Genomic DNA, 72,089 nt, shown 5'->3' on the forward strand with positions numbered 1-72,089 from the left:
AAGAGAGGGAGGGAGGGAAGGAGGGAGGGAGGGAAAGAGGGAGAAAGGAAAGAGAGGAGCATGAGCAGTGTTACAAGAAATGGCATGTTCAGTATAATACAAATGACTAAATTACAAAACAGAAAATCAGAAGAGTCAGAGAAACTGAGAATTGGCCACTAAAACTTTGTATAACATTTACAAATACCCCATAGATTAAAAGAAAAACTTACTAGACTAAGGAAAACCATGAAAGAAAATAAATATCGCAAACACTACAAATAAAAAAATTGACAAAGGGAAACTCTGAACACCTGTTAGTCAAAAATCGGACAAGGCAGAAGAAATAAGTATATTCCTAGGAAGAGAAGCCCCTGCACATTTGTGCAATGTTGACATGACTATAAATTGTTTTAATTTATAATTAAAATTTATAATTTTAATTATAAATACTATTTATAGACAGGTGCTTTCCAGATCAGATCAACAACAAATAATTTTGTCAAACATTTTTCTGTGTTCTTCAGCTTGATCATAGAAACACTTTTCAGTCAGGTAAATGCCAGAAGTGAGTTTTGAAGTCAAAGTGCACGATCCTGTTGAGTGTTGCAATTGCAAATTGTCAAAAGCTGTTGGTTTCATTTCTTCTTGAATTGGTGATGCATTAGAGGGAATGCCAACTCCTCTACACCATTGCTAACAGGGCTCCCAACTTCCAGATCCTTAGCTGCTTGGAGTGCAATAGTGTCTCATTGTATCTCCATTTGTGTCTCTTTGGTAAATAATTACCATGAGCATACGTGTTTTCATTTCTTCTGTTGACTATCCACCTGCTGTGTATCTTCTAATATGAGTTGACTTGAGATTTACAGTCAATATTTCCTAAAGTTTGCTCTCTCTATTGAGTTTGAGAATTTATTATTATATATTCAATTCATGTATCAGACATATTAACTTGGGAACTAGTCTACATACAAAATGAACATTTTTTAAAATTGAATATTTAGTGCCATGCTTACAGTAAAAGAACCTAAAATATATGTCTTAGAAGCTGAAACCTGTTATAACATAGGAGTTAGAAATTTAAATTTTTTACTGTACCAAATTTATTAAGGTTTTATACTTTCTAAAACTACCTACATTATTAGACTTTTCTCTCATCATAATGTAAATTTTATAATATTCATGTTATTCAAAAATATTAGGACGATTGTGTCTTTTTTTCTAACACGGCTAAGCAAAATAATTTCTTTTATTATGGGTAATTTAGAAATGTGCCATTCAATTCTACAAGTCATTATGATTAGACTAATTTGTAAATGTTGAAATTTTGTATCGTTTTTTTCACTTATTATCTTTAAGATTTTAAGAAATTTAAGTAATTGAAATGTGAATATTCTTAAGACTTCTTTGGCTTAGTGACAAGGAGGAACGCTAATTTTTTTTTCTCTTCATGATTCTTTTTTAAAAACAGTAGAAAGTACAATGTTTTTAAAACTGCATACTCCACTCACACTGTCAGATATATTTTTGGCAAAATAGTACTTACATTTGATTCATAGAAAAGATTATATATATATATCTTGTACTATTAGAGGTCAGAAGACAAGAAGTCTTCATGTTTTATACACTAAAATTTTATCTTTTTTTTATTCATATAGTTTTAGTGCTAGATATTCAGTGTCTTAGACTACATGAGCCATGTACCTTTGCATTATGTTTCTGAATGATGGGTCACAGGCATGGTAGAAACTTTCCTGGAATTCGTAGTGCATGTGGAAGAAAAAAAAAAAAACTACAACTGTACAGAGCTGGCATTATGAATAGTCAGCCTTGCTGACTGGGCCTAAACTAAAAGAGCTTCTAATTCAATATTTTGCTTCTGGGAATTTTAAAACAACTGATACCTTTCATTGTTGCCTAATCATGTGATCAAGATCACCTGAAACCAATTGTGGCTTAAGAAAAACTACTTTGTCATATAATTTAGGCAAGATTTTTTTTTCTTCATGGAAACATATTGCACAGACAGACCTTAACAATATAGTCAAGCTTCACTTTTTTCATGTCAGACCAATCTTAAAGTTATCTCTGACCATTGCTTGTCTGTGGCTTGCATTTTCATTATTGCAAGAACAGATACTTTCAATTTTAAATCAGTCCTATCTTGTACACTTCCATAGCATGAAGTTATAAGAAACATGTATGCACCCTTGTGACATTTATAGATACCATGGATGAAGAAGCTGACCTGCGCATCACCTCTGTGTTTGCATTTGTGAAGAAGAATTAAATCCACTCATTACAGAATTTACAAATATAATATGAAACATAATCTTCATGCTGCATATTCAGTCTCCAGATTTATTCACCTTATCGTAGGTCAGACACTTGGGTATGATTTTCTTTTCCTTATGATTTTTGTGATCCTCCTTCCTCTACCTTCTGAGTGGCAGTGTTAGAGACCTGTTCATATCCAGACACATCACTACTTCACATCTTCCAACTCCTCTCCTTTTTACTTCTGCACAACCTTTAAAATCTTCCTTAAAATTTTTAAAGTTGCATCCACTATAAAAGTGACTGCACACAGAACTCTTTTTTCTGTGTCTGGCTTATTTCACTCAGCATAATGCTGTTGCACATAACTTTTCCTCTTGTACCTTTACCTGGCAAATTATTGCTTTCATATCTTGGTTATTGTGAGCATGACCTATAGATATCTTAGTCAAGCATTCATTTACTTTCCTTTGTTAAATATTGGAAAGGAATTGTTCTGTATAGAAATTCTATTTTAAATACTCATGATAACCCATATTGTTTCACTGAGGGTTTAGAGAAAACAAGATGACCTAACTCATTATTGTTTCAAACCAAATTTTTTCTGACGTCAAGCTTTTCCAGAAGATTAGAAATGCCTTCAATGGAATGCTCAAATAAAGATTTTACTCTCCCTTGGTGGTATATGGCAGTGCTGTCCTTTGGTAGGCATATATTGATTGTCTAAATTATGTCAAAGAACGTCTGTTAACTATCATCGCTTTTCTAAGACATGCCACATAAAGTGTGTGTTAGAGAAAACAGTGGGCGTGGTTTTGCTTACTAGAGTAGATTCATGTTGTATACTTAGAAAGTCAAGGAATATGTTGAATAGTTAACATCTACAGGGCGTTGGTGGTTTAAACTAAAGGGAATTGGAATTATTCAATTTGCAGCAGTCTTTGGATTCTAGTTTTTATAGATAACAAGAAAGTTAAGAGAATATTGAACTGCAGAATTAGGTCATTCCATATGGGAAAGGACAAGCTCTCAGATCAGAGTAAGAGATGAGACTAGCTGGTCCTGAGGATGAGAAAAGTAGTGGTAAACAAGGGGTCTTCTAATGAGGATGGCTGCTTTCTTTCAATAAATAGTTCTCCTATGGGAGTTGCCCAAGGCTCATATTTCTTCCATCCCTCTAAATCACTTCACTTCCTGTTGATCCATAAACTTTCGGGCAGATCTTTATCTCATTCATTTTCAAACTCCATTAAACTCTATTTCCAGAGAGATGGCAAAGAAGTTTGAGCCCTTTAATCCCCACTGTGCTCACTGTAGCACCCTTCCCATTTTTCCCTAAGACATTAAATACCGAACTGGTTTGCTTGGGTAAATAATAGATGGACAAGGGACTTGGTTGAGAAATGTCACACCTCAAAAGCTTAACTCTCAGTTGAGACTGTAATTCAGTTGGTAAAGTGCTTGGCTGGATTTTACAAAATCCACAATCAGACCCCAGCACATCATAAACAGCTGCTGTAGACACATACATGTAACCCTGACACCAAGAAAGTCAGAAGGTAGAAAAGCATCAGAAATTTAAGGTTATCCTTACCTACATAGCAAGTATAAGAACACCTTGAAACTAATGAGACTCAAACAAAAACAAAATCCAAGATTCTTTTGTTATTATTTATTTTATTTATTGACATTTCAAATGCTGTTTTCCTTCCTGGTCTCCCTTCATGGAATCCCTCTCCATGACCTCCTTCCCACGAACCCTTCTTCCTTGCTATCCCCCTACCCTTTTCCTCTAAGAGGTAGTTTCCCCCACACACCTCACCCCTATAGCATCTCCCTTGTAGGGCATCAACTCCCACAGGACCATGAGAGATCCAGTTAACTGTTGTTTTTCCTATGGGATTGCAGTCCTCTTCAGCCCCTTCAGTCCTTTCTCTAACTCTTCTTTTGTGTTCCCTGGACTCAGTCTAGTGGTTGGCAGTGAGTACTTGGATCTGTCTTAGTCTGAGAGAGGACACCCATACCAGGTTCCTGTCTACAAGTACATCTTGGCATAAGCAATAGTGTTGGGGTTTGTTGTCCATGGCTGAGATAATCCCAAGATGAGGTGGTTTTTGGTATCTGGATGACTTTTCTTTTTTTCTTTTTTTTTTCTTTTCATAGACAGGAACAATTCTGAGTAAAGTTCTTGAAATGGGTGGGTTGTCCCATCCTTGAACTGGGGGCTAGGTCCATCTACTAAAGTTGCTCTCTTCAGGTTTGATCTCCTCTGCTGTTGAACATTTCGGCTAATGTTATCCCCATTGAATCCTGGGAGCCTCTCACATCCCTGGCATCTGGAACTTTCTAGTGTTTCCCCCACCCTGTTCCTCACTCCCCACTGCTACATATTTTATTCATTTCCCTGCACTTCTAGGCTTCTCTCTTGTTTCCCCTCCATACCTGATTCTGCCCCATTTCCTCCCCTCCCCTGCCACTCTCCCATCCAGGTCTCTACTTCCCTCTGCCTAGCAGGATTATTTTGTTTCCCCTTCTAAGTGGGATTGAGGTTTCCACACTTTGGCCTTTCTTCTAGTTAAACTTACTATCATCTGTATCACAGGAATACTGAGATTTTGGGTTAGTATTCATTTATCAGTGAGTATATACCATTTATGCCCCTTTGGGTCTAGGTTACTTCACTCAGGCAAAATACAAGATTCTTATTGATTTTTTTCTTCACGTGTGTATGTTAGTAGATGTATTCGCATGTCTGTGGGTACAGTGGTTTTTGTGTGTGTGTGTGTCTGTCTGTCTGTGTATCCGTATGTGTTTGTGTGTTCACAAGTGTTCATATGGAGGCCTACACTTCACTTTTTATTTACTTAGAGTCTCTTTCTTAATTTAGAGATGACAAATTTGAACTATAATAGATCACCAGCTCATCCCAGGATTTCCTGCCTCTACCTCCTGATTGCTTGGTTTAATGGTGACTGTCGTATTTGTTTGGTTCATATGTGAGTTGTGGGAATCCAAAACCACATATGTGAATCCTGGGGTGAGGGGTCTTTATGCTTACATAATAATCCCTTCATCCATGAACCATTCCTTCAGCCCCTTTGAATTTCAATTCATTTTTATATCTTCAAAAATATTCCTAAAGTTAATACATAGATCCTTTTAAAAAATGGTTTCATACAAAGTACCAAGCCTCAGCTGCCAATAGAGTATCCTTGATATAATTGTAATTCAAGAACTTCTCAGGTGAAGAGACTGTCTGAAAACCACTTACAAACTTCATGAATAACATCTGGAGAGTCATATTTAAATATGAACAAGGCTAGTTAATTTTCTGAATCACTTTTGCATTTTGAGAAAATTTTGTTTGCTACAAAAGATTTTATATGCATTTCAATTGCCTTTAAGCAAAAAGGGTCTATGGCATGTGAGAAAAGTAGGATTTTAGTTGATATTTCTAAATGGTTTTACCCATTTCTTCACAATTAACAGGCAGTGGTATCAAATTACCCACAAAAGCTAAACAATAAACAGACAAACAAAGCATGTTGGAAATTATTTGTATTCAAATCTCAGTGTGAAAATATCTTTGCCGGTGTGCAACTTGATAAGCATGCTCGAGGTCCTGGGTTGATCCTGAAGACTGGGACTATATAAATTCCAAAATAAAATTTAAAAAAATTCACAATAAATTTTCTCACTCTGGTCTGCCTTTATTTATTTTTTTCGCAATATTATTCTCTCTGTGTGGGTTAATTAGCAATATGACTATGTTTGTTGTTGTGAGCTGTGCATGCCCTAGGCCCCATTTATACTTATTCCAGTGAGTACTTAACTTTAATTAAGAGCACAGAGAAATATTATTTTCCTTTTCCTTTTTTTCTTTTCTTTTTTTTTTTTTTACTGGTTATTGTCTTAGGGTTTCTATTCCTGCACAAGACATCATAATCAAGCAGCAAGTTGTGGAGGAAGGGTTTATTCAGCTTACATTTTCACACTGCAGTTCATCACCAAAGTAAGTCAGGACTAGAACTCAAGGTCAGGAAGCAGGAGCTGATGCAGAGCCCATGATGGGATATTACTAAGTAGCTTGCCTCCCCCTGTCTTGCTCAGCTTGCTTACTTATAAAACCCAGAACCAGCGGCCCGAGGATGGCACCACCCACAATGGGCTGGACCCTCCTCCATTGATCATTTCCTCAACTAAGGCTTCTTTTTCTGTAATAACTCCAGCTTGTATCAAGTTGACACAAAACCAGCCAGCATATTTATTTTATTTATTTACATTCCAAATCTTCCCCTTCCAAATTTTCCCTCTGCAAACCCATAACCCAGTCCTCCTCCCCCTGCCTCTATGAGGGTGCCCCCCCACCCAACAACCCACCCCCACCTCACTGCCCTAGAATTCCACCAGACTGGGGCATTGGGGCTCCACAGGACCAACCGCCTCCCCTCCCATTGATGCCAGATAAGGCAGTATTCTGCTACATTGTTGACAGGAACCTGATATAGCTGTCCCCTGAGAGGCTCTGCCAGAGCAGACAATACAGATGTAGATGTTCACAGGTAACCATCACACTGAGCACTGAGACCCCAAAGGAAAAGTTAAGGGGAGGACTGAAGGAGACACAATTCTTATTCCATTCATCAATGTCCTAGCCTCTCTCCTTTTGTTCTTACTTGATGTGTGTGCATGTGTGTGTTTAGGGGGTGTGTGTGTATGTGTGTAATTCTTCAAGAAGACAACAATTCTGGGAATTTCTCATGTCTTTCAATTTTTTTAAAATTGAACAACTTTATTTTAAAAAACAAAGATAAATGTACAGATTTTAAGCACTTTTACCTAAAAGTACTTGAATACATTTTTATCAATATTTGATTTTTTAAAGGTTTAATAGTGTGCATTAAAATCTTACTAGTGTAAAGACAATATAAAAAATGATGTAACATGGAAATAGTCAAAGTTTTTTTGGTGAGTAAAGATTAAGCATAATGGTTTCTCATTTTCTTTTTCTTTTTCTTTTTTCTTCTTCACTTTTTTTTTTTTTTTTTTTTTTGGCCTCTGTTTTTCTTGAACTTCATATTGTCTGTTAGTTGTTTCTGGGGTGTTCAGACCTTTCTGGGGTAGTATCCCATTATCAGTGACTGCATCTTATGTCTGTTCTTTTGTGACTGGGTTATCTCACTCAGGATGATATTCTCTAGATGCATTCATTTTCTTAAGAATTTCATAAAGTCATTGTTTCTGATAGCTGAGTAATACTCCATTGTGTAAATATACCACAATTGTTTGTATCCATTCATCTATTGAAGGACATCTGGGTTCTTTCCAGCTTCTGACTACTATAAATAGGACTGCTATGAACATTGTGGTACATGTTTCTTTGTCGTATGTTGGAGCTTCTCTGGGGTTTATGCACAGAAGTGGAATAACTGGGTCTTCAGGTAGTACTATGTCCAATTTTCTGAGGAATCGCCAGACTGATTTTGAGAGTGGTTGTACCAGTTTACAACCCCACCAACAGTGGAGAAGTTTTCCTCTTTCTCTGAATCCTCGCCAGCATGTGCTGTCATCTGAATTTTTTATCTTAGCCATTCTCACTGGTGTGAGGTGAAATCTCAGGGTTGTTTTGATTTGCATTTCCCTTATGGCTAATGATGTTGAGCCCTTCCTTAGATGCTTCCCAGCCATTAGATATTCCTCAATTGAGAACTTTTTGTTTAGCTCTGTACCCCATTTTTAATAGGGTTGTTTGATTCTCTGGCATCTAACTCCTTGAGTTCTTTGTATATCTTGAATATTAGGCCTCTATCAGATGTGGAGTTGTAAAGATCTTTTCCCATTCTGTTGGCTGCTGTTTTGTATTCTTGACAGTGTCCTTAGCCTTACAGAAACTTTGCAATCTCATTAAATCCCATTTGTCAATATTTGACCTTAGAGCATGAGCCATTGGTGTTCTGTTCAGGAAATTTTCTCTTGTGCCTATGCGTTCTAAGGTTTTCCCTACTTTCGCTTCTAATAATTTCAGTGTACCTGGTTTATGTGGAGGTCTTTGATCCACTTGCACTTGAGCTTTGTACAAGGAGATAAGAAAGGGTCTATTTTCATTCTTCTGCATGCTGCGTGCCAGTTGGACCAACACCATTTGTTGAATAGGCTGTCCTTTTTCCATTGAATGTTTACAGCTCTTTTGTCAAAAATCAAGTGCTCATATATGTGAGGGCTCATTTCTGGATCTTCTATTCTATTCCATTGATCCATGTGCCTATCTCTGTACCAATTCCAACCCAATTACTCATAGAGTAGGAAAAAGCAAAGTGCAATTTCATCTGGAATAACAAAAGACCTAGAATATCAAAATCCATGTGTTTCAATTTTTAATGTCTGTTGGATATCAAACATCTGTCTGATTGAATTGTATATGGAGGTGGGACTTGCTCGGTGTCTCAACCTCTCCTGAATACCTAAAGTCTCATAAACAGTGTCACATTTGTCTTTTTTCCCCTCACCCCTTTTTTCCCCACATTATCATGGCTTCTGAGACTTGGCCTGATTAGGGCATTAATAGAATAAAATAAAGAACAAACACACAAGGAGAGAAAAGTTTGGGCCAGTGAACTGCTCTCTGACCGAAAAGACACAGCACATCAGAAACTCACAATGTTTATTACATAGAGCTGAGAAGAGAGACAGGGTAATTTACAGCTAGATTAAGGAATTAATCTAGCTTAATGAGTAAGGTGTAGCTACTCTCCCTCAGAGCAGCCTCTGCAGGGGAGTGGTCCGCAGGCCATAAACACCCTGGCAGAGAATTCTAGAGTGGACAATTTCCACTCAGACTCCAGTAATGTATTCCTATCCCTGAGGCTCACCTGGGAAAGGATTTGGTCCTCCTCTAGGAGCTGAGGAATTGGAGGATTCTTGAAGTGGCTGTGCCCGTGTTAACAGCACACACTCACCCAGGACTGCATTCACTCAGGCTTCCTATGCTCTCCATATTCCTTTTCCATACTGGAGGGCTCTGCCCAGTGGCATCCTGTAGCCAGAAAAGCTCTTGGTGATGTTTGTGTGTGTTGGAAATCAGCATTGTCTACAGGTATTTAAAGCTTTGTACCACTTTACCCAAACTTCTGTGTTATATACCATACATTGTTGAAGTTATGAAATAGGAAAATATTTTCAATTACTTTATAAAATAATTTTAAAAATACAAAATGGTGTACATCGACAATGAAGAGAAATGGCTTGTTGTTAAATCTTTGTTCTAACAAACATTTCCCCAGAGCTAGCTATACTTCAGTTTCCCATTGCCACTAAATAGAAAAATTTAACTCTGGGCATAAAAGAGAATTCAAATGAGAAGTCTATAGAAGTTTATTTTTCCATACTGAATGGGCAAATAGATTAAAGTTAATCCATGTAAACTGACTAACGTGATTCTGGTTATTTTGTTCTTCAGTATCTACTGCTGGATTAAAGTATACCCTGAAGCTGGCAAAGCAAGATAACTAAACAGGAAGCTAAACAGAAGTTAAACAGGGTGATGAGGCTTACATTGTCATGTGAATGGGTGCATACCATCTCAGTAATAAGGGCCTCCAAAAGAGGACTGAAGAGAACAATCAGTGAATAATGTGGTTGTCCTGCCAGCCTGGTGGCCAGATCCCTAGAACTTGTGTAAATGCCAATCAGGTATGACAGCAGGTTGTATTCCCAATATAAGGGAGGAAAAGACCAAGGATTAAACAAAGTAGATATTTAAGCTAACTAGCATCTGAAAGCTCTAGGTTGCGAGAGAGAAACCTCACCTCGATAAATATGGTGAAGAGCAAATGAAGAATATACCAGATATCAACCTGATATCCTGACACCTGTGTGCATGTACACAGGTATACACATATTCACCTCCACACATGTGAGCATGTGTATACTCATACATGCACATCACATGCACATACACAAAAAAAAAAAAGAAATAAAAGGAAAGTGTACGGTCAACAGCAGAAGACAAAAGTCCCCTGGTCTCCTGCTACCAGTTACTCTTAAAGACCCAGATCAATTATCTGGAGACAGACTGGCCCTCATGGCACCAACACTTCATGGAAAGGTTGATAGAACAGTGATATGTCTCTCTAGACTCTAGATGTTAATATAAGAAGAACATGGTAGATGCTTCATTGAGTGACCAGTGAAAATACTGAGAATCAAAGGGCAGTGCTGGGCTCTTGTGAACCCAGCTGCTGAGAGCAAGTTGATAAAATTTCATTTTCCTTTTTTTTTCAGCCATAAATGTGGCAGAGCAGAAGGAAACTGATATTTTTCTTCCCATTCTAATCTGTTCTAATCATCAAAGGAACTTTCAATATGGTCTCTTACATGCTAAAGCACCACTGTTCTTCTGAACTCACATGGACTGCCTTGCTGAGCAGTAAATAATGTGTTGTCTGAATAGAAACTAATGATTCTGTCCCCAGTAGCAGGCCTCAAATCCAGACTCACTTTCTGATAGTAGGTGACTGCTGCTCTACAGAGAAAGACCCCACCTCACAGAGGGATTTCCTGTCCCTGTCCCACCTCACCTCTTCACACCCCATAGAATTCCTTTATGTTTCTGTCTTCTACCTACTCTGAGGAAGATTAGATACAGAAAAAGTCTCTTCTAGTTATCTCAGGGAAAACCTTGAAGAAATTTGAATCTTTCCCTCAATTTCTGCCGTGAGGACCATAGATCCTAAAATCCTTATTCATGCAGAAAGGGAGAAGGTGTTACTGGTTATACTTTGCCAACCAACACTCATGGGATAACTACCCAGGCCATCATGGACATCTCTAAGGAGGGTCCTCTACTCTTCCTAAAACCGAAGGTAAGCAGTATGCTTCAAAGTCTGGGAATAGAATAAAATGTCTTTTAGGGTGAGATATATTATTCTGGAAGCCTTGCTATCTCTTTTGATCTCCACAACAGTCCTGAAATGTTAATCGGATTCTCCCTTCACAGAATGAGGGCAAGATCATCTTTAAAGGACCAATTCTGAGTTAAGTTCTCGCTGCTAAAACCTGAGGAATCACATTCTGAGATGGGGTGTCAAAGGCCGGAGCTTTGGTTACCACCCTACTTTTAGGATGCCAGTAAAGCTCTTATTCACCATTAATAGTTTTGTTCTTCTGGGTCTTTTCCCAGGTGCTATTTGACTTTTCTCCAGCACACAGCAGAAAACTCAACATAAAGAGCGAGAGAGCATGTGGCATCAGGGAAATAGTAGACATTTTCCTTGATGAGCATGCTGAGATCCAAGGCTGGAAAGTTAATCCCTGCAGTCAAAGGTGGCCAGAGACTTAAGATAGTTTGAATGATGCAGGCCACAGCTGTGCTTCAAAGACTAGATGAGACACACAAAAAGGTGGGGGGAGGCTCTGGACCCTTTTACAGATTTTACTCTTATGTAGAGAGAACAAGTGACAGCATATGACAAATTAGAATGGCCAGCAGTTTAGTGGATAAAATTGTTACAGGATTGAGAAGGCAGAGGATAGAAAAGAGCAATGTACAATCTGATAGGTTGTTTCTCTGCAGGTAAAATGGCTCAGTTTAAACCAGATTAGAATATATTAAAGACAGTTTTATTGGGAAATTGGTCTTTTGAGTGTTCACTTCCTCAAGGACAAAGGCCAAGGCATGTCACCTTGGAGAGAGGAGGAGGTGGAAGAAAAGGTGATGGATGAGGAGGAAGTGGAATGAAAGAAAGGGGGGTAGGAAGAGAGATAGAGAGTGTGCAAAATGTCTACATTATTTAGGGAGGAGTCTCTGGAGGAAGGGCAGCCAGCCCATGTCTTGGAAAGTTAAGGGCTGGGAGGAGGGTATGTCAGGTAGGGACTGAGGAGTCCTGGGAGAACATGGGTGCCAGGTCGGTTTTGATATGTAAAATATGCACTTCAGTCCTTTGTCCCAAGGTCAGAAATCAAAGAGGATTCCCTGCATTTCTGCTCATAGTTTCTCTTTATTTTTACAAGCTACTAAATTTTCAAAAATTTGATTTTAGAAGATATGAGTAATATTTTATTAATTTTGTAATTTGTTCCCCAATCTGAATATAAAAATTCAGCCTTAACTTTCAGTAAAACATTGAAGCTTTATTAGGACAGAAAGAAAGTAATACCTTTACCCTCAGTGATATACAATTGGAAAGCAAAGTGTAGATACTTGAGACCTATATAGAAGAAGTAATAAAATCATCACAGGAGGTAGAAGGAGGTAGAGACCTGGGAGGGAGAGAGGAGAGGAAGGAAAGGGGGACAGGATTAGGTATTGGAAGAGACAGAAATACAGAGGGTCAGTAAATTGAAAAGAAGCATATAACAGTGGGGATTGGGGAACTGGGGATAGCCACTAGAAAGTCTCAGAATTCAGTAAAGCAACATACTCCCAGGGCATAATGGCAATGACTTTAGCCAAAATACCCAAGAAAGGGGAGTTACAACCTGTAGAGACCACCTCCAGAAGATAGGCATGGCTCCTAGTTGAGGGATGGTGCCACTCATGCATCTCAAAAATTTTAACTGAGAAATGTCTGGACAAAGAAAAGACAGGGACAAAACTGGAGCAAAGACTGAAAGGCCATCCAGAGACTGAAAAATTTTTCCTATCTGCAGACACCAAACCCCCACATTAAAACTGATGCCAAGAAGCACTTGCTGACAGGAGCCTAGTATGATTTTTCTGTGAGAGGTTCTACCAGAAACTGTCCAATAAAGATGCAAATACTCACAGCCAACCATTGAACTGGGCCCAGAGACCTCAATGGAGGATCTAGGGAAGGAGTGAAGGAGCTGAAAAAGATTGCAACCCCATAGGAAGAACAATATCAAGTAACCAGACAACGCAGAACTCCCAGGGACTAAATCACCAACCAAAGAGTATACATGAAGGAGCCATGGCTTCAGATAAATATGTAGCAGAGGATGGCCTTATCTGACTTCAATGGGAGGAGAGGCCTTTGGTCCTGTGGAGGCTTAATGCCCCAGCATAGGGGGATGATAGAGAGGTGAGGTGGGAGTGGGTGAGTGGGTGGAGGAGTGCCCTCATAGAGGCAAAGGGGAAGGGGTAGAGAGAGGATGAGATGGAATGTTTGTGGAGGTGAAACAGGGAAGGAGGATATCATTTGAAATGTAAATGAATAAAATGATTAATAATATTTTTAAAAGGCAAATTACTACAAAGTCAATACACTTGATTAAATACTAGGGAACATGAGGATAGAATACCTGACCTTCTCTAGCAGAGGCAGCAGAAGTGTTCTCTATGAAGCTGAGACCCAAAAACTCAGAGGAGCCAGTGGGTAGAGTGGTGTAGGAAGAAACGAGGTCTACAGGATGAAGAGCTGTAAGATGGAAAGCATCCACTGTGTTTCCCATGTGGCCTCCTAAACTCTAAAGAGAGACACTCTTGCCACCACTGCTCTTCTGAACTCACATGAACTGCCTTGCTGATCAGTAATTTATTTGTCTAAACAGAAAATAAATATTCTGTCCCTAGTAGCAGGCTTTAAATCCAGACTCACTTTCTGATAGTAGGTGACTGGTCCTCTGTAGAGAAACACCCCACCCCACAGAGAGATTTCCTGTCCCTGTCCCACCTCACCTCTTAAAACCCCATAAATATCCAGCATACGTCTGCCCTCCTGCCAAGCCAAAAGAGGATTTTAGACAGACAGGCTTCTTCTATTTATCTCAGGGCAATCCTCAAAGAAATTTGTTTTCTCCTATGATGTCTAACTTGCATATCATAGATTCTAAGGACATGAGATGTACATGCATGTATATATGCACATTCACACATGTCATGGTGTATATGTGTGTTCCCGTCCATGTGAACACACATATGGATATGCCAAGTTGATATCTTACATCTTTTTCATTTGCTATCCACTTAATTTGTTGAGGTAGAGGTCTCTTCTTGAACCTAGCTCTTTCAAATTCCAATGTACTTCAAGATCTAAAAGTTGTCAGTTGACTGTGGAGCATGGTAAGGCTGGTCTTTAGGAGTTAAGTTGTAACTAAGTCATGTGCTTCTGTGTGCACACATGCTGCAAGGTTTTATTTCATCTTCAGTGCAGTCGATTGGTATCTTAGGCTTTGGGGAGAAAGTATGATTTAATCTGATTTATATTTAAATCACTATTGTGGATAAAGTTGTCATTTGATCCTTAGAATTTCCAATGGCTTAAATATGAGTAAAATGCAGTAGGGTCCTTTTCCAGAAGGACACCAGTGGGATCTCACTGATATCCTTTGATTTCACAATCATCTGAACTATGATGAAAAGGAAGCTCTAGGTCACCTCACTCATGCTCCCCTATAACCAATCCAACCCTGGAGTCATGAGAACTGCAAAGTGGTGAAATTAGGGAAGGGGCCAGAGAAGAGGAAAAAGAAGTGTGTGTGGGGGGAGGGGGCATGGGAATAGGAATGACATGTGAATCCTAACTCATATTTTTACACATTTAGATTAATTACTTTTGATTTTTTTGTGCAGCAGTTTGCATGTCAGTCTGTGTATCATGAACACACTCTGTGCCCATCTCCATGACCAGAGTGTTGGATGTCCTCAAGCTAGAGTTACAGGTGATTGTTAATCAGCTTGTGAATGCTGGGGACTGAATCCAGATCCTCAGGAAGAACAGCTTAACCACTGGACCCTGTCTTTATCCCTTAACTAATGATCATATGAGAGCAGGAACACATGAGAACTCATTTATTGAATGCAAGAAGAGTTACTGGTGTTACAGTGGGGAGGTTTTAAATTTGTTTATATCATGTATCAAATATAGCATCTATTCCTGAAGGTAGGAAAGGGCAGGACCAAAGTTTAATTGGTTATCTGAGCATTGATAATATGAATTGATGGCTACAGTGGTACAGAAGCAAGAGAAAGGACCATTCTAGTCAGTGGGTTCTTCTGCTGTAGCTTTACAGAAAGAGCAACTCCAAGTCAAAGGAAACATTTGGTTTCTTAGACTCAATAGTCATGGCCATGGATCCTAAAGGAACTCATCACCTTAGATGAAAAGTGTTTCTATTCACTTGGAAATCTGGATGTTTCTTGGCTTAATCTTTCGTGGCTCAAAAGAAGACTGAAGGGAGCAAGGTCAGCCTTTGTGAAACCTGAGTGGAACTAGAAAACTACTGGAAGTGGCCTCAACCCCTACCATTTCTCCAAGTCCCACATAGGTAGTGCCATCTTCATTTGTCTCCTTATGTCTTCACCCTTTGTGCTCTGTCCCATGTCTTCAAACAAATGCAATAGCAAAGTTGGCACATTGATTTTTCTCTCTTACAAAAATTGTTTGATTATTTATTCAGGGGATGGTAAATTAATTCTGGCATTTCTCCCTTCTCCTTTCCTCCTTCTGAACCCATTAATATCCTTCTTCTTATGAATTTAAAGACTCATTTTTCCTTAACTGTTATCAAATATATATATATATATATATATATATATATATACATATATATATATATATATATATATATATATATATATATATATATACATATATGTGTGTGTGTGTGTGTGTGTGTGTCTGTTGGGTCCATATAGTGTTTTGTGCTAGACAACTAATTGATGTGATCTTTCTTTGGGAGGATTACTTATGCTCTCAGCTTTCCCAGGTTTTTCCTGTGGTTGTGTATGATTGATGTGTTCTGGGCTTTTTTTCTCTAACCCATTTTGTATGTTCATGTTCATCCTTGTTGAGTTTATATTTGGCCAGTGAGGCCAGTGGTCTAAATGTCTGTAGTTTCTAACATTCCTGAGAAATACAACCTCACAGCAAACTCCCTGGTCATCTGTCTCTAATAGTCTTTCCACATAGACACTACTTGCAATGCTCCCTGAGAATTAAGTACATGAGTGCCTTGTAGATGTATCTACTGGAATTGGGATCCGGAATTATAAATATAGATTGGCTGTGGTTTCTGAAGCTCTCTGTATTTGCTATAAGTAGAAGTTTCTTTGAGGAAGAGTGAGGATTTTTGGCACATTGTTTCATTACTCACAAATGTATGGTCTTTGGAGAAATTATATGATTGTGATGTGAAATTTTTGCAGTGAGGCATTTTTGAATGGAGATTTTTAAGGTTAAAAAAAGCTCCTGAGAACATTGAAATTAACTCAGCAAACGGCCTTATGTCTGTCTGATATGTGGAGTTCTACAGTCTACAGATGTCTATTCAAGATCCAAGAGCTACTTCAACTTCCTTCCCTGGTGACTTGTGTCAGAAAAGTTACCACTGATACCTGAAGGAGACTGCAAGAGCTGCTTGACTATGAAATGCACGAGCGATACAAGTGTGTCCTGTAAAATTCCTGTTCCAGTCTTTTCCAGATAAGAAGTTATCAGTTAGATAAGAATTAAGAGTCAAATGGGCATGAGTTAATTGTGATCAAGTACATGAGCAGATCTGTTGTCTAGATGACCAATTGTTTTTTTCTTTTTATTTTGCTTTTCCTTTTATTTAACTTTATTTTAAAAAACAAAGATAAATGTACAGATTTTTAAGCATTTTTGCATAAAAGTATACAAACACATTTTTATAAGGTTGTAATTAAGTATTTGTGGGTACCTATACATACCTATACATACATATGTAACCATAATATAGGAAAAGAGGTTATAAATTTGAGAAAATAGGAGAGAAACTGGGAGGGGCTTTAGGAAAAAAAGGGGGATGTGATACAGTTCTATTTTAATTAAAATACATTCTTTTTTTTTTCTTTTTTTCTTGATCTTCACACAGTCTGTGGGTTGTTTCTGAGGTGTTCAGGACTTTCTGGGGTTAGTATCCCATTATCAGTGACTGCATGTTATGTGTGTTCTTTTGTGACTGGGTTGTCTCACTCAGTATGATATTCTCTAGATGCATCCATTTTCTTGAGAATTTTGTTAGGCCATTGTTTCTGATAGCTGAGTAGTGCTCCATTGTGTAAATGTACCACACTTTTTGTATCCAGTCATCTACTGAAGGACATCTGGGTTCTTTCCAGCTTCTGGCTATTATAAATAGAGCTGCAATGAACATTGTGGTGCATGTATCTTTGTTGTATGTTGGAGTATCTCTAGAGTAAATGCCCAGAAGTGGAATAGCTGGGTCTTCTGGTACTACAATGTCCATTTTTCTGAGGAATCGCCAGACTGATTTCCAGAGTGTTTGCATCAGTTTACAACCCCACCAGGAGTGGAGAAGTATTCCTCTTTCTCCACATCCTCACCAGGATCTATTGTCATCTGAGTTTTTGATCTTGGCCAATCTGACTGGTGTGAGGTGGAATCTCAGGGTTGTTTTGATTTGCATTTCCCTGATGGCTAAGGATGTTGAACACTTTCTTAGATGTTTCTCAGCCATTTGATATTCCTCAATTGAGAAATTTTTGTTTAAGTCTGTACCCCATTTTTTAATAGGGTTGTTTGATTCTCTGGTATCTTGCTTTTTGAGTTCTTTGTATACCTTGGATATTAGGCCTCTATCTGATGTGGGGTTGGTAAAGATCTTTTCCCAATCTGTTGGCTGCTGTTTTGTTTTCATGATAGTGTCTCTAGCCTTACAGAAACTTTGCAATCTCATTAAGTCCCATTTGTCAATCTTTGACCTTAGAGCTCGAGCTATTGGTGTTCTGTTTAGGAAATTTTCTCCTGTGCCTATGTGTTCTAAGGTTTTCCAAACTTTCTCATCTAATAGTTTCAGTGTACCTGGTTTATGTGGAGGTCTTTGATCCACTTACACTTGAGCTTTGTACAAGGAGATAACAAAGGGCCTATTTTCATTCTTCTGCATACTGTGTGCCAGTTGGACCAGCACCATTTGTTGAATAGGCTGTCCTTTTTCCATTGAATGTTACAGCTCCTTTGTCAAAAATCAGGTGACCATATATGTGAGGGCTCATTTTTGGATCTTCTATTCTATTCCATTGATCCACGTGCCTATTTCTGTACCAATACCATGCAGTTTTCAGCACAATTGCCTTATAATATAGCTTGAGGTCAGGGATAGTGATTCCCACAGATTTTTTTTGTTGTTGAGTATGGATTTCGCTATTCTAGGTCTTTTGTTATTCCATATGAAATTGCACATTGCTCTTTCCAACTCAGTGAAGAACTGGGTTGGAATTTTGATAGGGATTGCACTGCTTTTCCTTTTTAATTTTGCTTTTCTTTCATTGTTTGTTTCTTTCATCTTTTTTTCTTTTCTTATTCATTCTCTATTTGTTTATTTGGTTTTTTATTTTTTTGTTTTTTGAAACTGGGTTTTGCTATGTAGTTTTAACTGGTTTTGTATTTGTCATGTAGCCCAAGTTGGCCTTGAACATGCAGTAGTACTGTCTTTTCTGCATACCAAATGCTGGAATTACGAGGGCATGCTACCACCATAACACCTTTGTACAGCTTGAACTGTGGACTATGGTCCTATATGAATAACACTGTGAAAAATTCATTCTCAATTCTTGGAAAATGTCAGGGTGGGGAAGCAGGAGTGCATGGGTGGGTGGGGGAGCACCTTTATAGAAAGAGGGGGAGGAAGGATGGGGCAGGGAATTTTCAGAGAGGAAACCAGGAAAGGGGTTAACATTTGAAATGAAATATATATAAAATATCCAATAATAAGGGAGCTCTTGCTTTTGCCGGTAGTTCTCACTTTTACTTGCAAGTTCATTTATCTTGCTGCTGGGGCATTACCTTATTTGTGATAGGACCTACTTTGACATAGCAATGTAGTCTGAAGGCCAGCTGTTCTCCAAAACTTTCCTGGGATTCTAGCATCAGATTGGATGGTGGAAGCATCCAGTGCCATGTACTGAAGAACTGTTAGATCCTAGGCCTTTCTGATGAGAGACATCCATTATTGGACTACTCATTTATTCATTCTATCCGTGGTGTTCCTTTACAGAACCTTGACTAATGTTGTATGTACCCTGGAGTACTGATTAGTCATCCAAGATTGAATTCTTTGTGTAAAAGTAAACAAGCATATCTATCTCATTAATATGTAAATTTGCTTTCATTTATGACTGGTAAAATTACATGTATATTGAGTAATTGATTTCCAATAAGTGTATTTATTATTACTGTCAAAAATGTATTATTTCTTGGGTGATAAAGCGTTACAAGTGTTCTGGGAAGGACATGGAGTGTTCATTCTTTTTGGAACTAGCAAAAAGTAGTTGTGAAGGAAGTTAGTTGAAGCAGAGGTTTGCAAAGCTATGAAGGCTAAAGGCCTCTGACAATAAAACAGAAGCAGGCTCCCTTTTTCTCTAGTACTGAGTAAGGGGGAGTCCAAAGAAAGTTTGGTTTTTGCTTAACTCATTCATTTCAATGCTACACATCAAAATATCCAGGAAGGCAAATGAATTGTGACAGATAAATTTTTTTTCCTGTAGTATCACAAGGAGAAAAAATTACTTGTGTAGGGTCTTTCAAATGTGTGTGACAGATAGGCCCTTTCCAGCTGTGGTTTTGTCTATGTTGTAGGTGAAAATGATTTCATTGCTGCAAACATCTGGCTAATGCTGAAGACAGTAGAGCACCTGTTCACAAACAAAGAGCTTAAAAGGTAGGTCCACAGAACCCTCTCAGGTCAGGAGAGGGGTGGGGAAGAGAGAGAGAGAGAGAGAGAGAGAGAGAGAGAGAGAGAGAGAGAGAGAGAGAGAGAGAGAGAGAGAGAGAGAGAGAGAGAGAGAATGTTTAACATGGTCTTCACTATGGTCATAGAATAATTGCTCTTTAGTGCCTCTCTGCTGGGGCACTGGTGGCATATACAAGCAAGTGACAGGATGGAGACTGATAGAAGAAACTAAAATGTTAAGCAAGGCATATTTATGGATAGCTTTGGTTATCAATAGGTCGTAAGACAACTATTTCCGAGGTCATGGACTCAAATAATTTGATAAAATTTTATTAGAATGATGCAGGGGCAGAGATCTGATCAGTGCTACCATGTGCATTCCCACGGCTGCAAACTGTCAAAATGATACAACTTAGGGCTAGTGTTACTAGGTATGCATATGTTGTTCTCCTGAGACCACTGTGTGCAGGAAGCCTCCAACTCTGAAGAACCACCCTTATTCTAGGGATAATTCTCATAACTGGAGCTTTACAAAGACAATGCTTCTGTCTGGTGAGTCTCTTTTTCTCTGTAGGACACTGGGTCTGCTGATAAGAGCAGAAACACAGTGGGTTTATGCACAGCAAATAAAATGGTGAATATGTGATCTGACCATAAGCTCCTTAGATACTAGAACAATGGGGCATGCTCTCATCTCTGACAATAACTCTATGCAACTGTGGTGTTTCACCTCTGGGACATAAAAGACCAACATATCCTTCAAGATCTGAGCATCCACAGGACTTTTGTTTCAGAATTTACTAACATTCATAAATGGCAAGAACAGTGCAGCATGTTCTCTGAGCACGAGGCATAATCTGATCAAATCCCATTGTCTAGTAGCCAGGCTATAATTGCCCCTGACAGAGGATATAACATTAAAGACACTAAATTTCACAGACAGAAAGCAGGCAGTAGAAGGTCCATGCAGGGACAACAGGAAAGGAGGCAAAGGTTATGCATCACCCCAGAGCCTTGTCTGCTATTCCCATTTCTACAAGCTGTGGAAAAACAGCTCTTGACTTTGCCAATTCATTTCAGTCCACTATTTGGGAAAATGCCTCTAAATATTTCATAAGCAGCTCTGTCCTCCTCAGAGCCTCTACAGAAAGCAAAGTTCTTCCTCCTTGTCTCATCAATTCACAAGATGTACTTGTTTCACTTGATGGAAAATTCCTTTGTTGGAAGTAGAGAAGCAGCACTGTTGTACAGAGAGGGAGATATAAAGCACCATCTCAGTCTCCTTCTGGGGACAGCCAGAGTGGAGGCGATGGCCAGGAAAGACAATGAATCTCCTGGCTCATCTCTGTTGCTTAAGAGACACTGCACAATTGCATAGACAGACTCCCGTTGTCTCCAAAGATGTGTACTAGGCTAATGAAAATCTCGAATCTAAATCCTAGTCTCTTTAGTAAGGAAACACAAAACACAATATAAAATTTGACACACACACACACACACACACACACACACACACACACACACACTCGCACATTGAATGAGATAGAAAGTAAACACTCAATTTGCTCATTTTTACAGCACTACCTGTAGACACTATGCTTAGATTGTATTTGATGGGCAAGACATTTAGGCATTAAATAGTAGACATTGGTGACATTTTCTCTCCATATGAATTCTAGCAAGCATACTTGTTTTGTTCTGCTCATTCCTATTATCCTCTGATAGAGGCCCGAGGCCCACAGTGAGGATGTGCCCTTTCCTTACACGTTCTCAGAGTGACTAAGGGCTAGCAACAGGTCCAGGTGTTATAAATAACTTCATTTAGTATAGATTAACATACCACACCTGATTCACATGGTGAAAAAGAAACCAGTCTTCAAGATAGCTGCATGTAACCCATGGATAGGATAGTTAAAATAAAAAAGTGACTCCTCCTCCTTCCTTCTTCACACCAATGGGGTCATTCCTAAAAGAAAGATTTCCGAGAAGGTCAAGCATATTTCTTTCAGAAACACATATCAGGTCAAAAATATCTCATGTTAGAAATACCCATGAGCCATGAAATATTATGCTATTCTACTCTATGAAACCTGGAACATGATTTGTGCTTTTGTCCAGTGTATCCGTGTTGTATATGCTACCTTTAAGTTGGTCACAACAAAGGTTAGGATATACTAATTTGTTCTCCCAGTACTTGATACTATAATGAAATGCCTATATCTCTCCCTGTACTTCTTATCATCACAGAGCCACTGCATCTTCCTTCACATGGAAAAAGCGAATTTAGTTTGGTGATATATTTTAGGAACAAGGCTAAATTTTATCACTTTTACTAAAATATATTCACTCTATTTGGTCACAAATATTAGTGTTGATTTCTTGGTAAACCTAATTTATCCATTAAATGATATTTGTAAGTACATGTAAGAAAATCCTAGTATATACAGGATACTACCTGTGGTATCAGGCATCTATCTTCTGTGTCTTGAACTGTAACCCCTATGAATGAATATTCATATAAACTTTAGCCAAGTAACTCAATAGGACAACAATAAATCACTGGGAAAGAGAATCACAATAGATGTTCTTGAGTAAAAAAAAAATGGTAATTACCTGGAAAGAAAGTACTTCTGCCTTAGGAAAAGAAAAAAAAAATAAAATGATGAAAATAATTTAGTTGACAATAATTAAATATATAACAGACAATATCTAGGGGGAAAGTAGGGGAAAAGTCATTCTCTCTAGGAACTTATATTGTAGGTAGAGTCAGAAAACAAACATGAAAATTGGTAGTATGTTTGTGATTATTCTGTAGGTAATGGTACAGCAAAATAAAGAAAGGAAAAAGTTGTGAGACATTTGTCTGTGTGAATGGCATTTAGTTGAAGGTTAAAGAGTCACTTTCTGGTTCTGAGTGGAAGTACTGTGTGACTGTATGTCAGTGTGGAAAGTTCCTCAGGCTGTTGGTAGAGCAGAAGAAAGATGCACAGGTGGTAGCTTCTTCGGCAATTCAGGAATTGCTGATAGTGGTTTGGCCAAGGATGCTGGGAAGCCAATGAGGTTTTGAGTGGTGGACATCTGTGAATATGTGTATCTGTAAGACAAAAACAACTACAAATTCTTTGCTGGTTCCAATTGCTTGAGAAAAATATAGTTTTAAGCTATCATAGGTATTTTAATTCAGCAATGTGAACAGAGAAATGGTACTTTGACAGGTGGTATACTACAAAGAGGAAGGACAGGAATTGAGAAGCCAGAACTTTTTCTACAGACAGGCTTGAGCTTCCTGACTGACATCTAAGTGCAGATGCATTGCAGAGGTATTAAATGTGGTTTTGGAGTCTCAGAAGATATTTAGATAAGAAATTTACATTTGAAAACTGTCCCTTTAGGTGTGAAACCAGATAAGCTGACTCAGACAATGGTATGAGCAGAGAAATGGTCTAGGGTCAGTCTTGACAGAAAGAATTGTGACTGAAGGAGGGAAGGGATACCCAGCAGTGAGGAAGGGAGATCAAAAGAGGGGCATCATCCATACTGAAGGAAAAATGCCAAGAGTAAAGAAGTAAGAGTAAATGAATCCCTTCTCAGTATGACCAGCCAGTGCTGTGCATAGCCACTGAACTTGGTCAAAGGTGGCAGAGTAACGCTGCAGAGGGGAGATTTGTAGAGGAATAAATGGCACAAGGCTTTATGAATCCTCTTATCTATGGTCACTGAGGATGCTCAACCTGCAGACAAAACACACAAAAGCTGCTGTTGGCCCTGAACAGTAGGTTATTATCTGGATCAGACCCTCAGCCTGTGGAGTCTGGTTTCCCTTTTGGACTAGTGGTACCGAGGCGCTTGCTAATCTACTAAGCAACACTTGTTTAATCACTTGTAATCCGAATAAAACTGGCCCAAGTACAGAGAGTTGCATTCAGAAGGGGAAATGGTATGTCATCCAAGAAGTATTGACAAGTGACTGAATTCTTTATCACGGCTCTTTAAGAAGCACTAAACAGGGATTATACACTAAACCAGAGCCAGAATTCTAAACCTCAGCCCCGAGTCTCTCTCTGACCCTTTCATTTATAAGGTGCTGGAGCTGTCTTTCAGCCTTGCCTCTCTCATATCTACAGAGTCCCATAAACTCTGGGCAAACATGACCTAGACTGACTTTTCTCTCATTTTGTATCTCCCCTCCACCATCAGTCCATCTATATTATTTATTTATTTTCCATTCATGGAAGACTTTCTGCCCTTTCTGATGCAGATTGACTTAGCCTTTCTGGTGGTCTTTCAATTTTCTTCTCTGCTATTACTAAGATCAATAAAGCAAAGGCCAGAAAGCTAGCCAGGCAAACACAGAAATCGTAAAGGAAAGGTAATGGATAAACAATGCCAAGTTATCTATCCACCACAGTGAGCTTGTGGGCGCTGCAGATGGTGATGCAGCTGTTCCTATCGCTGTGCTTTCAACAATCTTTTTAGGGTCCATACTGCCCTGAAGAGCCGGCTGGGTTCCCTCATCTGAGGAAGAAGCTGAGGCATCTCAGGCTCAAAGTATGACCCAGTCTTCTAAGCTCTGACCATTTCTAAGAAATAAGAGTCTTATTTTTTCCTTTTCTTTTTTTTTCTTTTTCTTTTCTTTCTTTCTTTCTTTTTTATTTTATTTTTTTTTGGTTTTGTCCTATTTTTTTTTTTCTTCTGAGCTACAAGACTTAATTTCTCCTTTGAGGATTTGCCAAAGACAAAAATAATGATCCCAACAGCTTGTCGCTAAAATGAGAGATTTATTAGATTTATCAAAAGGTACATAGTTCAAGAGAGAGAAAGACATAAAGTTAAATTCAGGTCAAGTAGTGTCAACTCCAATAGAGAAAAACCTTTCCCCAAATCATTTATTAGCTCAGTAGGGCCCAGCATCTTACACACTGAAAACAGCCAGGGGAAGGCATCAGAAGCTCTTGTAGCATCAGAACTTCAGGCCTTGTTGAACTCCCCATGTATGGGACTCAGATCCTCTGTGGAATGAGGGCTATAATTCAGAATGTCTGCTGCTTTCTGACACTTGATCAGGACTGTAGTAGGAGAGGGCTCATAACTTCCACACTATGAACTTCTAGGGCATGCCAGAGGTAGAGTCATCTCTCAACTGGCTTAAGGAAATGAGGATCATTAGCTATTCCTATAACTTTGTCCACTGAGAAAACCTTGGTAAGTAGTGAGGAGTTGAAATCACATGTGACACCCAAGTAGCAATCAAAGCTTATTCTGTGTCTCCTTAAACACATAATCCTATATCCCTGTGGACTGAAAACAACAGCTATCTCCATGGTTACAGACATTTACTTTCTGAGAAGAATTTAAGCTGCTTCAAAACAAATGACCAGAAAAAAAAAATCAAAGTTTGGATGTGGTGTGTGTGTGTGAGTGTGGCTGGGAAGAGAGGGGGGGTGGAGAGAGAGAGGGAGGGAGGAAGGGAGGGAGGGAGAGAGAGAGAGAGAGAGAGAGAGAGAGAGAGAGAGAGAGAGAGAGAGAGAGAGAGAGAGAGAAGTATGTTTTATGTATCCCAGGCACTTTCAGAATTGTCTTGCAAAGCTGATTCATGTGCACCCTTCTTTGTAAGACAGAATGGTCAGTAAGACAGAAATTAAATTTATTATACTTGCTGATAGTCCCTTAAAGCACATCCTCTCTGGAGTTCTGTTTGCTGAACTCAGGAACGCAGCAAGAATGGGCAGAAATCTCATGGTTCCATTTAGTTGAACAAACATGTCTGTATTTTCCCTTGCATATATGATGTTTAGAAACAATTAAACTACAGAACGGAATGTGAATTTGCACACCTTCTGGAGTTCATGGTCCATTTCCCTGACCTCAATGAATGAAAGACTAAAAGCAACTCGGTTGCTTTATTTCTTGATTCACATATTTCTAACTTTAGCCTCTCTCTTAAAAAGATAGTTTGTGCTAGAAATATAGCAGTAGTGCAAGTTAAAAATTATTTTTTAATCTTATGTGTAAGGTGTGCATGTGTGTGTGTATGAGACAGACAGACAGACAGACAGAGAGAGAGAGAGAGAGAGAGAGAGAGAGAGAGAGAGAGAACTGACTGACTGAGATAGGAAGAGAGGGAAAGGGAGACTGGAGATAGAGATGTTGTGGCTTCAGAAAGAAAAAGAGGGTATTGGGTCCACTGGAACTGGAGGTATAGGCATTTGTTAGCTACCTGTTGTGGTGGGTGCTGAGAACTTAGTATAGATCTTCTGGGGAAATGATTATCAATATTAACTGCTGAGTCATCTCAAGTGTCTAAGAAATATTTTAGTAATTGTTCTCAGTCTCAGCATTTGAGGCCAAAAATGAGTTGCACTAGATTTCTTGATCTGCCTCGTCATATTATAGCCACCTAGTAGATGCCTAAGCTTGTCTCTTGGTATTTAGTGGACTGGGATATGGTGGTCATTTAGTCTTGAGAGCTAAGCTATTTTTTTTCACCGATAAAGCAGGCTTTGTTCCTACTTGTTCATCAGTGATCATGAGTCATAGAAATGAGTAATAAGAAGGACTCGTTAGGCTGCAGTGAGAAGCTTTCCCAGGAGTTTTCAACATCTTCTTGAGGGATACAACCAAATACTAACAAAGAACTGGGAACACAAATGTAAGCACCTAGTCAACCATGAATTCTGTTGACAACCTAGAATGCTTATATTAAGCAATGCTAATATCGTTTATTCCTGAATTAATCGTAGCATATTAAACACCTGTATAGTGTATTATGATGTGTTCTATTATGTGAGAAACACTCTCCTTACTAATATACATTTCCATTGGTATTACTTTTTGCTATTATTGTGTTATTGGTAAATGATTCCATAATGTTTAAGCCATCAAAACCAGTCCTTTGGTTCACTAGGATACATTCCTAAAATTTGGTTTTCTTAAACCATATATGACATCAGTTTTAATAGATATTTTAAAGTTGTAACTTTGGAATTATATGGTAATTTAAATGCTTATCAATCACTAAGTAAGGTCTCATTATATTTACCCCTAACAAACACTATATTCCTAGATAATTTTATCTATGTAATACTTGGCAATCTGTATCTAATAGGGAGAAGCATTCAGTTTTAAAAATAAAGTATATTAGCTATTACTTTACAGTATATTCTCTGTTTACTTTAATGAAAATGTTAATAAATTATCCATTTCTTTTATTAGGTTATTACTACCTTCCTTTGCAGGAATTTTTTATATATTATAGATATGTAATTTGTATGTTTCATGTTTCATAAAATGTCTTTAAGAATGAAACCATGTCTGCTTTGCAGACTCTGCCTTTTGTTTTTTGTTTTTGTTTCGTATTAATTTCACACTGTCTGCCAAGCCCAGGGTGAGTGCTTAAGAAATATGTTATTTTTTTTTCAGCAGAATGGATTCACAGTGAGCTAGAAGTTCTGTACACAAAAGCTCTAAGCAAATTTGAAACCTTTCACTACCGACTTATGAGCCTTCATTTGCTTTCATGTCCATGTGAATCCCAAACCTTGCTTCACTTCATTCTTACATTTTTAGACTTCATCAGGGATAAAATTCTGCTATTCACCTAGGATGTCTGTTTCAGATGGTGTGTAGATCTCACTGCTTTGAATTCAAATGAAAGTCAATCTTGCCTCCTCCTAAGAATCCTATCTATCCTTTGACTATACTTTTGACCTTAGATTGAGATCTTTTGTTGAATGAACCAAGAAGACTGAAGTTATAGCCTTACTTCTGAAGAAGAAAATGACATGTGTGCCATGCTGTGTGAGAAAATTTTAGCAAAGGCTTATTCAGAATGGATGCATTGAACAGAAATGTGCACCACAGGTCAGTGAGATGGCTCAGTGACTAAGTGTTCTTGCCTCACCTGCCTGATGATGAGCTGATGAGTTTGATCCCCAGAACCCATGAAATATATGAAAGACAGAACTAACTACATATTTTGTCCTCTGGACTCCATACACATAAATGTTACTACTATGACCACCAACTGATAATAATAGAAACAATAGTTATATAACTAAAGAAATTTAAAAAGAGATGCATGACACCATTTGGAGAAATGCCCTAATTGATGGATGTGAGAAATGAATTTATGTTTCGGTTAGAGTCCAGCAGTTGTAACTGAAGTCTTATAGGTAACAGAACTTTTAGGGGTCACATACCAGTTATCTTGCATATAAGATATTTACATTCTAATTGATAACAATAGCAAAATTGCAGTTATGAATTACAGGGTCTCAACATTAAGAAAGTTGAATATTGTTGAGTTGGACAATACAAATGGCCATGACCTCTTCTTTTAAAAAACTGTATGGTAATTTTTGATTTAATCATTTTTTGAATAATTGAAATATTATGTAGTAAAAATATTTGTGTCTTAGTGTTGAAGGCACAGCCTTTAAGAGCACTGCCTGCTCTTGCAGAAGACCAGAGTTTGGTTCTGAGCTCCCTCACAACAGTCTGTAACTCCAGCTCCACAGGACCTGATGTCATTTTCTGGATTCTGCATGCATGTACACACACACACACACACACACACACATACACACACACACACACATACACACACATTCTTGTATATACTAGATACTACAGACTAGATTCTTGTATAAACTAGATACTGCAAACATACTACAAACACCTACAAAAAGTGCCTACTAATGCACAAATATGCAACATAGCTGTAAATATGCTCACACACATCTCGGCCCACACAAGCATGCATACACACACACACACACACACACACACACACACACATGCACACACACCCCCACACACACATGCACACACATGCACACACACATGCACACACACTTAAAAATAAATCTTAAAAATGTTTGCTTATTTATATTTGATCTCAGATATTATCTAAGACTACAGAATATTTTTGCCATAAGAAAACAGCCAAACCAATTAAAGAGACTTTTAAAGGAGAGAAGACCACTTGAAATAAAAAAAAAATAATACTTTCTGAATACTCAGGAATAATTCAGAAAGGGTGTGATTCAGCATTTGGACTGGATAAAAGTATAGAATATAAGAATGTATTACTGTAGGGAGTCCATAGACAGTTCCAGAAAGGCACAGAACTCGCCAGAAGCCATTTAGCAAGGAAGAAAACTGCAGAGCCCGTGGAACCATGGTAAAATCTACTTGGGCAAATTTTCCCCTTGTAGATCTTGGAAGCTGGCCAAGATACATGGTTGGTTCCTGGCTCTGACATCTGATCTTGTCATATCTAATTTTCCTTTCCCCTTTCTATTTCATAAAAGACAATTTTAAAGCTGATATTAAGGTATAGATAGAAGTGGTGGAAAAACTGCAGTCACAGTGTATTTATAATTTAGGAGGAACCCATACATTATGCAAAATGAGTCTGTTCTCTCCAAACCAAATACAATAGGGAGAAGAGAAAGCATTGCTGTAGTTCTTTGTGGGAAGCAGAGACTAGAATCAATCAGGACAGCTGACAGATAGGGACATCAGTTCCCTCCCTTCACATCTGCCACCTATTTTCTTGCCTGTCTTTCATGAACATTGAGGGGTGCCAAGGAGGTGGTGGCCACATACCTGGCTGATTTGCAATGGTGTAGCTTTGTAAGAACAGAGTAAATTCATTGACAAGACTTGTTCAGAGAATTCCTCTTTAGGAGTAATAACAAGTTATCATTCCCAGACCCTCTGGTACCACTGCAGATTTTTGTGGTCATTTTTCTCAGAAGAAGTCCAAAGTGAGATGAAGAAGTTTGTGTGAATTGCACACAAGATCAAAGTTCACAGAAAGAGAAGCATCTCTGCTATTCTCTGGCCATCTTAGATGGCCCAGGAATTCATATTTCAACGTATAAATGGTAAATTTGCCTCTCTGCTAGTCCATCAGGTTTGACTGCCACACACACAATGCTGACTCCAAGGCTTAGTAACCTTTAAAGCTTCTCTGATCAGCCCTAGAACTTTCTGGGGCTGCTAACTCAGAGACAGTTTACAGCACAAAAGTCCCAAAGGCACATATGACAAGGTGTAGCGTGCTCATCTTAAGTTCGATTTTGGAGGGTAGTCCCCAGGTTTCTGGCCATCTTGTTGCCAGTCACACTGGATTCACACCCCCTCCTCGCCAATTCATTTGTCTGTATGTGAACATGATTTAGGTCCCTGGGAACTTCTCTTCACTCTATATGTCGATGTTCATGCTTCTCCCTGTATGACACAATATTCACTACAGTAGAGGGCATCAGATAGAGGATGAAGGCTTTATTATATTTTTAAATATTAAAGCAAAAAGAATGTTGCATAGACTTAAGGTATAATAGTAGAGAGTAAATAGTCATATTACATGACAAATCCTCAAACTATGCCAGAATCAATCTTTACTTCTCTCCCTAAGTTGTTTTTTTTCCTAAGTGTTTGGTATTTGGTCATGACGACAAGACAAATGACCAGGTACCATCCATATTGCTGTGGGATTTGGGTGTATTGAGATCCTGACAGCCCATTAAGCTCTGCTTATAGCATTCTGATTTTATTTCTACCTGCCTACCCAAACTTCCCCTGAATCCTCTTGCAGTCCTGTTATAGATGGCTCTAAATCAGGTAGTGATAGCAAAGAACCCACCTCTGATTCTTTATTTTCTCTGTTAGAATTTTTACCACTGCAGTGTACCTACACAAGCAACTACAAATGATGTAGCATTTATTTCAATTCATAATTCCAAAGATGGAAGAATAGAGGATTTTATACCATAGCAGCAAAGGAAGCAGAGACAGAATTTTTAGCGTTCTTTTTCCTGGACTGCAGTTCTATGTACTATCTCCCTTTGGCTTACTATGTTACCTAGCATATGTACACAAAGACTTAATGGCAGGGATGACACTGTACTTTAGCATTTTTGCCAAAGACTAGAGCAATATCTGGGACAAAATATTCTATTCTTTCCAAAACCTTTAATTCTCTGTAGAAACCTCTAACTAGTCAATTGTCCCTTTGTTTGGCTACCATCATTTTATTCCCATTCCTTACAGAATCCCCGTCTTTTGACTGCAGAATTAAATGCTCTGTCTATAGGCTGCATTTATAGATAGAGATCTAAGACTTTTCCATAGCATTTAGTGCATGGAATTCTTCCTTTTTGAAACTTTCAAGCTTTGGTCTTCTTATAATTCTGTCTAGAATTTTTCTCAGTGGGCTCTAATTGATGAGTTTTTGGATCTGTTTTTCTGTATGCAATGAAATAATGTAATATCTACCTCACAGGGTTATTGTAATAGTTCAGTAGTAAAGATATGCACAATGCCTAAATAATATCTGATTATGGAAGAAATATTCAATATGTGTGTAAAGATTCTATTTATATAAATACATTTATATTTGTTTATATAACTATATGTTTATATAAATAAATATTTATTTATACAATTTTTATGTATATGACTGTACTCTGTATGAAAATGATTTTCTTAAAGATTGACTTTCGAGATAATGATAGCTTTAAGTGATAAAAGATATCACAACATTATGACTCAACGTATCAGTCACATATTTGTTTGCCTGGACAATCAAACAAGAAAGATTTATGATAATTCTGACTACCATAGTTGCCATACCAATTGTGACATCATAGCACAATGCATTGCTCATGTGTTTGTGGTGATGCTGGTATAAGAAATACCCTGTATGTCTTGTAATATAATATATAAGTATAGCAATGTAATTATGTACATAGTAAAATATTTGTAATTCTATAATACAAACTATGTTGCTGGTTTAGGTATTTATTTACTACATTATACCCTTAAATCACTATTTTAGAGTTTTATCTTAGCTATAAGTTTTTTTTTCTGTAATATAGTATACGCTATGTTAAACATGCAGCAGATCCACACATGAATTTCACATGTGCTACATCTTTAGATTGCATAGGAAGCTACTTGTAATGACTGCCCTCTAACACTCTGGTGTTTCTACATATACTCTCTGATATATGCATATCACCTAGAATCACATTTCTCATTGTGCTGCTGTAGTGTCTGACTGTACACACTCTGTTTGAAGGTTTTAAAACTTTTGAGTTATGAATCACCTTTAGTAACTTTGTCTCCTAGAAATGTCTGAAGCTTCACTCAAGAGTTCTCACAAAAATGACTGCCTGTAAACACACTAACATGGATGGAGGAAAGCTAGTGAGGTTTTAACTCTAGACAAAGAACTGAGTGTAGCTAAGGAATACTGACAGAGGCATATTATCAAATATAAAATGATTAATTATTTTATACAATTATATTATATAATAATATATAATTGAAATATATTATCTAACATAAAAGTACTGAAAACTTGTAAGTACCAAGATACAACTCTCTCTCTCTCTCTCTCTCTCTCTCTCTCTCTCTCTCTCTCTCTCTCTCTCTCTCTATCTATCTATCTATCTCTCTCTGTGTGTGTGTGTGTGTGTGTGTGTGTGTGTATGTGTGCGTGTGTCTCAGAAAGTAAAGGTGTAAAGCATGTAAGGAATGTAGAGGATAAGTATATTCTACAAATTTATAAATATACTAATTATTACTATCAGTGTTTTCAGCATTTTCTAAGTTAAATGCAATTTAATTATGAGTAATCATATTGTGTATAATTGATATAATAAAATGCATTCTACATAATTTGAACATAAAAAGCACACAATTTAACCAACTTGCAGATGTGTTCTTGAGACCATTAGTATTATTAATTCTAACATATACATCATTTCTCAACACAATTCATATCTCCTGTCATCCTTCCTCAAAGCCTCTTCCTAACATGCTTCCATATTTTCAGAAGCCACAAAGCAATACAGATTCATTAGTGTGCTATGTCTAGAAGTAGAAATAAATGGAAATATGATGCATGTAATTTTTCAACAGGGTTCTTTTACTTAGCACAATTATTTAGAATCTGTTGAGTATACATTAACTAATTCTTTTTTATTGATGAGTAGTTTGCTCAACTGATTTAATAAAACAATTGTCTTTGCTGTATCTTCTTTAACAAGTTTTCCTTCTTTTTCAAATTTGTATACTTATTTTTATGTCTTTATTTGTGTAGCCCAAGTTTGTCAGGTATTTAAAATCTTCTTGTCCATGTCTCTGAAGTACTGGGATTGTAGACATTGTTTTTTTTTTTTTTAATTTATGCTCTTAAATTATATTTCCAATGTTAGACATTTACTATGCATTTTAATTAAATATGTTGTTTTCTCTGTCCTTTCTTCATTGGTATTTTATATGGTTTCTTTGTGTCCATAATTTTTCAAACTCTAATAACCATAGCAGCATTTTTCTTTGTTTTAAATCCACTAAAAATCTTGCCATGTTTGAGTTTCTTTCTTCCACAGAGGACTGCCGCTTCTGTCGGGCTCTTAGTTTCTCCACTTTGTCTTACTTCATGTGAGTCAATGCTATTGAGTCATTTAGAAATATGCTATACTGTACTTAGCCAAGGCCTTTAATTTTATTCAGTAATTAGATTATCAGATTATCTAGTTCCACAAACCATCTAAATATGTGCCTGGGCTGTGGTTTGTTTGTATAAGAATATGCAGTCACTGATAGTGGGATGCTAACCCCAGAGGCTTGCACTCCCCCAGAAACAACTCACAGACTGTATGAAGTCCAAGAAATAAAGAAAATAAAACAAAACAAAATATATTTACAAAACAAGAAAACTTTAACTATTTCCATGTTACATTTTGTTTTACATGTACTTTATGCTCATTGTAACTATTAAGTTTCCAAGGCATACTATCAAACCTTGAAAAAAATCAAGTACTGACTAAAAAATATATTCATATAGTTTTATGTAAAAATTATGTTAAAATCTGAAAAAAGTACTGAAAAAATGTATAATTTTAAGCAAAAAATGTTTAAAATCTGTACATTTATCTTTGTTTTGTCAAATAAAGTTGTTTATAAAAAAAGAATTTGCCTAATGATTCATTCATGTGGCAAGGATGCAGTTATGTAGTAAATAACTCACTAATGTTACAAAATGTGGATGTTTTATGCTCTCACTTCAGCTAAGTAAATTTTATGGTTAACATTAATATTATCAAAGCATCTTTTCAATATAAACTTTGTAGTGTATGTATCATAAGGTTTTAACTTATTAGTACTTTCTACATGGGAAACTATCAATCAATTAAGGTTTAGCCTAATTTATTAGCGATCTTTTGTTTTAGGTGTCATATTTACTGTTACATACTCAACATTTTCATTTTTAGTGATGTATTAAAACACTTAGATCTTATATTCGCATTAGTCAAGCCTTTGAAGATTTAATGTGAATATGTTGTTTATTTTGCCCTTTTCTTGGTACTTTTCTGTTACTATATATATTTGTGTTTGTTTTAACTTTAAATAATACATTGTTTCATTTCTAGTGATTGACTGCAGTGTGTTTTAAAAATATTTTAACTGTTCAGGTCATCAAAACTCCATCCTTTTATGTTATATGTGGCCCTGAGCAAGTGCTTTTCATAACTTCCCAGAGGAAACAAATACAAGGGACCAGCCCACTAGTCTCTTCTTTCTTCTCTGCTTGTTCATCTTCTAAGTTAAAACACAGAGCTAGAAGACAAGGTGGTTGGAGAATATCGTAGTCCTACTGACTCAAAGGAAAATGCCATTACTTCCTGTACTTTTATTTCATTCCCTCCAAGTATCTATTCCTCCTTTACTTATTAAATTGAAATTTGCATTTAGCTTAAAATACATAAAAATGGGCAAGCTAGAATTATGTACACCAAAAGAAACATGAAGGTCAAATTCTCAGCAGCTGCTAAAATCAACCAACAGTATTAGAAATATTGTAAATTTGGTGTACAGATATTTCAACAAAACAAATTGTTTTACAAATTATTTAATGAATTGTTGTTCTACTCTAGTAGATATGAGCTCTGCAAATTCCTTTGCATTTTGATGTTTAGTTACTCAAAGGGTCCACAAATATTCTTAGAGCTCTCTCTTGGGAAATGATTTAGCGATATCGGTACTCAGTAGCTTCCCCATAAATATCTACATGTCTGAATTCTTTGTACTCTGTAGTCTGTGTTTGTCTCACTTCATAGTCCTGCATTCATCTTTGGTGTTGCCTGTTGGGGTGGACACTCTGACATCTGTCTCTGAGCACAGCATCTAATCAATATTTAAAGCATAAATCATTTTTGGCCACTATTTTCATAGCAAACTGAACACTGTTCTTATGTTGACAACAACCTTGTAAAGTTTGTAGATCAGCTAAATCCGGCAGAATGAACTAATTCATGGGACTTAGCCAGATTTTGTCATTTTGAATGATGTCTAATTTTATTATACATTTTTCTTTATTTGCTAAACTAAGAATTAGAGACTGCTCATTTATTTCAATTCAGTCTATCTCTCCTTAGTTAAGTGGAAGCCAGTGAAAATTCCTTAGGGGCTATGACTGCAGCCTGAGAAATGGACAGAGAGGCTCATCAGTTAGAAACGGTTTACTGTTGTGTGGTAAAGGTCTGTTATTGCCATGATCTTGGCATGACGTCATGTTCTTCCTTTAGTAGCCTGCCCTTACAGGTAGATAAAATCACAGAGTGGGGTTCTGCCATCATCAGACTCTGAGTTTGTTAGAAAACTCCCACTTTCTCCATACAGACTTGAACATAAGGAGCTCCTACCTAAATTTCTCTCTCATCAGTCTCACTTGGTTAGTTGGGTTATCCTTTCCTTATTTCATTCATTACCTGATTGCAGCAAGATGGTTTGGATTAACCCAAGATATGAATGCAGGTGTGAGCTTTTGCTACAAACTCTTGAAGAAGTCAGATACTTACCAATAGTGTCCTTCATGTCCTGAAGTCTGGCCTAGGCAGTCCTATGGAGATCTTCTCCCTTTCTGCTGACATTCACAGTATAGACATCATCCAGAAAATCCAATTGCCTCTGATGTATTCATGTTCTTTTATAAAGGATCCACAACATATCTTCATGTAGCATGCTTTAAGTAGGTATGACCTCATAGATAAAACCTTTATCATGTTATGCCTCTTTAAATCCTTCTTAGAGCTCTATGTGCACCTCAGTCACATATCCTCTCCATTGTGCTTCTCTTTGAAATCTTAACACCTACTCTTTCCCTGGTCTAATCTTTTGGTTAGCAAAAGCACACTCTCAGGCACAGAGATTAGTTTGTATCATTAATCATGTAAAATTTGGAAAGCAAAATACTCAGTCCCAGCTCCTATCCTTCATCCAAACCGCAGTGACAGTAGAAGTATGCAAATGATCGAGGAGATGCGGTGACAACAAATGAAATGTTAGCAAGTTTAAATAAGTACTGGAGTAGAGCATCTCAAAATGTTAACTTATCCTAAACTCAAATGTTTTATTGTGGGCATGATAGACACACCGGTAATGACAGCTTAGAAAGCCAAAGCAGTACACTCTCAACTTCTACACTCCCTTACGCTGGTGCCAAACAAACAAACAAGCCAAAATAACAAAATAAAACAAAAATCACAAAAAATCTAAACACACAAAAAAGCACTGCTCAGTGAATTGAATAATATACATGGAGCTAACTTACATATGACTGAATTATTTTCATGTGTCAAAGAATAGAGTGATTTAACCAGTTAAGTCTCATAGAAAATTTATTTAGTATGTTCTATTATTCTCTCCATGCACATAAAAATTTGAGAACTTAAACAAAGATGAATAAAATCATTCCAGGTCCTATGATGTGAGTGAAGGGTGATGTGATTCCAAGCCATGTGAAGTCAGAACATCCACTCTTAGAATCACATCAAGCCTTCTTGGACTTTGCCAAAATTCTTCTGTATGTATATATTTTAGAAGGAGAAATGATGAAAATTATGTGTGGATTGCCTTAATATAGAGTATATAGCTCCAAGAATATGTTATATAAAATTTTATAGGATATCCCTGTCTTAAAAGAATGTTGGAAACATTCTAAAGCATGGATATACCAGAATTGAAATCTGTGAGATATACAGTTTTCAGAGGAGATCTGCAAAGCCCCAGGTCAGCATATGAAGAGGCTGTGATTGAGGAAAGACAGAGAAGAGTATGGTATAGAAAGCCAGAGCCCATGGCAAGCCAGATCTTCCCTTGCATTCTGTTTCTGCTTTGTATCAGCTGGCTCATTCAGTTTCTAATTTATCCACATTTATTCAACATTGGCTGCTCTTTAGTATGTTCCAGGAACCATTTCTTCTCTCATAATTTCAGCAACCTCTTATGTAAAGTGTTTTTAGTGGTCCTTGTTAGGAACGATGTTTGAAAAGATTAACTGTGATGTGCCCAAAGATGTGCTGAGGGGTCTTTTGTAGGTGGTCTCTGGTCTCCTTACCAACTGTCCCCAGACAGAGGTAAAGAATGGGTTTAGGGACATATGGATAGATTTTAAACAAGATAAGGAGAACTTGCAAGCTTGAATCCAGGATAAAGTTTAAGGCAAAACATTGGGTCAAGGGCAGATATTCAAATCAAAACTGAGGGAGCCCGTGGGTTCATGATGAAAGACAATCATTTCTTTCTGCTTCCTCTTATATCAGCACAATAACTGTATAGAAGAGATGAAGCAAAGCCAGGGAATATGTATGTGTTAATTAATTGTGAGACATAACAATTTTTTTCCTGGGGAAAAGGACACTTGGGTTGTTGGCTGTCTCTATTCTCTGTTATGGATAGAGGTTTTTATTTACTTCTCAGATAAGGAAGATAACATTTCAATAATATCTCAGTTTAGGTGAGTTTAGTGGCACATGCTATTGATCTCAGGTCTACCTAGTAAGTACAAGGTTAGCCTGGCTTAAATAGCAAGAACTCATATCACAGAGGAATTAGGTCTTGTAGAATATAGAATTCTTACTCATTAGGAGCATGTGTAACTAACTATATTACTTTATGATATGTACAAAGAAAAATCTTTTCCATGTTTTACTAGAGCAACTTGAGTTATGCATGCCTCCATTTTTGCTAAATGTTAAGTTTCAACTGTATAAAAGTTGCTGGCAGTGTAAGAGTATGTGTGTTTAGACACTTGCCCCATTGGGAACCTTAGCCTAAGATCACAGTTGTATTCCTGTTTGTCAAATGCACACTGACTGGATTGCAAAGGTAATCTGTGTGGCTGGCTGGAGTCCAGTGATAGGAGCATGACTTCCTGTTCCATCATTGTTTCCAACTATTAAGGTGACTTGGTTTACCTAAGGATGACACAACAGTTATCAACCTGTGTTTCCCAATATAGCACATCAATGAAGGTCCTGAGCGTATGTGTGAATTCTTATTGTTTACATGTGCTCTAAAACCAGTGAGAAAAAAATGACCTGTCCAAGCATGTCCAATCTTCCTACAAATATGGCCTAGTGTTCCCTCCACGAAGCCCTGCAGATGTCTCAGACCAGAAGGTTTATTTTCTAGAAATGAGGGCAACTTTCTTATGTATTTTAAGGTGTTTGGCCACATCCCTGGCTTCTACCTACTAAATGTCATTGCATTTTCACAATTTTAATGGCCAAGGAGTATCTCCATAAATGAGAAAAATTATGATATCCATGCTTTGTTGAACGCTGCTACTCTATATGATACAATGAGTTGTCAAGTTATCTGGTGCCTTATGATAGGTTGTGACTTCTAATTAAACTCTATTACAAACACAAATGATGATTTGGCCTCCATTCTCCTTTCTCCCCCTCTTAACCATTTAGCTGGTCCAAACACTAAAATAGGTACTCCCTGAGAGCTCAAAGGTTTTTATTCAAGTGGATATAGAGGGCTCAGGCAGAGTAAACCTTTGCTATATAAATCTTCCATACCTGGGACAACTTCTCCTTCTATAGTGTATGGGATGTTATAAAACAAAATTCTGGGCACTGCCACTAACCAAATATATGTGGCTAGATTTCAAGGGAATGTTCAACTTATAGACCCAGTAGAATGGCCCAAAGCAAGCAGAAACACTGTAACAGGCTGGCAACCTCGCCTCAGCAGCCAGCTTGTAGGTCGAACAGTTGGCTGGGGACTAGGCTTCATTTTTTTTTTTTTTCTGGAAAGGAAGAGAAGATATTTTTACAGCTGGGAAAGTTCCATGCATGGCCTCTTTGTGAAGTTAAAAGCCAAGACCAGGCTGCGAAGTTTGGACTGGATCTTCCTTCCAGTGGCTCTTTGTAAAACACAGCCCATGTTTCTGGCTGAGAATCACCCATGGGCACCATGCCCCCAACAGGCCTGATCCGTGGAGCAGAAAGCCTTAGTTTTCAGTTTTGCAGCGGCAGCAGCCTTTAGGCTAATTAATAAATCATCAACACATTTGTGGTGTGAAAAATGAAATATTTATGCTCGCCAGAGTAATATTTCTGTCTTGCAGCCCCATGCTCTGTTGATGCCTGATGGAGGATGAAGTAAATACCAGCTGGTGTAGAATGAGTGGAATATAATTACTCTCTACAAAGCTAAGTGAATATTAAAACACAGAAGTCATGGATGCTGGCATTTGTCCCTCCTTAACTCTGCTGCCCAATCGATGGCTCCCTGACCTGATGTTTCTCCCTGACCTGATGTTTGGCTTCAAATGTAGCTTCCGGTGGGGTCTCAGCAAAAGGCTTGCTGGTGGAGAATGTAAATGCACCTGGTCAGAGGAAGCTGGGAAATATGAAAGTTGACCTCTCTGAATGAGATTTCCCCTGAAGCTAAGAAAGAAGAGGAGAGAAGAGAAGGGGAGGAGGGTTGAGGGGGGAGGGAAGGAGGGAGAGAGAGAGAGACAGAGACAAACAGACAAACAGAGATAGAGATGGAATGATATACAGGGAAACAGAGACAGACAGAATTAGCTAATTGTGCCATCTCAGAAAGTTCTAAGCTGGTTGACCTTGATAAAGGTCGAGGTGAACTTTTTTACTTGGATACTTTATACTGAGGTAATTCTGCACCATGTGGTCAGAAAGTGCTGCTTTAGAAGTATTACCCATGGTGGCATGTGTAAAGGTGGAGATAAATTCAAGAGCAGCCAATCAGAGACCAAATTAATGATTCGCCCATATCAATATGTCAAGGTGACAACAATGAGATTTCAGAGGACCACTCAACAAAAGCAAGGCATGGCGAGTGGTTCTGGCATGAAGAACACTTGATCCTTTTACACACATGCATGCTTACACTCACATTCATTTCATCAGCACACAGTGCAGGCTCTTCCTATTTTTCCACGATGTGTTTCCACTTGTGAGAAAGTAATGACTTTGAGAACTGTTACTTAAAATATTTAGGTGTTCACTTGTCAGTTGCCCTGTGTGCTTACAATTTTTTAAACATGTGTAATTATGCCCCTGTCTCTCAGAAGGCACTTGCCAATGTCTAGAAATACATCTGGTTGTCACAACTCTAGGAGGAGAAGATGCCAGCGAGGATGGATGCTTCTAAACATTCACAGTTCACAGACATTCTCCTATGACAAAGAACTCCGCAAGTTAAATGTCAAGGTTCAGATAGAAATGTCAAGATGAAGTAGAGAGACTCTGCTCTGGAGTATTTTATAATAGAGTTGCAATATACTTTCTTTTTAAACAGCCACAACTAATCAACGCTAATGCTGTTTTTAATTATTCCCAGATGCACCATGGGCCTTATGAGTGTGAATCTGTGTATTTTAAAGATAAATTACTGTGCACCAGATTGCTCACATAATGGGTGTGCACACTTAATATTTGAATAGCACCACCAAATAACATTCTAAAGAGAGCCTACTGAGCTTCAGCAAAACGAGCCCCTCAAGTTGGGTGCAATTCCCAGAGCCAACAGGGTGGAAGAGGAGAATGAAACCCTGTAGCTTGTCCACCTGTATAGTGTCATACATGAATGTACCCATAAACAGATAAACAAAAACAAATATAATAACAAGAAAAAAAATGGAATAAACTTCCATAATTTAACTGTCAAAATGCAGTTGACATTAACTCTTTACTGAGTCTTTACTGATGTTGTATACCATCCATCTTTCTAATTTCATTGGTTAATTTGTGTCATATGATGTGAATAAGGTCAGGTGCCATTTTCTGTGACAACTGTCATTTTACATTTCTTTCTCATACCAAATGTATCATCTGTGTTATTTGCCTATCTTCTTTCTGATTATTGTCTTTTTTCCTATTACTTGCTAGCAGACATCTTACATGTTTTATATTAATTGTTTTATATTGAACTGATAAGAGCCATGTTATATCTGCCTTATCCTACTACCTAGAAAGTTTAGGACAGAGAAACTGTATGAAATTTATAGGAGTTACACAATATTTTTTTTAGTTAATTGATTGGGTTAGGCCAATTTGGTGCTGTTTTGGGGTATCTCGTCAGTATTGTATGAAAGTTGTAGATTGTTGTTTCCTTGCGTGCAAGTTTCTAATTCAACGTGAAGATAATACTATAATGGCATTTGAAAAAGAATGTTGTGATATTACAATATAATTACAATATAACCACATTTCTTTTCCTTGTTTTAAACGTTCCAGGTAAACACCCTCCACTTTAAAAAAATTATGTTCTCTTTTTCATTCCTTGATATTACATGTGTTGTACACACACACACACACACACACACACACACACACACACACACACACGTACACACACACATACACACACTAGTTCCAACCATATAATTTTACCTACTTGTCTGTTTTAGAGATTTAAAATTTGGCGTTGGATGACCAGTTGGTGTGCTCTTCCCAGGGGAAGACTATGTCTTCTATTCCCAGAATTTCATAGTTCCCCATACCTCTATGTTTAGAATGAGGCTTCCTCAGTTTCCCCCATCCACTTGACAGTGGTTTATTAGTATCATCTTTCTTCAACTCATGCTTAGGCAGCTATGGTAGTGAGACCTCATGGCTGCAGTTTCTGAAATTTCAAGTAGACACATTCTTACAGCAAACTTCCCATTCTTCTGGTTCTTACAATCTTTCTACTCTTTTTAAATTCTTTTTAAGAATCAAGAATTTTCTGCATCCATATTGGACTTTTTAATGATTGTTGTCATGGTTCAGGTCTTGTTTGGGTAACCATATTCTGGAGATGAACAGGTACAAGGAATTAAAGAGAACAGAGGGTGAAGAACAATTAGTTTTTCTTAGGGATGAGACTCCTAAAATAACATGTGATCAACCCTAAAAGTATATACATATAAGTAACACTAAATAGACTTAGCAGATTATACTCATATATTCATATATATTCATATATGCATATACATATATATACATATATGCACACGTTTGTTTGTGCATGTGAGACAATAGTTTTCAAAAAACATGCATCTGAGATGAAGACATACTGGGTAGGTATTTGGAGGAAGAAGAGGAAGCAGATAAATAATATAAATAAGGTACATATGGATAATTTTTAATTAATAAAAAAAGAATCGGGAAATCCATTACAGTATTTCTCCTTCCTTTACTATTTTCCATTCCTGTAAAATATTAAGTCAAACCACAGCAGAAGGCATATCAAAAGTTCTCTTCTTGTCCACCTTGAATATGGGGAAGGAAGCATACAAAACCATGGCTTTAATTTGGATCCTCAGGAGTAGGGAGACAGCTGTACCGCATCCTCAATATCATATCGACCTTAAAGGCTTACCAAATTAGGACAGAGCCTTCCTTACTAGATTGAACATGTAGCAAGAAGAGGTCGACCAGGCACACCAGGTGCTGGTTGACCCACTTTAGGGAGAAAGAAGAAATTCTTTCTACTGTTACTAAGAAGATAAATCATTCCATAGAGAGGGAGAAAGTGAGGAGAGGGCCAAGTATGTTATGTTAGTGATGACCAGAAAGATGAGCATAAAAAGGATTTGGTGGCTGCCTCTGTGCTCTATCAGCTCCTTTGAGTCCTTCCTGTAAAGTGCCTGCGCCTTCCTTTCTCTGCCATCTTACTTGCAAATGCTCATTTGGCAGTGTGTGGTGGTCTACTCTTGCACATCAACTCTGCTGCCCTGCTCATTGTTTCTTCCTGATACCCTTTGTGCTGATTCCTGATGACCTCATAGTAATTCCTCTTTTCGTGGTTAAAGTTCTCAAATGTCTCTCTTTCTATGTTGTCCCTTTATTTTCTCCACCACATCATCTTTCTTCTTCAAGCTTACAGATGAAGCCATGAGGACACAGAATAGTCTAGAAATGTCTTGCTCCTTTGTTTTGCCTCTTCTTTAACTAACTCTAGTTTTTTATATTTTCAGACTTGTTCTGTCTTCTTTCACCATGATTCCAGATAGTTTTAAAAATTTGTCTTGAATATCTCTGCTCCCTCTTACTATAGAAATGCTTGTTTCCCTAGACTACCACCTTCAGCTGTCTTCTCAATCTCTTTGCAAGTCTAGTAAATGCATGATTCATCAGTCCTCTATATACTAACAATTCCAAATGTGTATATTCTTATCTAAACTCCACACACTCACACCTGTGTTTGCAGTGCTCTGAGAATATTTATATGGTGTTGTCAGGATGCCATTTCAAATGCCACATGACTAAATCCTACTTTGCTTTCTATATTTGACTCAGTTAATATAATTAGCATCTGTTCAAGTAAGCACCAAGGCATTATGTAGAATGCAGCTCTACCTAATTTTCAAATCATAGGATTTGTTATTATTTGATTAACACTAACCTAAAATTGTCTTTAAATACGCTGAACCCCACATGTAATTAGACATCAAGCTGGGTGATTTTGTAAAGGTGTGTGTGTGTGTGTGTGTGTGTTTGTGTGTGTGTGTTGGTCATATCAACAGTTAAGTTGGTGGAAACTAAGTAGAGATAATTGCTCTATGACATGTGATGAGACACATCCAATCAGTAGATTGGCTTAATAGATAAAACATAATGTCCACAGAAAAGAAGGCATTCTCTAAGCAGTCTGAATTTTCAGTTAGATGGTAAATAATTACTGGAGCTTCATCCTCCTGACATAGGTTTTCCAAGGTCTCATAATTATGTCTGGAAATTTTTTAACATCTTGCCTCAATGATTTGATTATTTATATATGTATCACATTGGTTTTATATCTCTGTATAACCTTAATATATAGATTTCTCTAATTACTTATTTATAAATGAGGTCATTCAGAATTTATGTGCCATGTGTGTAAAAGAAAAAAAAAGTAAGATAAATAACCTAGCAAGCATAGCCAAGGAAAATACTTTCAAACAGAAAAATGGTTGAAAGCCATCACTGAGATAAGTATGTGGTGAAAATACAGCCACAATCCTATTAGTTCTGGACACACTGCACAGTTTTCAGTGCCCTTGCCTGTGTTGCATGATATTTTCTCCCTTCTTGGAAAAGTCTTAGGTTTTCTTTGCTTGGCATTTCTCAAGATGCTCAAAAAATTTAGATGCGACCTTGCTCTTGCTCCAGTAACTGTTTTTATTTTTTATTCTGATTCCAAGTTTAATAATTACTTATGTCTGTGGTGAAACACACCAAAGCCTGACTCCTAGCTCTAACACTTTTTTTTTTTCAAATGAGATATCATTATTTTGCATCCAGCTTCTCCCATTAAATTCTTCTTATGTTTAGATTCAATTTAATCAATTCCTTTGGTAGAGATCAAATCTGTATTCTCCTCTCTGAATCTCTTGCATTCAGGCATTTGGGCCTCCTCTCAACTACTGTGTTTGAGGGTTCCTCTACTTGCAAGCAAGAAACATAAGGTTGCAAGAGTAGCTGACTTCTGGGCATTGCATGTTTCATAGCCTTCTGATGGCTCCATAGACCAAACACAAACAAAAGGTGACTTTGTAGGAAATGGCTGCTTCTTGCTCTGTTGATAGTCATAGGTTCAGATTGTTAGAAAACTTCTCATCCTTCCTTAATCATTGATAAATTCACCAAGTTTAAGGACAAGAAACTTATGTTTCTCCCCTTATGAAACTGAAACCTTAGGGTGAAGGAAATGAACAGATAGGGCAAGGCATGGTGCCTGGTACATGTTGCCATCCTTTGGTTGGTATGATCCGAGGTAGATTAGTTTGTATTACTTAAATTAATAAAAAAGCAACTGTAAATTTTAAAGGAGGTTGCAGAATGTTGTGTTCAGCTCTACCACTACAAGTTATTGGCTGGCAAGCCCCTAAATTCAGATATTCTTTCCAATATACGCAATATAGACCTCCAAGTTTGCCACTTACTATAAATATAATCTTGGGCAATTGTGTTATTTCTACAGTTTCAATTTTCTAATCTGAGGATGCCTTCTTCACATTGTATGGTAAGTAAATAAATTAAATGTGTCCCAGCAAGAAGTGTCTTAATAAAATGGCTGTTGAATCCTGAATTGCCCATACCTCTTCTGTTACAGACAATCTGAATTCTCTTTTCCCCCCAACTCTCTGTGTGGTAAGCTTGCCAAAAACACTAAGACTATATTAACCTTGCAGTAGTAAAGAAAAACAGCAAGCTAATTTGTGAAGTTTCCAGTAGCAAAGTGTCTATTAAAATTTGAAAATGGTAGTAAAAACAATATGACCACAATAGCCTTCTTCTGTTTTGCTTGGGAACTGTAGGTGAGAATCGTATTTCCAGTTCTCAGCTTCTGCTGTTTGCTTCCAGAGAAGACAATTTAAGTGCCTGTTATTAGAGTCTTGTCAATAAATTCTAGAACCAAAGCAAATCACACTCAGCTGACTGACAGCTACAAATTAATTTTGCTCTCTTAAGCAACTATGCAAAATGTTCCTACAGCTGACAAGCCTCACTGTGTGCTCTCCTTGCTCTGTGTGGTTTGCTACACCTGCTATCATGTACTACAAATTATTTTCCCCTTAACTCAGCCTCTTAAGAAAATAGGACAGTGCGTTAACACAGATCGGGGTAACATATCCCTGCTGTTTCCAGTTCTGCCTGTTGACAAAACATAGGTATTCATGCTTAAGGATGTTCCTAGTAAGAATAACCTCGCATGTATAAGAAATCAATTCAGTTCAATTTGTGACTTTTTTTTTTACCAGATTGTGTGTGTGTGTGTGTGTGTGTGTGTGTGCATACACATAAACACACTAGATGACCAAATACTGTGCTAAGTATTGGAAATTGTAAAAATGTCACAACATAAAAAAAGGAAAAACACAAATAATTCATTATAATTATAGCTGTAAAAGATAGTAAAGATGAAAAGACAATGTCGTAATTTTCTTACTAAATTTATTTACTTATTCCCTTTACAACACAGTATTAGCCCTTAGTCTCCTCACCCATGTCATCCCCCCATTTCCTCTTCTCTTTTGAAGAAAAATCTCCCTCTGGGTGTCAAACCTCACTTCGCACATCAAGTCACTGTGGGTTTAGGCACATGCTCTCTCATTGAAGCCAGAATAGGCTGTCCATTTAAGGATGCAGAATCTACAGGCAGGCAGGCATGCAGGCAGGCATGTAGGCAGGCAGGCAGGCAGGCAGCAGGCAGGCAGGCAGGCAGGCAGGCAGGCAGCAGGCAGCAGGCAGGCAGGCAGGCAGGCAGCAGGCAGGCAGGCAGCCAGGCAGGCAGGCAGACAGGCAGGCATGTAGGCAGGCAGGCAAGCAGGTGGCTCTGCTGAAGTTATTTGGAGGACCTGCAGAAAGACTAAGCTGCTCATCTGCTACATATGTACAGGGGGCTTAGGCCCAGTCCATGTTCACTCCTTGGTTGGTGATTCAGTCTCTGGGATCTTCCCAGGGTCCAGATTAGTTGACTCTTGTCTCTTTGTGGAGTTTCTGTCCTCTTTGTGTCCCTCAAATTGTCTCCCAACTATTTTATAGGACTACTCAAATTCCATTTAAGGCTTGACTGTGAGTCTCTACATCTTTTTTTTTTTTTCTGTTGGGTACAAGGTGGAGCCTTTCAGAGAACAGTTATGCTACTTTCCTGTCTGCAAGTATAATGGAGTATCAGTATAGTGCCAGGGATTGGTTCTTGCCTATGAGATGGGTCTCATTTCAGGGCAGTCATTCATTGGCCGTTCCCTCAGTCTCTGCTCTACCTTTATTCCTTTACATGTTATAGAAAGGTCATATTTTGGATCAAATGCTTTCTGGGTGGGTTGCTGTCTTGTCCTTCATTTGGAGTCCTGCTTGCCTATAGGAAGTAACCACTTCAAGACCCATATCAGCTACTTCTAGGAATCTTAGCTAGGGTCATCTCCCTTAGACTCTCCTGGACCTTCCCCATTCCAGGTTTTTAGCAACTCCTTGAGGTTTCCTGCCCCCCACACACCAGCAGATCTCTCTTTTCTCTCCCCTGCATATGACCCCTACATGTGATCCCCCCATCCTACTCCCATCAACACACTCTCTTCTATCCTTCCTTCCATCAGTTTCCAATATCTGTTTTGTTTCCCCCTTTAAGAAGTTTCAACCATCTTCCCTTGTGCCCTTCTTGTTATTTGGCTCTTTTGGGTTTGTTAGTTATACCACCGTTATTCTGTACTTTATAACTAATATCGACTTATAAGTGAGTACATACCATGCATGTCCTTTCGGATCTAGGCTACCTCAGTCGGGATGATATATTCTAGTTCCATCCATTGGCCTGCAAAATTCCTGATGTTGGGGTATGAAAATCTTCCCGAGAGGAGATACTCATCTTTTGGTTTTTAATCTCTACAAACTTCCATGCATTTTGTGTATATGTACACCTGTGCTATTACTATCCAGATTGACATATCAGATGAAGCTTTTTAATCTCTGAAAAGAACTTTATAGTCAATACTTTTTATCTTCAAGTCATAAATATCCTTTTATCATGATGGTGTCATTTTGCAAGTTTTAATTTTATGTACATAGATTCATATCAGTGACATGCTCTCTTTTATAACTGGCTTTTTCAGATCAATGTGCATCTATGAGAATCAAAGATGTCCAATGTGCACTTGCAGTCTACTTGATGCTGTAGAATACTTCATTACTGAGACTGATATTTGCAGGATGTATTCACATTGATCAGAGAGGGCCAGCTGGAATGAAGCAGAGTATGTATTCGGCAGTGCGTATAGAAACATTATAGAAATGCAGGGTGTATACAGGAGATTGGGACTGAAAAAAAAGATTGTTGCTAATATGCAAAAGATACAGGTGTGTTGGAAGATGCCTTCAATAGATCACCTCCCCCAGTATCATCAAAGGTATTTTAACCTGAGTAATGACATGATCAAATGTGTTTGACATATTACTCTTTTGTATAAATGACAAATGTGCAGACTAGCAATTGGAATCCAGAGTTGAGAGAGGTGGGTGGAAGAAGAAGGAAGAGGAGGAAGACGAAGCTTAGGAGGAAGAGGAACAAGAAGAAGAAGAAGAAGGAGAAGGAGAAGAAGAAGAAGAAGAGGAAGAAGAAGAAGGAGAAGGAGAAGGAGAAGGAGAAGGAGAAGGAGAAGGAGAAGGAGAAGGAGAAGGAGAAGAAGAAGAAGAAGAAGAAGAAGAAGAAGAAGAAGAAGAAGAAGAAGAAGAAGAAGAAGAAGAAGAAGAAGAAGAAGAAGAAGAAGGAGAAGAAGACGAAAAAGAAGAAGAAACTCAAGCAGCTTGAGTCATGATAAAGAAAGTAGTGGATTAATGATAGACAGACAGAAAGACAAAGAGACAGACAGTGGATTGGGTGAAAAACATGTTTAGCCAGAAAAGAGAGAAGCTAAAGAAATGGTTTACTAGGTTAACAACTATGTTGTGAACTAAGGCACAAATGGATGAGAAGTTAAAAAATATGCCACATACACTTAAAACTGGTATGTAAAGGTGGATGATACGCAGACTCTGAGGCTACTTACCCTCCCTCAGACACACTTACCTTACCCATGTTTATCTCAGTATCAGTGCTCATGGGATAGGAAGGATCAGCATACACAAGGAATTATGCATATTTAATTTACATCTAGGTCTGAATTCCCTAGGACTGTCTTTCTGTCATTTTGCCATTTCAAAGAATAGCATGCCAGGGCTTTTTATCCCAGCCCTGTGGTGGTACCCTTTCTGAGAGAATAAATCCCAAGTAGTGTTGCCAAGAGCCAGTGACATTTGCCATGTTTGAAAAGGCCTCATTTTGAAGAATGATTATTGATTCTTTTTCACATTTCAGATCACTCTTTGGATGCTGCCTTTGACTGGCCCTGGCGTGTGACCCTCAGCTGTGTTCCTGGCTCCTTGACACAGCAGTTCACCCGAAAAGAACTCACTGTTCTTCTACGTGCCCCTCACCCTGAGCCTGTCCACAGGAGAAGTCACTGTTTCTCTGAATATTTCATCACACGGAGAAGCTTCTCCAAGACTCGCCTTTGCTGTTGAAACATGGAGAATATGCTTGCAAATGAACAATGGTGATGGTGGAGTAGTCAGGGAGAGGTGTAGTATCAATGCACTTCATTCAGGTAGCAATTCTGAGATGATTTCATTCTCCTGGGTGCTTGGAATCCTGGAGAAGAGCAGTGTTGCAGGGAGACAGTAGCAATTATGCATATGATAGTTACATGCAGTTGATTACCGCGAAATAAATATTGTAAAGAATTGCTTTGAGTTCCAAATATTGACTTAACTCTAATATGAAGCATTTTGCTGTATTTTTCTCCATTATAATGGAAGGGCCAAGACAGGTTTTCTCTTGTGTTATCATCTATCCTTCCCGACTTACCCTCACACCCTGACTCAGGAGACCTTCAGCCCTGGTCTTCTCTAGTCTATGCTGCTTAAAACTGTACAACAGGATTAATTTCTACAGTAACAACAGTTTCCATTGTTTTTCACACATGCTCCTTTCCTAAAACTGTTCGCTCTAAATGGCATTTGAAAGGGTGAAATACTATTTTGGGTTCCATATAGTTTTCAATAGTATGGAAGAAGAAAGGAAATTTTGTAACTACATTTCTAAAAATGATTTCATGTTGGATATAGAGCAACAAAAGTCACATGTTAGATAGACATGTGGGAGAGGCTGGATTCAATGTTTCTAATTTGAGAATGACCTACAAATTTCTACATCACCTGTTGTTATAACTGGCTAGACAACACAGAGAAAAAAACTTATATGGCAATAATGAAACAGGGCATGAGTCTCTGGGTTTTAATGACACATGCATGACATTTATTGTGGCCACATTCAAATTTATTTTGCACATCAAACATAATAGTTAAGAGCTTTAAGCATCAGGAGATTTTTATTGAGTGATTACTTTGTGCTTGGCATTGTATTAGGTACTTGTGAACATAACATAGTCAAGTTTATATCTCTCAATGACCGTAATATATTCCCTCTGTATTACTGGGCTTTGAGATGTTCAGGATCACAGGACAAGGACATGGCAAACTGGGACCATGCTATGATTATCCAGCCTCAGAGCCTACAGACTATCTCAAGGTGAAACTACCTTAGCCTCTTTCTTTTAGAGAAAGAAATCCAACTATCCAATCAATCCAAAAGTAATTATTGAACAAATACTGAAAAAAATGTTGAAATCACATCAGTAAGACAGAACATAGAGTTTTACTCAGAAAGGAAAAGTAAATGTTTTTAGGGAAAACTGAATGCAGATTAAAATTGTATGACTACCCATTTAAACATACTTCACAAAGTGGTGATAGTAGAAAGCTTAGGGGATTATAAAAGGCTTGAGAGGGCTTCATGTAGCCCAGCACAACAGAGATGCCTGTGAGCATCAGGCACTGAAGCTTGGACCTAAGGTATAAAGACATATTTGTTAAAAGACCCTGCCAGCAGAAAGAACGGCGTGTGCAAGCCCATAATGGAGCAGGGATTGACCGGTAGAGATCCTGCAATGGGAAAGGACAGTGGCACTGTGCTGTGGAAAGCAGGCCGAAAGGAAGAAGACTGATGAGGCAGATAGAGTTGAGCTCATCAAGAGCTCCAGAGCCCAGACAGATGGCAGAGAAAAACAGGGATCAGATCCTTGGCTAAGCACATTATCACAACGGTAGGAAAGGAAATGAAGATGGAGGTCCCGGTTCTAGTATTATTATTATAAATTTTAAATGACAAAATGGACAATGTGTTAACCCTTTGTGACATTCTTCTTAACCTTATTTATTCTAACTTATCTTCTCTTTTATAAATTATTACTGAAAAATACTGGTTAAAAACTAAAAATTCAAAGTTAATAAGGGCATATTTTACCAAAATTGAGTTAGATGATGCAATATTATAGAATATTTGATATGCAGGATTTATGAGTTATGTAATAATTGAGCTATCAACTTTCAAGTGAGAATTGTGTTATGTAATAAAATCCTTTAAAATTAAATGGTATATAATTCATTTTGTTTCAGGTTCCCAATTAAATTTAACTTCTTACTAAGTTGCCAATAGTATCCTCTCTCAGTTTCTCTAAGCTCCCAAACTGATCACAAAGACAACAACACAAACAAAAATTCACACACATACTTACTAACTCCAACGACTGAATATCCCGGGATCTGAAAACCCTCCAGATACTAAAAATTATCTGTTGGAAACCCACACACTGTACCTACCACTCCCTGTTTTAATCCTTCTAACAGCTTTGCCATCTATAACTTTTACATTTTCAATTTAATAATAAATCTGAATAGCAATGCTTTAAATAATTTATTAATAATCCGAGTAGCAAGACCACATATCTGGAAAAACCTAGAACTAGGTTCTGATGCTTCTCTCTTTATTGGCAACACAGTATGGTATCTGAAGCTAGGAGAGACAAAATACAGTGTCCTTAAGCTAAGACACCCAGTTTTTAAATGTACCCCGTCTTAGCAGGATCATTGTCTCTAATCCATGGATGACTGCCACATTATTCTCTGGAGTAAGGGCTTGAATTTGTCCTAGCATGAGCACAGATTCTTACTTCGCTTATTTTCTCTCCTTTCCTCCTTCCTAAAACTTCTTTTAAAACTAGACTACCCTTTTTCTCACAGAGCTTTAGCCCAGACATGGCTTTGGGATTCCAGTCTATGACTCTCTTTTGCCTTCTGCCTAACTATCTGTGAAACAGGGCATCCCTCCATGCAGGATGAGCTGCTGTGTAAACAACACACAATTTTGGGAAACCTAGTGACTACAACTGAAGCAGAGTCGGTCTGAATCAGTAGGACTGAGATGTATCCTTTTCTATTAGATGGGGCAAGACACAGGATGGCAGAGACTATTTGAAATGCTGAAAGCTCATTGCGGCAGATATGGCATGACCCTTGATGGGTACTTGGGGTCAAAGCATATTATTGATTCCCCCTATGGGTATGTGAAATATCCCAAGGGGCAGGCCAGTTCGAGAAGAACAGCTCTTGACCGGTCCTGAGCAGTGCTCTGTGCCTCTTAAACTATCTCGCATCTGAGACTACAATGCAGACACTGATTCCTGACCTGGCCCAGGTACATCTGCAAGTCAGAGGAGCACATAAACATCAGGAATCTAATGTCAGTGTTTTACTGGGGCTTTCTGAGATGTAACCTTTGAACAAAAGAGAAATGTATTAACTTTCTATGGATGCCTCTAGAAAAATGTCTGCAAAGGAATATATTAAAAGGGCTTTCTACAGTCTGACTGATGGGGACACAGAACCTGTGGAGAAAGATAAAGTTCCATAAGCATTAAGGGATGCAACTCTGGGGAACTGGACAAACAGAGCATTTTAAATATAAATTGATCCATTGGTAAAGACACTGTGCAAAGCTGTGTCATTCCCTGTGGTCATTATGTGTGTTTAACTGTGGCAAAGGCATGACTTATTATAAGCATGCAGTGTTCCCGAATCACTGGGGAGAAAGGCATGAGCTCCTTTCTGCAGTCAGCTCACAACCTCATCTAAGACCTGAATAGGACAACGAAGAACCAAAGAATATAAAGAGCAGAGATTACTTACCTGTGAGCATGGTGCCTCTTCAACTCTCTAACAACTACCACTAAATTAACTTGGGAGCGCTCTTGTCATAGCTTCCCTCGCCCCTTTAGCTTTGGTATTGTTGCCATCTTGTATATGGTCACTTTAGTATCCTCCAGTGCTTCATGAAAGATGTTCTTGTCAAGGTTCTTTAAAACTGCCAAATCCTGTGCCTGTCCACCTCTGTGGGAAGCTGCTGCTCTGCATGCATTGACCAAGTTAATTATTGTCCATCATTCTTTGTAATAAACCTGTGGGCTTCTTCCTTGCTCCTTTTATAGCTTCCTGTTTCTGTTTCTCTCAGAGGTACCTAGACTCTATTAATTCTGCAGTGCTCTTTTCCTTAAGATTGGCTTCTCCTTCTCCACCCATCGCGGGCAGCATTGCACTATATTCAGTGGCCTTAACCACTCTGAATGGCTCTGGCAAATAAACTGACTCGGGTGAGAGAGAAATTTACCCAGGTAGGGCCAACTGCTAGTAGTTTCTTTGGAGTTTGAAATGGATTTAAGAAAGGCTGTCTCCTTGGATATCTGTGTTTCCAGAACAAACTAAAGGAAACAGGAGGAAGCTAGCCTGTACCCTGGAGAAACTAGTTTGCAATATGAGAACCAAGCACAGAAATGATTGAGGAAAGAGGGGGGAGGGGTAAACTGCTGCCATGGTTTCATGTGTGCACCTGCTCTTCAAGTAAGCCCTCTCAACTCTGACTCATGTCAAATGACAATGGCATGGGGTAGGAAGAGAGGGTTACTGTCATCATAACACTAAGGAATCAGGGAAGATAATCCTTGTGGGCAAACACAGGTACTCTTCCCAACAAAGACATAATGAAAGTGAATGAACAGCACATTTTTCTTTTTCTGGAGTCCTAAAGCTTGTCTGTCTATAGTGCCCAAATAAAAATCTTGGTATCTCAGTACTGAGCAAGTAAAGTCAGAATCCTTGGGCTTGAAGTAGTTAGTCAAGCCAAACCAGTGATCTCCATGTTCAGTGAGTAAGGTAGAGAAATGGTTGTTGAAGGCAACCTCTGGCTTCCACATGCATATACAGTTGTGCAAGTTCCCTCCCACACATACATGTGAGCACATGCACACACACACACACACACACACACACACACACACACACGAATATATGCACATGCACCAAAGAAGATCAGACTGAAAACTAAAGTGACTTCCAAAGGTGACTCTGTTCTATTGAGTACAATTGGGATTTCCAACATCTTCATTTATTTGTTTTATTGTCCTCCACTCCTCCTTCTTAAGATCTGGAAATGAGGCTAATCTGATTTTTTAAAGAGCTCCTCTCATATTATTTAAATGCACAATTTATTAACAACAGCCAATTCATGCACCAAAAATTTTGGAATGAGAAACAACTTTATAAAATGCAAGAGGAAATTAAAATAGAATCCTACCAGAGTGAACATGGTTTCTCCTCCTGTGAAGTCATGAAGAGCTTGATATCTAATCACTTGGTATGCAGATTCACCTGCCCACTGGAATCACTTGAAAATCTCTTCAAATGCACACTTACCATGGTCTTGATATATATACACGTCTGTTACAGCAGACATAACCCTTGGAGTCAAAGCGCTCTGCCTCATGATGCATCCATTGTTGGTCTTGATTAATAGAAAGTAAAGAATAGATTGCTTCCTAACCAATTAAAGATAAACTATCATCTTCTTGCCTTCTTATTACCAAGATGAATATCATATAAAATTAAAGTACTAGGTATGTTAGTTCCCTTTTCCACTGCTGTGATCAATTAATACCAAGAAACATCTTAAAAAAAGAAGGACTTATTTTGGCTTAGAGTTTAAGGAGATACAGTACTCATGGTGGAGAAGGTATGGAAGTAAGGGGCTGATTGCTTACTTCTGGCAGGGAAAGATGGGAGAGCGAGATGAATGAGGTCATGCAAGCTTCCTTTTTCTTTCTTCCCTTTTTATTTATCCAAGGACACCCTTCCACAGAGAGTGTCATGTTCAAGGTGGAAAATACTGTCGCAGATGCAAGTGAAGGTATGTTCATTGAATGATTCCAAAGCCAGTCAACTCAACAATGCAGAGTAATTGTAAATACCCAACTAAGAGCAACAATAACAACACCTTGGTCTTTATCACACTGATTGCCAAGACATGAAGTGACACTGTATTTTCCCTTTGTTCTATCCTGATTTTTTTTAAAGAAAGAACAGATTTGAACACACTCATTTCTGGATATCAGAGATTTTATTCTTTAAACCACTTGTTTTCTCATTTATCCATTTTGTGTTGGTTTTTCTGTAATTATATTGGTTCAAAGATGCACATAACAATGTATGAACAGGGATACTTCCTCATTCACCACAAGTTATGACTTGCCCTTTAGCCCCACTTCTCCACTTTGAAATTCAGTTGAATAAACATTTAGTGTGGTGGTAAAACAGAGAGAGCATATTGCTGTTTCGATGTCAGAGCAGGACCTGAATCTGAATTCATAAGACCCCCTTTCTCTGACTTGTGCAAGGAAAGTTCCATAAATCTCATGAACCCTTTATTTCTCCTAGATAAACATTGCTGATATTATCTTACTAATTGACTTTCTAAAGGATTAATTGAGATAACACAACTAAAACCTCTGCTCAGATACCAAAGTGCCATTCAAATTCAAGAGGCCCCTTGTGATTTCATACTATAAGACAGGCTGTGGTGTTTGTAGCCTAAAACAGACCTAGCTATTGTCTTTTATATCAGTTATCTTAGTTCCAACTTACATCATTGATAGTCATATTTACTAAAGCTCTGGTTATTGTTTTGAATTTTTCCTCTTTCAATGGCTGGTAGCATTGTGTGAGTTGAATGCCCTGCTTAGCTTTTATCTTTTGTGTGATGACAGTAAAGATTGCCTTTTATGTTAACCGACCTATTCATTTTGTGAACTCTGTTATCCAGTCTAAACATGGCCTTCAGACCCATCCATTTGTCTATTTGTTATCAAATTCATTCCTTTCATTTCTTTTACTTTACTCTGCATTTCAGCGGGTGACATTCCCCAGGCTTCCTTGCCTGCTGGCATTACTTGTAAGTCTTATGTAATAAAAACTTCCTTTAAAAATATACAGCCAAATTTGTCAACCACTTACTATAGGTCTGAGTTTTTATATTAATTAGAAAAGATCTTGTTGTATATAAGGAGAATTCAAAAATAACTTGGTATATCTTATAGTCCATTTATAATAGTAATAAAGCAAAGTTATGTTGGAAATGGCACCACATGCTTGCATTTCTAACACTTAGTGTGGTAAGGCAGGAAAATGGGAAGTTCAGGGTCATTGTGGGCTACATAGTGTGACTCTGTTTCAAACAAACAAGCAAAGAAAACAAAAACAAACTAATAAACAAAAACCCAATAAAACAAGAAATGCTTTATTTCCCTTGATTTTAGATTTTTGTGTTTTTGTTTTTAGTCTCCCTAGTATCTATCTGTGTATCCTGTGGGATATCTTTGTCCTCCCCCCAAAAGTGTCCCAACGTCATGTACTGAATAATTTCATAAACTTATTCTTTTCTCATAATGTAAAAATCAACATTCTGCTTATACACACAAGCCACACTAGTATATTTCAAAAGATGACCAGGTCAGATATGTCTATACATACTTTAAATGTTTTATACTACTAATAAATCTAGAAACATTTTTCCCACAAAGTTTCATGACATATTGTTTCATCACCATATTTTACTATAAAGCCATTGGCATGAAGACAGTGGATCTCATCATCTTTGGAGAACAGAGTGACTGTTACTAAATAAATAAATATACCTCTAGTAATATAAGGGCCTGAAGTGTGTTTAAATAATATAGAAACTCCTAAATAAAGACTACAAGTTTAATTTTTTAAATTTAATCTATATATATATATATATATATATATATATATGTATGTATACATTAGTATAATTATCTTTAGTTTTTACTAAAATCATTTGACCTTTATATGTTTGTTTATGCTCACGTGTGTGTGTGTGTGTGTGTGTGTGTGTGTGTCTGTGTTTTGCATCTGTGTCTTGATGATTTCTTTTATGATGTTCTTGAATTTTGTATATTTTGCTGGTCATTTGAGGAAAGAAAAAATTTAAATATTTTTTTAGACATTTATAAAATCCAGTTTTGTTTCATTATTAAAGCCCGATATACTAATTGCTTTGTATTATTTTACTTTCTAAATTTTATTTGAGTTTATTTTATCCCTCATTTTTTTAGCCAAATGTTTCTTTCTGGTTTCTATTTTAAAAGAAAATAGGGAACCGAGCAAGAATAGGTGTTGGCAATATTTACAGATGCCTGATAATCACTAAACAGAAAAATAGTGGAATTTATGAGAAGGGAGGAATGGGTTTTCCAAGGACAGCAAGCTTTCCCTCATAGCCCAATTCTAGACTTTCAATCATCCAGTAGCAACACACACAATATCTAAGTTATCAACCACCTCACTGCCTAGTTGAGCCATCCTTTGTGTTGAATAGTTAATCTTCAAGTCTCACATTGACTTGGTAGTAAGCCACCTAGGATGTATACTTCTAAGCCTGCCTGTGACGTTGTTTCCAGTGAAGCTTAACAAAAGAGCGAAGACCCACCCTGAATGAAGGTAGAATCTTCCCCTTGGGAGGGTCCTAAAATGAATAAAAAGAGGCAGAGGAGGAAGACAGTTGAGCACCCATATTCAGTTCTGCTTCTCAGCAGTAGGCATTATGTAACCAACTCCCTCCTACATCTGCTACCACACTTAGCCCACCATGATGGGTTGGATCACTTGAAGCTGTGCACCCTAATAAACCTTTCCTTCCTCAAGTTTCAATTGCCAGGTGTTTTGTCAAAGCCATGAAAAAGTAACTAGTTATCCTGCTGCAGCAGCTTCCCAAGTGCCACTACATCACAGCCCCAGTGCAGCACTGGGAAGAAATAATAATGGAGGGATGGATGGCGTAGACCAACCATCCTTCAACTGTATGGGTGAAAATCTCAGTTCCTGTAGTTAGCAGAAAGGACATTTCACCTTGAAAGATCCGTGTTTTAGTTTGTTATGTAATCCCTTCAATTTCCTTTAGAAAACAGCTATCCTGGTTTATGTGAAAAACTTTAGAGGTATATTCTTAATTTTAGAGGTATATTCTGTGCATAGCTCTTCTAATCATTTGGGTTTCTCTTTCAGGTATGTATTTGCAGATAAATATAGGAGAAGAAAAGATTATATAGCTAATATTATTCCTTTCGGGTAATGCGCCCTTTGAGTATTTTTTGTCTTTGGGTCTTTCTGACAGATATAGGTACATCCTTATTTTAATTGTTTTACTTAATACATTATGGGATATTAAATAGTTAAATATATAACTTTTCATTGATGAAATCTAAGCACTGTAATTCTGACTACTGTAATAAAATATGAATTTTATCTCATTCAATTTTTCCATACATGAGTGACTATCTTCATATTTATTAATGTGTCATGAACATATGCTTTTGGAACAGTGTCTCCAGTTAATATACAGTATTCTAAACTCTCACTTAATAGAATCCTCCATTCTAATTACCATCGCTGAGAGCTGGAAGCCATAGTACTTAAACATATCTGATTCTATTCTTATGAAGATGGCCATCCAAATATTCATGTCTCACTTTAAATTTCTGTATTTGTGGTTTGCACATTTTAATTTACCGTCATTCTTTTCTTTTCACTGGCTTTTAATTGTCCAGTATTTTTTCAGACTTCAAATCATTGTTATATACACAGGTTGCCAAAATATGTGCACAATTTAGTTTTTATAACAATAGTATTACATGTTATTATGTACATGTAGCATTATGTATTAGTATGCATGTAGTCAGTTGCAACTATCTTTAATTTTCCATGTTCCTGGTTTAATAATTTCTTCATTTCCTATGTTAGGAAGATGCCTATGTGCAAATGTTTAATTATATTCATGTGGAAAGATTTAATTTATTTGAGTAACAAATGTCATTGGAGGCTATTTTTGTTTCTTTTGTATAATTGAAATCTGTTAGAAATGTTTACACTTTGGCTACCCAGTCCCATATGTATGAGATTCTCTGGTTCTTTTCTTCTGTTATGTTTCTATAGCTGAATGTAGTCTGTGTGTTTGACCTTCTACTGCAATTATTTATAAAATAATTTTGTGACTCCATGACTTTAAAATACCTCCTGATACTGGATAAAATCATTTCCACCTTTACTCTTTCATGTATAGGCAGAGAAGAAAGAAAAAACTCCAAGAGACTTTGTCCACCATAAAGGAAGTTGTCTGCCCAATGCCTGTCTTTACTAGTCTAGTGGACTGGTGACTTGCGTTTTTTAATGTAGAAATGTTACAGACAAATATGATCCAGAGGGATAAGAATGACCTGGAAGTCCAGGGGTTTGTACCAGAGTTACAGCCTGAATAAGCATTTGACTTGCCTCTTTGTAAAGAGAAGGATAAAACAAATAGTTAAAAATAAAAAGGGAATTGTATCAGATAAAATTCTACCCATCCATCAATGCCCTGTTAATATCTCTAGAATGAGAGCCTCACAGTATTTCATGTCCATGTTCATCTTTGCAAGTTTGCTGTGACTTTCTTATAGTGCATGTCTGTTCTCATAGTCCTAAAATTTACTTAGCAAGAAATGAATTTACCATTACAGTTTCCTATCAGTGGTAAAGGTTTGTCCATAATGACATTCTGCTCTTAGACTACCACTGAACAAGGTAGACCTTTGCTGCAATTTGCATACTTCTCTTTCTCGGGTGCTGTGTTTTGGGGGATTGGGGGTGCATAGCCTGTGTTGAATTCAGTTCAACTATTCAGTTAATATCAGGTATTAAAATTGATTCTCTCACTAATTCCTTTTTTCTACTATTCCTTTTTAAATTTTTAAGATATTTACCAACAAATATAAAAGGGAGACTACATATAGAATGCATTTCTCTTCATAGTTAGATTTAATGTTTGACATAATTAGGACACTTTCATTCAAATTGGTCATTTCTTGTTACCATTTTCTAGATTAAAATCTCTGGTTAAAAAACAAAAATTAATCTTACATTTTGAGGCAAGGTTTTGCCATATGGCATAGCTCGGGGTGTTCTTAAACTTTAGATCCTCCTGCCTCATCCCCCATAATTTTGTGATTACACAAATTCCTCTGCTTCTGATTTCAGCTCTTGTTGCATTGACAGTTAAAACTGTAGGTGCAGATTGTTTTTTAGGTTTATTTTCCAAATCACCTGAATACATTTTTGTAATTTTAATCTTATATATTTTATTTTCAGATGGAAACATAAAGACAACTTACTATAAGTCCTCCTGTAGTATTAACCTGAATTACATTTTTGCATTTTATTGGACATTTTATTTATTATAATTCAAATGTTAACCCTTTTTCCAGTCCTTCCCTCTTCCTTCTTTCCCCCACCCCTGCTTCTTCTACAAAGATGCTCCTTGATTTGAGCGTTCCCTTCCACTCTCCTTTTAATATAACTTGGGATTAATTTGTACTTGTTTGTTTACATTTAGTATCCCTTCTCTCTTTCTCCTGTGTGTGTGTGTGTATTTGTGTGTGTGTGTGTGTACATGTGCATAAGACGCACACTCATATGCACACTTAAACCCTGACTGTCTGGAATCAGATGAGTTTTGCTGGTGTCAGTTCTTTATCTCCACCTTGTAAGTACTGGTTTCTGGGAATCAAACTTTATTCTTCAGGATTGGTACTGAGGTAGATCTATTTTGCCTTGAGGTATACAAGGAACACATATGAATGAGGAAGCTTGTGTTTCACTAGGAGAGCCTCAATTTACCTTCTCTGAATTAGCTTATTGCTAATTCTCACATCAGAGTCACCATGATCTGGAAGATTTCCAAAGATGGTATGCTGGTGAAAAATGTAGCAGCTGCAAGCCCAACAGCAGAGTTACCACAGCCATTCTGTAATCCTTTATTAATCCATGCAAACAAACATAACTCCCAGAGTGTTTTCACGGTGTATTGATAGATTTAATTGTTCTTTGGCCCTATTTGTTTGGGGGATCAATATTACTTCATTAGTTTAATATCTTCAAAAATACTTTAGGTTTTTTGGCTCCTGGCAATAGTCTTTACTGTTAATGTTTTTTCTTCCTGTCTCTAAGTATTCTTGCCATCTTTCATAGAAATTTTGAAATAAATATACAAGAGAAAATATTTATGCTTAAGGAAAACTAATTCAGAATGTTCCCTATTACCAGTCTAGGAGAGGCCTTTTAATCAATATTTTCCATGTGACATCCCAATGTGCAGCCCCATGTGAATTCACTTTCTGTTTATTCAGCTCCCATTTTTCCGTGTGTGTGTGTGTGTGTGTGTGTGTGTGTGTGTGTGTGTGTGTGTGAATGTGTGTGTGTGTCCTTGTAGAAATATGCATGACTATCTTTACAGCATCTGTTGTCAAATATCCCCTAACACTTCTGGTAGACTGCCTCCTGTTCTCACAGAGCAAGTTTTAACTTATTTCTTCTGTTCTACAGTTCTCAACTTGATGGAAAAAAATTGTTCAGTTTTTCTCCACATGCATTAAACAATCAGATCTTGATAAGGAAGTAAAGCATCTCTGGAGGATGTTTTTATTCTTAGAATAAGTCTGCTTTTTAAAAGAGAAACATTTGATGTAAGCTCTCTGCATATTTCCAGGCTGCTTTCTTTATCTCGTTGGGCACATCAAAAAAGTATTCTCATGCTGGTCTAGTACTGGAAATCAGGAGAGCTTGGGCAGACAGTAGACAGAGCTTTCTCTCTCAGTTGCTAGGGTGAGATGAGTGAGAGGACTGTGTTAAAGTTTGACAGATTATTTTGGGGGGCAGAGATGTGCATCTGTGTGAGCAAGTACAAGTAAGCAAACATTATCGTCATCCAATTTGTGTTGCTACAATAAAAGTCTTGATGCTGATGATCTCTAAGGAAAGGAAGTTTATTTGTTCCGCAGTTTGAGAGGTGCAAAGTTCAGGAAGGGCTATCACATTTTCGTGGCCTCAGGCTCAATCCTGATGCCAGAGACAACATCCTGTGAGATATGAGTACATGACAACTCCGAGAGCAAGAGAAGAACCAAGAGATCGCTCCAAGAAAGCTCAATGACTCATCCCAGAGCTGGAATCCCATCTGCTGAGACACAGAATGGACTCACTGTGAAGATTCTGTGACTCCTTCTAAAGACCTAGCTATCCTTCTTTCATTCCTTTGGTGGGTTAAACTGAATTGTATGGAAGCAAACGGAGGAAAACCATAGCCTATCATCAATGCCTGTGTAGCTGTGCTGGAGGGGAATCTTGTCTGTCTGCTGAAAGCCTTTTCTGATCTCTTTTCTCCCTTTCTTCCCTGAGATGGAACCTTCCTCACTAGGTTCCCTTGGGTGCATTGTCTCATCCTTTCTGTAGTGCAATGTCCATGAGAACAACTCACATGCTGCTTGCACAGGTCCTGCAGGCTGCCTTTGCACAGAACCAATTATGTCATGCCAAAGGTTGCCTTTCAGGCTCTGTTTCCTGGAATTTAGTCTTGATGTTGGGAGCCTGCCTTTCGTTCACCCATTTACAAACCCAGGCAAGCCTAGAAGCAAAGGTAGCTTAGTTTATTCAGTCTTCTCACTCTTTGAGACAGAATTTGAGTTTCTGTTTTGCCTTTGGGTGCTGTCTTTTTTTTTTTTTTCTTTCAAGTTGCAATGTACATTTCTCCCAATTTTATATTTCATACGTCATGTTAGTAGAGTTATTCCAGGGACGAATTAAGTTGCTATTTGACTGAGAGCCCCGTGGATGGCAGGTGTAGCCTCCCCTTACTGTCTTCCTCTGGTCGCTAACAGGGAAGGATTTAATGCATTTTTGTTGTTTGGCTGTCTGATCCCCAGCTCCTTGTAGATCTCACCTTCTCGCTTGTTCTGTCACTTTGTTGAACTCCTATCTCTGGCTTTTGTCTGTTTAAAAATTTCTATTCTCATTTCACTGGGAATGTGCCTTCAGTGTTGTTAGCATGTCAAGTCTTGATGTTTTATTGTCCTCCTTCTGTTGACAATTCCCACTGCACATGGTGAGCTTTGCTGCCCTCACCAAAGAGTCTTTAACTGTACCTTCTCCTCTTTGTTCTATGGCATCTGCCTTGTCTTGCAACCACCCCCCCCATTTGACTGTTAGAGCCACCATATAATTTATCACTAATAATGGGATAATTTTGAGAGGGCACAAAATAATAAAATAGGTCAGTTTTAAAAATCTGTCAATAAACAAATTAATACTACTATATTAAAGACCTAAAATGGTTTCTGTAAGAATCCTAAGAAAAAAAATAAGTAAATAAAATTCAACGATATATTAAAAAGATAATATCTCATGGAAAAACAACATTTATATGTCTGTATAAGTCTTGTTTAACATTTGAAAATCAAGAGACATTGTTTATATATTTAAAAAGAGAGGAACCATGTGATCAATGTGCCACATATCAGGAACAAGAGGATTTGATGATATTCTCTAGTTGTTAACATCAAAAACAGAGAAGGAAATTAGGATGAGCACCTCTGACATGGGTACTGTGAAAAACACAATTCTTTTTGAAATATTTAATTTAAATACTTGATGTAAGAAGTGATATTTGAATCATTTCTTTTCTTGCCTCTATTAGACCCTGCACAAGAAACTTCATCAAACTCAGTCTGCATAATGTCTAGGAGGGGTTTACTGCTCCTTGTGATCCTTGTGAGATGGTTGCTTGCTTGGTCTCATTAGATGAAGATATGTGGCTACATATTATGGTCTAAATAGGAAATGTTTCCACAGATCCATATGATAAAGCCCAGATCTTTAGTTCTATCATTTAATTAGAAGAAGTAGTTCCCTGGATATAAATTCTAGGGGTACGTGTTGCCCTGGTCATTCTCTTATTAGCAGATTGTTTTTGTGCTTTCTTCCCTTGTTTCTATGATGTTCTGTCTCACCCTGGTCTCACCACAATAGACCCAGATGACCATGGACAGGAACGAATGACATTTCAAGGCAAAATAAACATTTCCTTTAAAAGAGTTGTTTAGCCAGTCATCTTGTCAAGATTGTACTGTATAATTTTTATTTTTGTCTTGACTGGCTTAAAGTTTCCCTCGAGGACACAACCATGGGCGCATTCATGACTACATTTCTGGAAAGCTTGAAGTAAGTGGAAAGGGCCATAATTCCAGACCGGACAACAAAGCAGGATGGAGGGAGCCTAACACAACATTCTATCGGCTGCCTGAGTGTGAATGAGATAAAACCAGCTGCTTCACACTCCCAACATAGTGACTCCTGGCAGCTGTGGATGATACTCTCAAACCATGAGTAAAAACTGAAGCCTCCCTTTCTTAAATAGCTTTAGTCTGGTTCATGACACAACAAAAAAAGCTGTGACCAGTATAGTTTAATAAAGTCCACTAGACTGCCAGTAGACAATCAACACTGAGGAAAACATTGCAAAGGGTACAGTTTCATTACCACCTTTGGAATTTTCACATCTTTTAAAAACTGATGTGTTCTCACGATTATATTTTACTTCTCTTGATAATGTTGAAGTGTTTATAGAAAAAAAATGAAATTAACAAATAAAAGGAGAAACAAACCATGAAATAGTTTTAAGGCTTATAGCCGATCATGAATAAGACAGTCACTGTGGGTCAGCACTCAGCACATACTTTAAAGTCACAGGGTGACTTAGACTTTCTTTTTTCTTTTTTTTTAAAAAAAAAATCTATTCAATCTGTGTATACTCTCTACTTTATACACTTTTTATATAATCATTTGACTGGCAGCCAAACAGTCTTGTGTGGCTAGGAAGGTTGACTATGGACTCAGAAACCTGGATCAGAAGGAACTGGCAGGAACTGGCCACTCTGCCCTGAGCACAGGCATCAGATAGTTTTCTGCAGGGAGTCACTGAGGAAAGGCCTGTTGGAACTTTCCCAGCAAAATAATACAGTGAAGTCTTACTGCTCACTATTTAATAACTTTGCCATGATGATGGGGAACAAAGTACCATTATGCATTATATTTGTCAAGGATCTCTCTCTCTCTCTCTCTCTCTCTCTCTCTCTCTCTCTCTCTCTCTCTCTCTCTCTACCTCCTTCCCTCGCCGCCCCCTCGTGTGTGTGTGTGTGTGTGTGAGATTGTAATATGTAATTTTAATATTTAAAATTTTATTTATAGTTTAGAAAGTGTTGCTTATGTAAAGAATGGGACCTTTGTAACCAAATAAACGTTTTAACATCCCTACTGTCTTGTAAGATTAAGCTATGTTATATGGTGTATCTACTCATCATAAAATGTAAGGTAAGTTAGAGATTTTTAATACATATTTGGAGAATATGTGCATTTTATGGATATTAAAAAGAAATAGTCCATTTTATATTTATCACATTAATACTTTCCATGTATTTGTGAAAATGTATTTTTCCCTGTTTTGTAATTTTTTTCTAGGTTGATAAATTTTTTAATCATTGGTTATGTTGTGAGATCAAGCAGTAAATTCACTTTGGCTTTCTTCGTCCAACAATGCCAGCTTTTTTCTTTCTTTCTTTCTTTCTTTCTTTTCTTTCTTTCTTTCTTTCTTTTTTTTCTTTTTTTTTTTTTTTTTTTTTTTTTGGCCTTTGTTTATTAAACCTAACTAGGTTTACAGAATTTAACATTGTGAAATAGTTAAGTTGATATAATTAACACACATTTTCCATTATGTTTATTGGTGTGTTGTAAATAACTAAAATTTATTTTGTGGCTTCCAAATACATGAAGCCTACTTACGAAGCAGAGTCAGTATTCCATTTAATAATGTCCAATTTCTTAAGCTTATCTCTTCTCTCAAACTAAAATTCTGAAATCCTTTGTCAAAAAGCTAATCCGCCATCTCCCATCCACTGATAGACTGGTGAAAGCAGAACAGCAGGATATCATGGATGCTGATTCACTAAATTCTGATTTTCATAGTTTCTAATCAGAAGTCTGCCGTCATTCAAATAATTATTTCTCTCCGTGTACGTAATGGATGATATGCACTGGCTTCTTTCCACCTTTCCTATTGGCTCCTTAAAGTTGGATAATGGTATTGCCCAGTGAGGTTTATAGAGGTTTATACATTGAATATTCATGGAAATTTTCTATATAAATAGACGATAGAATTTTTAGAAAAATTTGTGAGTTTTGTAAAATTAATTCTTTAAATTTTTCCCTACATTCTTTCCCTTTCTTTGGTGACTCCACTTTTCTGGATGTCTGAAAATTGTCACCTGGTATGATCTACTTCTTAGTGATCTTTTCATTTAGTAATTTATTATTTTCTATTTCTATAGTAACATTAAATATTTGTTTAAATTTTTATTTCAGGTATTTATAGCTCAGTAGAATGTGAGGTTTATTATTTTTACATTTTCTATTCTTTGCTAGGATTTGATATCTTTTACTCTAAGTGTATCATTAGTACATTTCCATTACCTTAATATATATTTTTGTTTAAGGAACTGAGGTCTTATATATCACCATTTAATGAAGTTTTGTACGTCATCATCTCAAGGTTTATAACTATATTTTTTACTTTTCCTCAGCTTTCATGCATTAAGTGAGCTTAAATCTTATCTTGAACATATTAAATGAGAGAGAGAGAAATTTAAGACCAACAATAATAAACATAAGAAGAGTTCTGTAATGTTGCTTCTATTTAACTTACCTATTTCTCATATATTTTCCTTGCTCACTATGCTTACTGGTTCCATGTATTTTCCTACTGAATAGCCCCATTTAAAAATTGTATTTTTATTCAACTTTAATTTCTATAGTGCTTGTTACTGTTATGACAACTGAAATAGGGTGTCGTTGCAAATGTACAGAGGGAGAAAGAGAAACACAAAGAGAGAAAGGAGAAAGGAAGAGAAGATACAGAAAGGGAAGGATAGAGGAGAAATGAGAGGGAAAAGAAGGAGAAAAAGAGATAGGTGAATAGGAGGGAGAGATGGGAGGAAGGAAAAGAGTTAGATGAAGGAGAGAGGGAGTGAGAGGAGAAAGGGTAAACTCGCTTATCCACTAGGTGCAGATTTCTTTCCTGACAATCTCCAGAAATTTGGGCTTTTTTAAACGTTACCTTGAAGACAATTCAGAATTCATTACTAACAATTTTGGGTGGGTGAACAAATTTGGGTTTGGACTGTTCTCCACAGTGAATGCCAACTACAGGATTTTTAGACTGTCCTAGCAGAGGAGCATAAGCTGTCACAGGCTCCATGACACCAGTGCTCACTGACGCTGGGTTTCCTGAGAACTCCAAGCAAGCTGAATTTCTGCTTTAGTGCTAGTGTTATGAAAAAATAAATTACATCCTTAGCAATTAGTTTACACTATATATATGGGTTTGTCTGCAGCCAAGTGTTGTAAATAGAGTCTCATTAAAACATTAAAATATTAAAGATGCATTTTATAAAATAAAGCAAAGCAAGAGTTTTTTTTTAATGAACTTTTAGTTTGTATACAAATGAAAACACGGATAACCCCTTCTTATACAATAATTTCTGAGTGCCACTAATATTATATAGAGGGGTCTGGCCTCACTGCCCTTTCCTCATCTATGATAAAATATTGATGAGTCCAATCTTGTATTGGTCTTGTTGATATAACCATAACTACAGTGAGTTAATGAGAGCAATAGAATGCTCATGTCTTGAACTTTTGCTACACAACTGCCTGCCTACCCCCAACCTCTCACACTGTTTCTACTCCCTCATGTGATGCTCCCCAAGCCTCTACTCTAGCATCCCTTATTCTTAACATTCTGGACAGTTATACATTTCTGCAATGACTGTTTTTCAATGCAGTAAGAAGCTTCAAAGATAGAGGCTGTCAAGAGTACTGCAGATACAAATGTATTTAAAGGCAAGTTTGAAAATATGACTATTTAGCAATATAATGGCAGTAGGTTCTCCCATGGAGTCAATTATACCCCTAGATGTGGTTCTTAGAGCAGGTTTGTAGAGTCATTATGTGGCCTTTTCTATACAGAAGTCCTCAAATTCAGTCATAAAGTGTGTTGACACCTTTTAGGTACAGTCATGCCAATACTATATTAAAGTGTACACATTGCATGGCAGATGAGTATTGTAGTTTGCAGAATTCACAGCTAGGTAAGATTGTTGCCTACATTGCACCATCCAGCACTATAAAAACCAGCCAAGAAGAAGAAAGTTTCTAGCTCTGCTCAGCTCAGCCCAACTCAACATGAGTTAGCTCTTGCCTGTAACCATGGTGTGTAATATCTTCTACAATACAGCCTTACCAACAAGTTCTTTTAGGTACCCGAGAGCAATGACAAAAGTTTCTACTATTCGGGGGACTTCTAGGACCTACAATAAAGGTTGTGATGAGAAAAGAATAATATAATTTTATTGTAACTGTTGCAAGAACAGAAATGCCAACGCCAGAGTGCACAAGTTCCTCGTCTAGAGTTTTTCCGGTTGTTTATATTTTATTTTATCTCTGGAATGATTGACAAAGAGAACAGAAATATGGATTATTCTCACCATGAAAAAAGTCAATATTGCTCTAGCAAACCGTGTATATGTATGTATGTATATATATATATATATATATATATATATATATATATATATATATATATTACAACTTGACACTCGTATGTTTTCACTGAATGAATGAGTACAATAAGGGACAGTATTGTGATCTAAGAATAGAGCAGTCTGACATGGAGCAAAAGTTATACTTGGATACAGCAGGAGACAAAAACAAAGTCTTTTCAAGCATACACTTCTGTAATCTGTGCTTTCACAATGTGCTACCATTCTGCATGTGCATAAAGGAAAGAGTGAGCAATCGAAGTGGTTTGAGAATCCCAGAGAGCAGCAGAAATTTTTGTTTTGACATTTGCAGCGGTCCTTAACAATGTTGAGTAATAAAGAAAGAAAGCAATATGAGCAAAGACATGGACTTTTTAAATGGTGCAGTGAGGAGAATTATGGAATGTTTAGACAATAGTGTTTGAACATGCAGAAAGGTGAATGTGCAATGGTGGCCTGAAGCCAATTTTAAAAAGAAGGTGTTCCATGTGCACTTACAAGACACAGAAATACCAGGAGGCGATGGAGTTCTTAGCATCAGGGATTTCTATATTAAAGAGAAAAAGACTATAGGCAGAGAGTTACTAGTAAAATGTTAAGGCAGTGAAGGCAAGGGGATTATTTATCTTAACAATAGAGAAACAGATACAGTAATGATTATGTGTTATGTGGTCTGAGATTTGCAACTTGACTCAGTGGATTGCTAAAATGGAATGGGTAAGATGAAGACCCTTAGTATGGAGGGAATGGAAAATAAAATGGATTTGGAAAATATTAGCATCAACTCTTCTTTAAGACACCTCCATGCAGGTGTTCATAGGGTGCTTAGTATCAGATTTCATATGGTAAGCAATGAAGTATTGTAAAAATGGCTCATTAAGAGGTTTACTTTCGGATATGGTGACAGAGGTCTGGAAATGAAGAGTAAGCAGTAGGAGAGGCCAAAAGGAAATTGACACAGAAATCCTCTAGGACAGAAGAATTTTTCAAAAGCAAGTCATTTATGGAAGTGTGAAAGTACAGAGCTAGACCAAGTGGGATGATTGGTCAAAGAGCCCAGTGTAGAGTTTGTTTGTTTTCCATGGACTTCTAAACTATTAATGGAGTAGGGCACGGGGGTTTGGGTATTATAAAAGACAACAAATCAAACAGTAAATACAGGCCTGGCTTGCAGATAGTAAGGAGAGAAATAGATGTGTGAGCTTCCTGTAGAGGAGCTGTAAGAATGTGAGGCAGCAAAGGCAGAGTGAACATAAACAGCAGCAAAGGCAGGGAGTAAAGAATGAGTTTGCTTGTGCCCTCTGCAACTTCTGCCATGATTAAGAGCATCACTGAAGGGTAACAGCATCTAATAGATTCTTACAAAGTATGTTTCTTGTTCTTTATACCCTTGGGCTAACTTTAATTAATTTAGATCTAGAGATAATACCTGACAATGGAGTAAGAAAAATTGTGTAGATAAAGCAGGATGCAGGGAGCCATGCTGCAGCTGATCTGGAATGAAGTGGGAAACACAGTTTCAGAGGATCCACCATCGTCATTCTCTATTTTGATCTCACATTTGTATTACGCACAGGGATTGCTGGCCGACAAGTTAGAAGACAAGCGTGGTCTGCTTGTTTAATTGTTTATCTCTAATCTGATTTTACTTGGATTTCTATTGTGCCAAGAGATGGAAGTGAATCTGAAGTCAAATGAATGTGAATTTCAGTATTGGCTTTAGTATCACGAGCTAAATGATGTGAGCTTCTTCCAGAGCTGTAATTAGGGCAACTTCTCTCCTTTCAGACTAGTAATGATTTCAGATTGATAGATAGGTAGATAGATAGATAGATAGATAGATAGATAGAAGAGAAAGAGGTAGATAGATAGATAGATAGATAGATTATAGATAGATAGATAGATAGATAGATAGATAGATAGATAGATAGATAGATAGTTAAACAGATTCCATCACTGTACTTTATACATAAAATATGATTTGATAAAGGATAAGGGTTATTATGAAATATAATCCAGTCTTCTAAAACAGGTGTTTTGCCATTTACTGGCAAACAAAAGTTACATGTCAATTGATATCTAAAGGATTTGGAAGCAGATGAGTTGGACATCTGCCTTTGTTGCGGAAGTTTCAAAGCTGTGTAAAATGTGTTTTTCTATGAAACAAATGATGAAGAAAGGCTCTCTCTCATTCCTTCAACATTCTATCATTCTTATTCATCTTCTGCAGTTTGATCCCTCTCTTTCTCTGCTGACTCCATCTTCCCCCATTATCTTAATCTAGCTATTTCTTCCAAGTCAGGTGCTACACTAATAAATATTTAGTTAATCATAGATCAAACTTGTTAGTGAGAAACTTCCTGAGCTAAAGATTCCATGAAGGTCTTTGAAGTTAGGAAAGGAATATGCTCTGCCTGAGGGCTGCTGTTCCACATACTGGATTCACAAACCCTCTATGCTGAAGGCCACCATCTTTTCTAGACACTGGCACTAAGCTGATGACAATAGCTTGATATTATGGGTAGTGAAATTTGTGCACTACTTTTTAACCATACTTCCCTACTGACTTCATAACTAATTCATACCAATTAATACTAATTTTTACTAACTATGGAGCTTTCTAGCCTTCAATTTACTTGTGTTTAGGTCAATAGTCTAATCATGAGATATACCCTGCTATAGAATGTCTCCCTCCAACCCCATGTTCTCTCTCTCCCCAATGCCTAAGTTCTTCAGAAGGGAGGTATAGATCTACATTCTCCATAATTTTCTGCAGCCATTCTGGAAGCTCTATGAAGCTTGAGTTCCCTCCAACTACACACACACATACACAAAGACAGAGGGCAGGATTATTCGACTGGCCCTGTCTCTTCCTAAACACATAAGACTTCCCCTGTCTTCTTAAGGATCTGGGATGACAAAGTCTTATTTAAAAATTCTAAATGTAGCTTTCATTTTAACCTCTTTGAAATTTCTGCCAGTCCAATTTTTTTTTCTCCCGGATATTAAGAGCGAAGATTTTTATGGCTGGTTTATCATCTCCAGTTACTGGGATCCTTATCTGTCATTCAGAAGAACACTGCTCGTAATGCCCTGTAGAATATGAAATCACTAGACTTTCTCCTACCTCCTTCCACCATTTTTCATCTCATACAAGAGAACTGTATTTTTCTAAAAGGATATGTCCTTTATTTGGCAGAAAACAGTATACCATGATTTTAGAGATTGAATACTTTAAATATTTAAGTATATTTTTTTGCATTTATGTATCTGAAATGGACCAAACTTTATTTATAAAACTTCTAATACTGCTGTGCATTGTCTATCAGCTCCAAACCCATATTTTTGCACTCAGATTTGGAATGTTGAGACCAGATTTCAGAAAACAAGACATATTAGTAACTGCTACCTACTGGTAATTTCAGGCAGAACCACTAGAGGGACACAGAAGGCTGGAGCAGAGACAGGCTTTCTTGCCTGTTTGCTTGTAGTTTTGGACTCTGCTTCCTCTTCCTGTGAGAATCATCACCCATCAAATCTTCATTCTGCTTGAGGCAGTTTATTCCTGTAGCAGCAGTTAAATTCAGTTTACAATTTCTCCAACATTTGTTTAGTTGACCTT

This window comes from Micromys minutus (genome assembly GCF_963924665.1).
Source record: "Micromys minutus genome assembly, chromosome: 12".
In the NCBI taxonomy this organism is placed as follows: domain Eukaryota; kingdom Metazoa; phylum Chordata; class Mammalia; order Rodentia; family Muridae; genus Micromys; species Micromys minutus.